The 72,089-nt window shown below is 36.0% G+C and overlaps 2 protein-coding genes across 4 annotated transcripts; one reads left to right on the top strand and one right to left on the bottom strand.

Annotated features, from left to right (window-relative positions):
- Positions 1–11,337: 11,337 nt before the first annotated feature.
- Positions 11,338–12,025, bottom strand: LOC121977616. Of its 2 annotated transcripts, none has more exons than XM_042530087.1 (2): positions 11,721–12,025; positions 11,338–11,528 (listed from the first exon to the last, which is right to left on the bottom strand). In XM_042530087.1, the coding sequence occupies exons 1-2, from the start codon at positions 11,919–11,921 to the stop codon at positions 11,460–11,462; spliced, it is 270 nt and encodes an 89-aa protein (XP_042386021.1). In that variant the 5' UTR covers positions 11,922–12,025; the 3' UTR covers positions 11,338–11,459. The 2 variants fall into 2 exon arrangements, with proteins under 2 accessions (XP_042386021.1, XP_042386019.1); XM_042530085.1 differs by having other exon boundaries at positions 11,512–11,646.
- A 14,912-nt stretch (positions 12,026–26,937) lies between these two features.
- Positions 26,938–60,684, top strand: LOC121975158 (ceramide kinase-like). 2 transcript variants are annotated; one of them, XM_042526608.1, is made up of 14 exons: positions 27,076–27,211; positions 27,636–27,718; positions 29,330–29,488; positions 29,783–29,950; positions 30,039–30,131; positions 30,221–30,313; positions 42,826–43,066; positions 43,151–43,177; positions 43,270–43,369; positions 44,187–44,336; positions 45,790–45,891; positions 45,980–46,327; positions 60,284–60,347; positions 60,415–60,684. In XM_042526608.1, the coding sequence occupies exons 2-14, from the start codon at positions 27,689–27,691 to the stop codon at positions 60,550–60,552; spliced, it is 1,713 nt and encodes a 570-aa protein (XP_042382542.1). In that variant the 5' UTR covers positions 27,076–27,211; positions 27,636–27,688; the 3' UTR covers positions 60,553–60,684. The 2 variants fall into 2 exon arrangements, with proteins under 2 accessions (XP_042382541.1, XP_042382542.1); XM_042526607.1 differs by lacking the exon at positions 27,636–27,718 and having other exon boundaries at positions 26,938–27,211.
- Positions 60,685–72,089: the final 11,405 nt, after the last annotated feature.

The raw sequence follows: 72,089 nt of genomic DNA, 5'->3' as shown, positions 1-72,089 counted from the left end.
CATAATAATAAAGGTTCTATTCTTTTATATAGTCAGTATAAATCGAACAACCTCAAATGACCCTGCTCAATACACACATAGTGTACTAGTGTAATTTTATAGTCAAGATAAACTAATACCAAATTACACTACAACCGTTTCAATGGTTTGTCCCTATTCATTTTGGTTGTGAGCTACTATTTATAATTTATAAGGAATTGATAACATGATCTTCTGTGTGACACCACACACCATGTTATCTACAATATAAATTAAATGGACAACTACATTGACATATATAGAAATATAAAATGCAAACATTTGACCAAAGTGATTTTCATTTCAAAATATTTCAAAATAGATGTTCATACAAAAGCTAGGTTTATAGTATACATCTCAACAATCTCCCACTTATACTAAAAGACTATGCTACCATATATGCTGTCATACATCTGATTCTCATCCCCTCAACATGGCTATCAAAAGCTCCCGCCGGAAAGGCCTTAGTGAAAGGATTTGTCAGGTTATTTGCTGATGCAATCTTGGTGACAACAACCTCTCCTCATTTTACGTGTCTCGTATCAGATGGTGCTTGCGCTCAATGTGTTTACTTGCCTTATGAGATCGTGGTTCCTTTTGCTACTGCACCACTATTGTCACAATAAATTATGATAACTTTGGGCAAACCAGGAATCACATCTAAGTCCATTAAGAAGTTTCTGAGCCATACAACTTCTTTGGCTGCCTCAGAGGCTGCCACATACTCAGCTTCCATGGTGGAGTCTGAAACGCATTTCTGCTTAACACTCCTCCATGCTATGACTCTACCTGCCAAAGTAAACACATACCCCTAGGTTGATTAACGGTTGCCCCTATCTGGTTAGAAATCTGAATCCGTGTAGCCCACAGGGAGCAAGTCATCTGTCTGGTAACCAGCATATAATTTCTAGTCCTTTTCAAGTACTTTAATATATGCTTTACGACAGTCTAATGTCTCGGTTCTGGATTACTTCGATATCTGCTAACTATGCCCACGACAAAACAGATATCTAATCTCATACATAGCATCACATACATTAGGCTTCCTACAACCGAAGCATAAGGAACTACCTTCATCTCCTCTATCTCCTTTGATGTCTTAAAACATATCTCCTTAGATAAAGGTACTTCATACCGAAAAGGTAGAAAACCTTTCTTAGAGTTTTGCATGTTAAAACGAGCTAGGATAGTATCGATGTATGAAGCTTAGGATAAGCAAACCATCCTTTTCTTGCGATCCCTTATTACTTTGATCATAAGAATATGCCCACATTCTCCCAAGTCCTTCATATCAAACTGCTTCGACATCCATACCCTTACGTCTGACAACACTTTGACATTGTTGCCAATGAGCAAAATGTCATCTACGTATAGTATAAGAAATACCACCACGTTTCTGTCACTTTTCTTGTATACACAAGACTCATCTGGACACTGAATGAATCTATAAGACTGGATCACTTCATCAAATCGGATGTTTCAAGATCTCAAAGCTTGCTTCAGTCCATAAATGGACCGATTGAGTTTACATATAAGATGTTCTTTGCCCTTAGCAATGAATCCCTCTGGTTGCTTCATATAGATATTTTTTTCAAGACTTTCGTTAAGGAAAGCTGTCTTGACATCTATTTGTCAAACCTCATAATCCATATGAGCAGCAATAGATAAAAAAAAATCTGGATAGACTTAAGCATGGCTATTGGCGAAAAAGTTTCATCATAATCGATTTCCTCTTTCTGAGTATACCCCTTCGCAACAAGCCTCACTTTAAAGGTTTTCATCTTCCCGTCTGTTCCTCTTTTCCTTTTATAGACTCATTTACATCCAATGACTTTTACACCACTTAGTGGTTCTACAAACTCCTAGACCTGATTAGAATGCATAGATTCTATTTCAGAGTTCATTGTATTTTGCCAAGATGTTGCATCTTTATCTTGGAGTGCTTCATCATATGTCTAGGGATCATCTTCATGTTCACCAGAGATCAAGTCCGAAGACTCTCCCAAAAATATGAATCTTTCAGGTTGTCTAACAACCCTCCCATTACGACGAGACACTACCTGTAATTGTGCATCATTTGTGATATATGTTGTAGTTACTTGTGGTATCTCATCTTATACCATTGGTACTAAAGTAGAAGTGTCTTCTCTTATTTCTTCAAGAACACTTTTACTCATGGGCTTGTGGTTCATTGCATAGTCCTCTTCTAAAAATTGAACATTGGTGCTAATAATGACCTTCTGATCTTTAGGACTATAAAACAAACCACCTTTCGTTCCTCTAAGATATCCCACGAACAAGTGAACTTTCGTATGTGATTCCAACTTATCAACGTCTCCCTTCAGCACATGTGTTGGACTACCCCAAATCCGAATGTGTTTCAAACTCGGCTTACGCCCATTCCATAATTCTGTGGGAGTAGAGGGTACGGACTTAGAAGGTACAAAGTTCAAAATGTACGCCGCTGTTTCCAGAGCATATCCCTAAACGAATTTGGTAATTTTGAATAACTCATCATTGATCTAACCATTTCCATAAGAGTCTTATTCATTCGTTCCGCCACACCATTCTGTTGGGGTGTACCAGGTGCAGATAATTAGGATTGAATCCCGACCTCTGATAAATAATTCCTAAACTCTCCTAAGGGATATTCTCCGCCATGATCAGACTGTAGTGTCTTGATACTCTTACCTTGACGTTTCTCCACATCAACCTTGTACTCTTTGAACTTATCAAAGCACTCAGACTTGCGACGCATTAAGTAAATGTACTCATATATCGAATAGTCGTCTAAAAAAGAGACAAAATATTCGAAACCACCTCTTGCCTAGATAGTCATAAGCCCACACAAATCAGAATGAACCAATTCCAACACTTCTTTGACTCTATACTCATTTGCCTTAAATGACCTCTTGGTTATTTTTCCTTCTAAGCAAGACTTGTAAGTTGGAAAGTTTTCCACGACCAATGAACCCAAAGGTCCATCGGCTATTAACCTTTGAATCCTACTCAAGTTAATATGACCCAACATTAGATGCAAAAGATATGTTTGGTTCATTTTTGAAGGTCGCTTTCTCTTATTAGAATTAGAAGATGTGTTATTAATTTTCATTTGTTACATCGTGAGAGTTATTGGATTAAGAGTATACAAATTACCAACCAATACACCATAATAGATAATCACCATATTTTTCTTGACAACCACTTTGCCATCAAAAGAAACAGAATGCCCAACCATAAATAATTTAGAAACTGAAATCAAGTTCTTTCTAAAATATTATACGTAAAGATAATTTCTCAAAATCAATGTTTTATTCCTATCAAAAGATAAGTAAACATCTTCCACTGCAACAGCCGCCACTTTCGTAGCATTGCCCATGTAGACGGTGATCTCCCCTTCATGTAGTCGTCGAGTTTCTTGGAACCCCTGCAATGAATTGCAGACATAATCAGTGGCTCTCATATCTACATACCAGGTACTAGTAGATAATACCACTAAACATGTTTCGACGACTAATAAATAAGATATACCTTTATTGTTCTCATTTCTACGAGGACAGTTCGTCAAATGAGCCATCATCTGGAGGATATGATCTCTTACGGGTGTTCCCTCAATCATGGTGGTCGTCATTAAGTTTCTCATGGCCTCCTGCCTGGCAGCCCGATTCTGGTGTCCGAAGAGTTTTTTGAGATTATACATCATGTCATAAGCAGTATGCATGGCCTGATGCTGATGTTGCAGCATATTTGACATAGAAGCTAAAATATAACACCGCGCCATCTCATTTGCCTTGACCCATTTCCTATATCTGTCAATCTCCTCTTCACTAAAATCACTATTAGGCACATTAGGACAGACCTCAAAAAGTATGAACTTGTATCTTTCAGCAGTTAAGACAATGTCCAAGTTTTGTTTCCAATTAATATAATTGGGACCAGTAAGTTTGTTTTCTTTTAAAATAACAACAAGAGAATTGAAAGCCATTTTGAAATCCTGAGAATCACAAAATAAAAAATTTGGTCAAAACTTTAGAATTTAAAATAATATTAATTCCTCGAATAATATAATTTAAATTCACCAACACCTCAAGACACCGTGAATTTTGTATGCCACGATAGTGTGAGGGTATACTAATTCAAACATTTGTAAGAGGAGGTTTTACCCATTAATTTTATTATCTTGTCAACCTAACTTTATGATAAATAAAATTAATAGTTAGTTTGTCTTCGGTCACACAAATAATAGCAGTGACTCCGATGGGGAGGATATTATTAAATGTGCCTAAGTTTATACCATTACTTGATACTTAGTCCATTAATTAGAATTGCACCCCTTCATATAGAGAAGATCACACAAACCTAAATAATTTCCTATAATCATCCATAGAGGAAGTTTGATCTAGTGATCCACAAATAAACTCATCCAATATGGAGGAAGACACTTAAAGCCAACGTGCAAGTTTGTATGCATCACTTATAAACCAGTAATGGAGACAGTAGAATTTATTTAAATAATCCTTCTCCCATTTAGTTATTTAAAATCGAGGAATTTTAACATGCACACACATCACACAAGCACACAAACACAACATATAAAGGCAATAAATATGAAAATAAATTTCCAACTATTATGACCTCATCCATCGTTGTCCTCCGTATGCCACCAACCCTAGCCGCCGCCCACCCTAGTCAGGTGGGGAGGAGAAAACCCAACCGTCGGCCTTAGGGGTTATGTCGTCGCATTTATCTTGCTTCCTTCTTCGCCGCGCCTTCGATCCTCAAGGTAGCACCGCACATATTAAGCTGCAACAATAAAAAAATTACATTTATCGATCCTATATTCCACGAAGGAATGTACATGTAATCTAGATCGAACAAAATATAAAATAAACTAATACAGCTCCGGTTGTATTTAATAATTATAATCATGCACACACAAAATACCCTCGACATGCCCGAGGGTTCAAATCACATACAAACATAATAGGCCATAATAGTTAGAACTAGGATGCCTGCAACCACAGCGTTAATCTATTTTGCATATCCTACTATTATCCTACCTAAATTATATATGAATAGTGCATAATTTAACCGAAAACCAATCACACAGAACCAGAAAACTCGCTCTGATACCAATTGTTGGCGCCGAAAATTCTGTTCTGTGTAAATCCCCTTTACAAAAATTTGTACAAACACAAAACTTTTCCTAGCAACTCACATGCTTGATCAGACATGTGTTTGATCAATCAAGCAAGTTCTTGATTGACCAAAGCACACCTTGATCGAAGTACAAGATCGCTGGCCTCTTGTGTTGGTATTCAAAATCGATATCCAAAATCGACACGAAGAAAATAAAACCAATTACGCAGCTGAATTAAAGAACTAGTTGTACCTTTCTTCGTAGATAAAGACCTCTTGATCTTCTGTCGTATTCCTCTCCTCTTCTTGGACGTTGTGTGGGCGACGATCTACCAAGACAACATCACCCTCTTTTCTTCTCTTCCAAAACCAACGACCACAAAAGAGTCGCTAGGATGAGGCACCTTCTAATCTTCTTCTTTCTCTTCTTCTTCCTCTTCTTTCTCTTCTTCATCTTCTTGCTTTTCTTGCTCTTCTTCCCTTTCTTCAAGCCGCCGCCCACAAGTGGATGGGAAGGGGCACCGACCACCAAGGGAGAAGGGGGGGGGGGGCGCCGACCACCAAGGAGGAGGAGGGGATAAGGGTGTCGGCCCTACGCAAGGAGGAGGAGAGGGAAAGGGGGAGGAGAATAGGTTTGTGCCGCCGGCCCTAGAAAGAGGAGAGGGGGCGGCAACCACCAGAAGAGAAGGGATTGTGGAGAATAAGAAAGTTAGATTTTAGGGGTCATATCCTACTCCTTTTTATAGACTTACGGTCGGTTACAAAGAAAGAAAAATTAACAAAATTTTGTTTAGAAAAAATCTAAACAAACTTTGTTAAACCAAACCAAGTTAAGTTAGACCAAACCAAGTTAAGTTAAACCAAATCCGGTTATAGATGGGTGGATGCGAGGCTTTATAGAGGCTACAATAGGGGCCGAGAGAAAAAATTGGTTTTGACCTCCTGATGGACTTGAGCTTCCTGTGTTCGATCCGAATACCCAACTCAAGTTCATCAATAATAACACATACCACTAAAGAGTCATTATTGAACTACCGCACCAATCCCATATTACAATATGAGCTCCTATTTATCATGCGTGTGTTAATCTCCCTGTGTTTAAGATATCGTATGTTTGTTAATTAAATAAGTTACTGACAACTCATTTAATTAACATCTGACTCCAAGAGTAGTATCACTCAACTTTATTATCATGTCGGGCTAAGTCCACCTGCAGGGTTTACATGATAATCCTTATGAGCTCCTCAAGGGGGCATCATCAACCTAAATAAATAGGACACAGTTTTCCTTTATAATCAACAACACACTATATAAATGGTACTATCTCCCAACTTATCGGACCTATTGATTTAACGAATAAATCTCACTCATTGATAAGTTAAAGAAATAAATACTAAGTATATATATGCGTTTGTTATTATATAAGGATTAAGAGTACGTACATCCATAATAATAGATGGTCTGTTCTTTTATATAGTCAGTATAAATCGAACAACTTCAAATGGTCCTGCTCAATACACACATAATGTACTAGTGTAATTTTATAGTCAAGACAAATTAATACCAAATTATACTACAATCGTTCCAATGGTTTGCCCCTATCCATCTTGGTTGTGAGCTACTATTTATAATTTATAAGGAACCGATAATATGATCTTCTGTATGACACCACACACCATGTTATCTACAATATAAATTAAATGGATAACTGCATTGACATATATAGAAATATAAAATGCAAACATTTGACTAAAGTGATTCTCATTTCAAAATATTTCAAAACAAATGTTCATACAAAAGCTAGGCTTATAGTATACATCCCAACAGTATTGTCATAGAAAAATATATATTTATATGACATCTGTAGATGTGAGTTTTGTTTGGACTTGAAAGATAATGATTATGCTCTTTAACAAATTGCTCCACAGTCAAGTTGCCATTTTTTCGACAACTGATCTTCATTTTAGCCTCACAACTAAACCTTGTTTCAGGGCGACTTGATTTCACATAAACATCTCGTTTGTCTCTTCCCCTTTTACCTTGCGCATTGCAATAAAAAATTCTGTCAACTAATTTACCTGATTTATTATTGTGGCTTTTGCTCCTTCTTATGCCAAATCCAACTTGTTTAGCATATTTCAAATAAAATTCATAAGCTTCCTCTTTTGTCTTAAATTCCATACCCATTTTTGGTATCAATTCTTCTGTGATAGATGGGTTAGAACTCATCAATAATATGGTAGAGTCCATACCCTCATCAATAACATCAAACTCATCATCCCAACAGTGTTTGTTTGCATCAAAAGTCAACCTACGACAACTCATAGATTCAACCAACGATAACTCCATAATAATTACAATTAGGCCTAAAAAAAACAACAAAGAAATATATATTCATAATATTAGGTGCAAAAAGAACTTATGCAACATCAAGAAAATGAATTGGAGCAACCACTAAAGCAAAGAGTTCTCAATGTAAGAACATATAATAGACTCGAATTTCTCTCATTAACTATAGATGTTTGAGTCAAAGAAAACATGATTTAGATCATTGAGGAGTTCATTAACTATAGATCTCAAAGTAAGCTCTAAAAGTCTACCCCAAAATAATCTCATACCTACTGGTTGTTGAAGAAAGAAATTAGGGTACAATCACAACCTAGACAAGTATTTTAACTGCCTATTGTAATAAATTTAATCCTATCTCCACTTATATAGGGTCAACATTTCATGCATATGCATTCAGGTAAAATACAATTTCACTTGAAAGGAGGCTATAAACTATAAAATCTGAACTGAAGGTAAAGAGGAAAATAGAAGGACAATCGACACCAAATACACCAAATGTCTTGTTTGAAACACGGTGGAGCTACGACAACAGTGGAGGACCACAATGGAGATACAGACCTACTGGAGTCGACGAAGGGAGGGGAAGCCGGAGCTGCTGGAGTCAACGAAGGGAGGGGAAGCCGGAGCTGCTGTCGTCGATGAAGGGAGAGGAAGCCAGAGCTGCTGTCATCGACGAAGGGAGGGGACGGAGCTGCGGTGATTCAGTCGGCGGTGGACCACGTCGAAGATGGTGGAGTGGACGGAGATGATGGAGGACCATGTTGGAGATGGCGGAGATGTCACAGATGGTAGAGATGGCTGCTGGGAGTCGCCGACGGCGAAGGTTTTTTTAGGGCACAGGAGATAGTAAAAGTACGGGGTGGATTTTGGGAGGGTAAAGTAGAGTCACGGGCTGTGCACGTGTTTTTGACATTGTTTAAGTTTTTGCTGTTTAGTAAGTAGGACACCAGGATAGATAATTCTCGGGACAGAGGATCCGTTCTCAATTTTATGGGGTTGGACATGTCATTCCAAGATTAGTTGACCCAAAGGCTAGATATCAAGTACTAATTTTTTTTTAAAAAATAGTATTTCAATCCTCCACGGGCATGGTAAGGTGTCACGGTGAATTCCTAGAGCACCATGGATCAATCCTCTGGAATATGCACGAACACTTTATTTAGAGAAAAATATTTTGTTACGGGATTCATGGTTTGAATACCGTCATGGGGGCACCAAGGTGACAACTTTTTATGCAGAATGGATACCTATATTATCAAAAAATAGAAGAATATTTTAATGCCCCTAGGGCTCAAAACTTTTGTATAATTGGACTGGATACCTTCCGAACTAATCAATTGGAAAAATTGAATATATGAAATAATAATAATAATAATAATAATAATAATAATAATAATAAAAAGAGAGAGTATTTCACATGTTAAATAATAAATAGGGTGTTGTTTTGATAATTTTAGAAATAAGAATATTTTTTTTGACGATATAGATAATTAGGGACGTCATGAGTCATGAACCAACTCATATTAATTTGTATGTTAGCTAACTTTGCAATGCCAATTCCTATTGATGTGTGAGGACCATCTCTAGTTAGCACTTTTTCTAGAAATTTTTCTATGTGATATTTATTAATAATTGGCCTTTCCTATCCTTAGCTATATTTTATGCGACATGAATTTGAAGTTACAAGGATCTCTAAGCATTTTAGCACGATGGTATAAATCAATTTAACAAGAAGAAAAAAAAATAATCATAGTGACTAGAGGGATATTTGTCTTAACAATTTGCATTGGTTGGGTAAGAGAATGGAGCGATTTAACATAAAATCTTCCTTTATTGACCTCGATAAAATTGTGTTATTAAGGGGAAAAACAAAATATTGTTGAAACTATATGGCTCTACGACTTCCTTTGAGGCTACTAGAAGGGCTTTAGACTAGTTGTCGTTCCAAGTACCACATAATACTATAGAAGTTTAAGTCAGTGAATCTCTTCCCTCAATTGAAAAGTAAAGATCAACTCAATGAAATGGAATTCGAAGACGGTTGGTATAATGATGCTCCCAAATTTTTAGGTTCAATTGAATTTTATTGATGAATTTGACGGTTATGTTTATGTGATGTGTGCGTCGAGTGTGTAAGAATTGATACAGTGCACATGAAGCTATTAGAGTGTGTGTGGATGGGGTTGTCGGAGGTGAGATGAAGAATGACATGGAGTAAGTTTATGAGGCTTGGTACATTAGCGGGATCAAGAAACCCATGCAAGGTGGATAGTAGGAAGACGACATGATTTGTTGATGGCATGCTTGACCTTAATTAGAGGGAGAGGAGTTTACATTCGTTGTTCATATTAAGAGCATGCAATGAAATAATAAATATTTATTCACTAGAAAGTACAATTGGACAAAAGTTGATTATGTTCGTCCTCAATATTTTAAGATCATTACGAGAGAGATAAATCATAATAGGATAAATAGATGGGAGGATGAGTTATGTTGGGATGTAGAGATTTATGCCCTATAAACTCTGGGATTCGATCCTTTGTTCATTGGATAATTTGAATTCTAAATGGGATGAATATGTTAGAGGTAGACTTCTGAATATATATAAATTGTGTTTCAAATTTATTTAATGGACGAATAAAAAAAAAATAGCTATCTCTAGAGTTAGACGGGGAACCAAACACTTGAATTATCAATAAAAAATTGCTATGTAAGTTTTGATGTGTTTATTTTGTATTACTTTTGACTCCCAAAATTAAATTTTGAAGTATGTTTGCTTTGTTTTACTTTTATTTTTGTCTCTGTAGATCAAAAGTTGAAGAGATAAAAAATGAAGCAAATCTTCAACATATTCTTTGGCTACTCCAAAATTCCAAAGGTTTGACCATTAATGTTATATTCTTTTTTATTTTTTCCCCTCAAAATATGTAAAATCAATAGTCTCTTGTTTAGATTTTTTTTTATACAATGATAACGCATCATTTACTTCCTTAATAGATAAAGAAAGCCTTTTTTTTAATGAAGCAATAAGCATAACAAATAAGAGGATCAAGATTTGAATCCTAAATAAGATAAATATTCTAGAGATCAACTTTTGAATGTACATAAATTGTACTTCGAATTTATCCAAAAACCAACCATTTAACTCTATAATTTATCGAGCGAATTATAAAAAAACCTTGTTTTGTTTCAATAAACGTGGATGTTTATTTTCTCTTCACACTATAATTCACCTCCACTCAAAGACATTACAAAATAAGAATTTTTTTCAAAGCGTCTTCCCATTGTCACAAAGAACATATAGTTAGAGACACTCATGAACAACGTTCAAGCATCTTCATCGACACACAGTTCATCTTACCCCTTTGCAAATGCCACACATAGCTTAACTTACCCTTTTCAAATGGGAATCACTGGAATAATTTTATATATATATATAATGGAGGTATTCGGGCTTTACTCAACTAATTCCGGAAGTAGACCTGATTCGTCTATCCAGCAAATCCGAAGTACAACATAAACACAATCAATTGTGGCAAAAAGACGAAACACTCGCCCCCAGCGCCCCCGCCGTACCCGACCCAAGGCTATCACGAGAGAGGTAAATCGCAATATCTGAGCGAGCATGTGACGGACAGAGTGTAATACAGGAATAGGGGATATATTCCCCAACTGTCACGAGGATCAATCCTGCGACTTCATTGTGATAACACCTACCACATACCAACTCGGATGACCCGCAAGGTCAACATAAACACAATCAAGCACTTGTCGCAGAGGTTGCATCAAAACATGCCAAGAATAAAATAGCAACCAGAATCTTTGAGGGCATTTGCAAGAAGCAGCAAAATCTTATTGGCACTTGGAAAAGTTCCCCATGCAATCAGGCTTCGGGGACGTTGCAGTGTAATAAGGCAAACAAATGGAAGTAAACAGTAATTTGAACCTTGCAATCAGTCTGCTCCCGGTGTCGTCCTCATCCATCTTCTCAAGCCAGCTCCGACTTCCTTCATGTCGTCAACCTGTTCGATTTATCATCATTGATTGTGAAGTTTAACATGAACCGGGAATTGCTAGAAGCTCGAAAAAGATCTTCGAGATCGACTTTCTGAGATTCATGGTGATAAATGCATCCCAGGGCTTTACACAGAATTCAAAATGAGTTTTTTTTTTTTGGGGGGATCCAGAAGCTAAAAATCAATTCAAGGACTTACTGTTCTGATGCCAGCGGCGAGGAGAGCGCTGCGGACGGCGGTGGAGCCGGCACCGACGAAGAGGGTTGCAATGGCGAAGGCCTTGAAGGGCATTGACGCTCCGCTTCCGCAATAACCTCGCCGGTACCATGCGATCCCGGCTGTCAGTTGGGCGGAGCTGGCCGCAGCCCACCAGGGCCACCGGAGGCCCGTTTCTTCCATCTCCCCTCCGCCTCTTCCCTCGCGATTTAATCGGTTTGCAACCAATCGAAGCTGTCGATCGGCTTCTAGGGTTCCGGTTTTTTGTATTTCGTGACCGTCTAATAAACCCTGGGAAGCCAAGAGCTAACCGTTTCTTAAATGTATCTCGAGGTGAACTTACCATATTTTACAGGATGAACGACCACCATGGATGGGCCTGAAAGGACATATCAGATACATTTTGGTCCATCCGATCAGTGCACTCCGCTACATATGCTCACCATTGGTGTCCAGATACATTTTAGTGCACGGGTATCCGAACTAGGGTGAAGGGCTCCCGAAATCATTCCTCATTCCTTCTGTTCATATCAATTTCCAGTGTAAAAATTCAATCTTGTGATGTAGATTATTGTTTGGGCCATCAAAGCTGTTAATAGATCACGAAAGCTTTGTTTTTCTTTGGACTGTTGGATTCAATCAGGTGTTGAAGCTTGATGGAACTCATGGATCCGGTAGTGGAGATCCGTCATATCGACCATACTTTGCCGTGGTGGAAGGCTGCTCCGCCTGTGAGGAGCTACGTCGTGATGGCACAGGTGAGTGATTGGAATCGTTCACTTGAAATCATTCTAGTAGTTTATATAAATCTTGTTTTTGGCATTTTGGAAAAAAAATCTGTGAGAGATTCTATACGCTAGCTGAAACCAACTAGGACCTTAAAATCTTTCTTTGCTTGTAAAACTGGAGGCCAAAAGAAATGTGAAGTAAACATAAATTCATAATTGAGTAACTATGAAAAATATGTATGGATTATAATTTTTATTATCCAAGAAGTTTATTGAGTTATAATTCTCATTTCAACTTTAGGGTATTGCTGCAAGCATATAGTCAAGTACTGAATTTGTATCCAACTTGAGTAATTTCTCACTTATTTACAATTAGAAAATTCACCAAGAAGTGAATTACTAGAGCGAAATTCTCATAGCACGGACTAAAGTCCTTGTAGGTGATAACAACTATATAACATCACATGCAAAATAAATATTGATTGCGCACGGCCTGCACTACCACCTCTATGGGCGGCCAGAAGCTTTAATAAAAGACTATTGTCTTTCACTTTTAAGTATGATTAGTTTGAGGGTTCTATGTCACCGTTTAATATCAGTTTTGTTGATTTAATAATATATTAAGGATTTCAAGAGCTAAGCAATAATAAGTATAAAACATAAAAGTAATAGAATAAAATTAATCTCAAACGTGGAAGGCGAAGCAATTTAAAGAATATGTGCCAATAGAAAGAGAGCATCTATTATAGGTTAAACCCCGCCCAAATGTGATCCACATGTTACAACACATAAAAGGTTATAAAATGAGTAACCTTGCATTTTAATTCATGATAAATCCATTTTATGTTTTGCTAAAACTATCGATCCCAAGCCTAGATGAAAAATGTTGAGGATTGCGTTAGATTGTTGGCCAACGTCAATCTACAAATCTTGTATTAATGGATCTATCAAACTAATGTGCTAATACTAGGTCCTTCTCTAGAAGGAACGTGTTTTACGGTCCGATTCTATTGTCTCGGCAAAGATCGTTACTTCTCCATGAGAACTTGGTTGTAATGTTAAATATGTAAGAGCCATAAGTTGGATAAGAACAAATATGATAGGAATACCTATTGTCTTAGATTTGGAATGTGTAACATAGGAATACTCACCGGTAAAGCAATGGCGGTAGTGAATACGATGATTAGAAGAATAATTAATATTTTATGTTTACAAGAGACAAAATAGGTATGAGAGAAAACAAAGATGATAGAGTTTTCAGGTTTTAAGTTATGATGATATACAGGAAGGATTAAAATAAGAAATAAAGTAGTTATTGCTGTAGATAGTTCATTAAAGGATAAAATAGTAGGAGCAGTTAAGAAGGGGATAAGATTATAACTCTCAAGTTAGTGGTGGTGAAAGAAACTATTAATGTAATTAGCATATATGCACCTCATGTAAGATACCAAATATAGGTTTTGGGAAGACCTAGATGAGATGGTACAAAAAAAAATCCAACCAAACGAAATGATTTTAATAGGAGAATATCTAAATGAGCATGTAGGAGTAAGAAATGAGGAATATGGTAAGGTGCATGAGGGTTATGGTTTTGGAACTAGAAATGAAGAAAAAAAAAACTATATTGGATTTTGTGATAGTATATGAACTTGTAACAACTAATACTTTTTTCAAGAAAAGAGAAGAACACTTGATGCTTTCAAAAGTGGGAACAATAAATTACAAAATGACTTTCTTATAGTTAGTTAGAAGAATAGAAAAATTTATAAAAATTACAAAGTCATTTTTAGAGAAAACTTAATTACGCAACATATATTAGTAGTGTTAGATATGCACTTCAAGCATAATATCAATAGAAGAAAAATGTGCATGATTCTTTGAATCAAGTGGTAGAAGTTAATAAATAACTTTTTTTAATCCCTTTTTGACAAAATATTCACTGCATATGATCTCTATACTTAAAATCTTTTGCTTATTTATTTTATTCATAAAGATCTATTGATAAGGAGCCAAAGTAGATTTAGCCATGGTTTTAAATTTCAATGTTAGTTGGCATGAGTAAAAAGAATTTGTTCCGCTTGTCGACCGACACACAAAAAGGCATGAGACAATTTCCACCTCATGAGCGACAAAGTAATTTGCTAAAGGAGCCAGTTGTGTACCTCGACAAAGTCAGTCGGATGAGCTAAAGTACTCCACCAAAGCACTCTACATGCAAGTGGCTTGCAATTCCAAACACAACATGTGAGAGGCACCCTGGTGATGGGTTTCCTCCTCTATGAGTGATGAAGCAATGTGCAAGGCTAGGGTTCCCACATAGCGAGACGTTTTTAGGTTTTAGCATTTGACTACTCTTTCTTCACCTCATCTGCCTCTTCCTCCTTTTTCTTCATCTTGTTTGCCTCCTCTCCTACCTCATACTCCTTGTTCGTCGTCCGATCTCTTTCTCCTCTTCTATTTCTTTCTTGTCCTTTGGATAGGGTTAGAGTGTAAGTACCTTGTGGTAGTTTTGATGTGATCAACTAAGTCAAGTTAGGTTTTGTTGTCTTTTGATGCTTTGTATTTAAGTGTGCAGGAAGTCAGGAGTATAGGAAGTTGAGCGAAAGACGCAGTTAGCGAGAAGGATGACACAGAAGAGGGTCTACAGGCTCAGTGCGTCCGAGGGATGAGGCGCTGCGGAAGAGTACGCTAGTGGATGAGAAGGAAGCACGCGGCGTTTCCAAGGGACGAGAAGCAAGAGCGGAAGGTTGCTTGAGAAGGCCGGAAAATGGGTTCGGGTGAGCCATATTTCGATGACCGAAATCACCCAAGTGAGTGGAGCCAGAACGGAAGACTCGGTCATAAAGTCAACGTAGAGTTGACTGGAGTCCGGGCGTTCAAACCTCTTTTGTCCAACCGGGGGCGCCTTGGCAAGGCACCCCTGGTCAAGGCGGTCTAGGAGCCCGGAGCTGTCCAGGCGGCCGGACTAGATAAAATATATCTTCACCCGTTTTGCATAGCCGTTGTGATGTGGATAAAGTTTTATCCACACCCAGACGCCCGGACCACTCGGCCAGTGGGCTATCAATAGAGCCCTGGACTTCTCTTTCAGAACAACACACTTTGTACTTCACTTCTAGTTCTGTCTTTAGTTTACGAGCTTAATTTCCTTGTACAAGGCTTCTCCACCTCCGACGTTTTGTTCGAGAAAGAGATTTGTCTACTAAGCCGAGTTTCCTTAGAGTAGCAATCCTCTGATTGCCAATCAAGTAAAAATTCGTTTGTCTCATACTTGTTTCATTTCATTCTTTATTCTTTAAAGTGTGTAATTGTGCTAAAGCCCGATTGTTTGAGAAAGGTATTCTTTTTGGCTTATTTTGTTATGCAGGGCAATTCACCCCTCTTGTCGGCCGCAAGGGACCAACAAGTGATATCAGAAACCAACCTCTTCAGAAGGACTAAACGTCGACTGAAGCACAGAAGTCGATGGCCGAACCAAGCATCTACTCGCCTAAGTTCGAGGGAGAGTTCGCGACTTGGAGAAAGAAAATGGAGGTATTCTTCAAAACAGATTTTGAATTATTAATAATTATAAAGTATGATTTTGTAGCACTGAAGGATCAGCAAGGGAACGACAAAGAAGAACATCAATGGACGAAAAAAGAGCAAGCCGACTTCGTGGCAAATGACAAGGCAAAATTTTATCTGCTAAGCATTTTATCACCATAAGAAGTCAATTGGATCAGAGCTTATGAGTCAGCCAAGGAGCTCTGGGAGAAATTCCTGGAACTATACGAAGGGACCTCGGAGGCAAAACTCGCGAGACGGGACTTGCTCCGGAACCAAATCAGTAACCTCCGATTAGAAGAAGGCGAAATAGTCGCACACGTCCACTCAAGGATCAAAGAACTTATCACCAGACTCACGAATCTCGGAGAAAACGTAACCAACCGAGATTTGCTAAAGTATGCGCTTAACGCTTTCCCTAGAACATCTGAATGGTTAACCTTAGTAGATGCATATTACATCTAGGGACTTAGAGGTAAGTACTTTAAAGGAAGTATATTCTACATTTGAAGTACATGAAACTATATGTGCAGATCTGAAGAAGGAGCCCAAACAAAATATTGCCTTAAAGGCAAAAATCGATGAACGAGAGTTCAAAACTTCTCTTAACAATGACGACACGACAAGTTTAATAAATTCTTTAAAGAAGAAAAAAAAGAGTGAGGTGCTATCATTGCAATGAAGAAGGGCTTGTCAAAGACAACTATCCAAAACTGAAAAACAAGGATAAAGATAAGGACAAAAGACTAACCCAGAAGAAGCATAAAAATCTGAAGGCAATATGGGACGAAACGCTGTTATTAGATTCAGAAGTAGTAGCCTATGCCGAACTTGCACTGATGGCAAGTCACCAAGAAGACGATTAAGCAAGCACATCCGAGATGAGCATCGAGAGTATCGATGAAGGGGGAGCAACGTCAGAAGAAAGCAACACTATAGGGGGAGCTTCAGAAAATAAGATCGACAAGGTAAGTCAGGTACGATCTCTACCTCCTGACCAGTTATTTAAATTTATTAAAATTTTATCAAAAATTCCTATCAATTTAAAAATGATAATAAAAATTATTAAAAGAAAATAATGAGTTAAAAGGAACCTTAGCAACATCTTGTCGATTAGAAGATTTCGACAAACTAAAAATTGAAAATGAAAAATTGAAAGTAGAAATAGAAAATTTAAAGAATTCTGCATGTTCGAATATAGCTATTTCAAAATTTTAAAAACTAAACTGGCACTTTAGATATTATAAGGGCCAAATTAGAAGAATATCACAAAAATATATTACGAGAAATTTTTTTATTAATCCGGTAGAAAGGAACCTATATTGGGTTCCAAAACCATTCTTAGATTAAATGTTTATGCATGTCTTACTTTTAAATTTTGATGCATGTTATTTTTAAAAAATTGATTAACATTCTAAATAAATTGTTTAATTTAATTTCTGTTCGAAATTAATTAGATATTAATTTTTCCAAGAAAAATGATTTAATTACTTATTTGTAGAAAAATTTTCATAATAATATGTTCATTACATTATTTCTTTTGAATTTTCAACAAAAATCATATTTTTCAATTTAAATTTTTTCCGTAGAGTTATTTTTGAAAAATTTATTTTCTGTGAAAATTCATCATGTTCTCTGTCAAAAAATATTTTTAAAATTTTTTAACCATTATTGAATTTTCTATCAAAATACTAATTTTTAATATTAAAAATTCTCGAACGTGTAATTTTTAAAAATTTATTTTTTCTGACAAAACAATTACTCTATTATACTTTCAGATTTTTTTTTCAAGATTTGTTGAACTTAAAAACTATTTTTAACGTTATATTTAAAAAAAATATGAATTTATGTAGAAAAGAATTTATTACTGGATAAATTAATTTTAATTTTTCGTGAAAATTTTATCTCTGCCTTGGATATGTCTGTTTAGCCATTATAAAAATTTTCAGAATTTTTCCACGAATAAAAATATTTTTTCAAATTATTTTTTTTTAAAAATAGTTTATAAATTGTAAAATTCAGATTTTCGAAATTTAAAGATCATGATTTTTCTAGTTGATAGTCACTGTATTTTTTATCCCTTAGACTCTGTTTTGAATTTATTTCAAGTTATGCTCCTAATTTTAATGTGATCAAAGGGGAAGAATTAGAGGATAAGTCTAGGGGGAGGGTACATCTTGATTTTTGCACATTTTTTTTAATTACAAAATTTATACTAATTACCTTACTGTTATTTGTTTTAGTTTACATTAGTTTTAGTTTACTCCAACTTAACTTGGTTTGCTCACATCAAAAAGGGGGAGATTGTAAGTACCCCGTGATAGTTTTGATGTGATTAACCAATTAAAGTTAGGTCCTGTTGTCTTTTGATGCCTTGGGTCTAAGTGTGCAGGAACGTAGGAGCATAGGAAGTCGAGCGAAAGACGCAACTAGCGAGAAGGATGACACGGAAGAGAGTCAACGGGCTCGATACGTCTGAGGGATGAGGCATTGCGGAAGAGTACGCTGACGAACGAGAAGGAAGCACGCGACATTTCCGAGGAACGAGAAGCCGGAGCAGAAGGTTGCTCGAGAAGGTCGGAAAATGGGTTCGGGTGAGCCCTATTCCGGATGATAGAAATCACCCAAGCGAGCGGAGCCGAAGCGGAAGACTCGGACAGAAAGTCAATTTAGAGTTGACTGGAGTCCAGGCGCCCGGACCTCTTTTGTCCAGCCGAGGTGCCTTAGCCAAGCGCCCCTGGTCGAAGGCGATACAGGTGCCTGGAGCTGTTCCAGGCTCCCGAACCAAATAAAATATATCTTCGCCCATTTTGCGTAGCCATTGCGATGTGGATAAAGTTTTATCCACGCCCAGGCATCGGAGCCCTTCCAGGCACTCGAGCCGCTCGACCAGTGGGCTATAGATAGAGCTCTGGTCTTCTCCTTCAGAACAACACACTCTGTACTTCACTTCTAGTTCTGTTTTGAGTTTACGAGCATAATTTCCGTGTATGAGGCTTCTCCGCCTCCGACATTTTGTTCGAGAAGGAGATTTGTCTACTAAGTCGACTTTCCTTGGAGTAGCAATCCTCTGATTGCCAACCAAGTAAAAACTCGTTTGTCTCGTACTTGTTTCATTTCATTCTTTATTCTTTAAAGTATGTAATTGTGCTCAAGCCCGATTGTTTAAGAAAGGTATTCTTTTTTGCTTGTTTTGTTGTGCAGGGCAATTCACCCCCCTTTTGCCGGCCGCAAGGGTCCAACAAGTGGTATCAGAGTCTAACCGCTTCAGAAGGACTAACTGCCGACCGAAGCACCGAAGACGACGGCTGGACCGAGCATCTACCCGCCTAAGCTCGAGGGGGAGTTCGCGACTTGGAGAAAGAAAATGGAGGTATTATTCAAAATAAATTTTGAATTAGTAATAATTATGAAGTATGATTTTATTGCACCGAAGGATCAGCAAAGGAACGACAAAGGAAAACATCAATGGACGGAAAAGGAGTAAGTCGACTTCATGGCAACCAGCAAAGCAAAATTTAATATGCTAAGCGTTTTATCATATCGGAGCCTACGAGTCAGCCAAGGAGCTCTGGGAGAAATTCCTAGAACTACACGAAGGGACCTCGAAGGCAAAACTCGTGAGGCGGGATCTGCTCCAGAACCAGATTAGCAACCTCTAGTTAGAAGAAGGCGAAACCATTAGATGCCTCCACTCAAGGATCAAAGAACTTATCACCAGACTCACGAATCTCGTAGAAAAGGTAACCAACCGAAATTCGTTAAGGTATGTGCTTAACGCTTTCAACATCTGAATGGTCAACCCTAGTAGATGCATATTACATCTCTAAGGACCTAGAGGTAAGTACTTTAGAAGAATTATTTTCTACATTTGAAGTACATGAAACTAGATGTGCAGATTTGAAGAAGGAGCCCAAATAAAATATTGTCTTAAAGGCAAAAATCGATGAACCAGAGTCCGAAACTTCTCTCGACGATGACGAAACGACATTTATGGTAAGGAAGTTTAAAAAATTCTTTAAAGCTAATAAATTCACTCAAGTGCAGGCCAAAATAAGAAAAAGAAAAGTGAGGTATTATCATTGTAATGAAGAAGGGCATGCCAAAGACAACTGCCCAAAACTGAAGAATAAGGATAAAGACAAGGACAAAAGACCAACCCAGAAGAAGCACAAAAATCTAAAGGTGATATGAGACGAAACGTCGTCATCAGATTCAGAAGTTGTAGCCTATGTCGGACTTGCACTAATGGCAAGTCACCAAGAAGACGATTAAGCAAACACATCCAAGATGAGCATCGAGAATATTGATGAAGGGGAGTAACATCATAAGAAAGCAACACTCCATCTCCTAACCAATTATTTAAATTTATTAAAATTTTATCAAAAAATTCCTATTAATTAGAAAATAATAAAAAAAAATTATTAAAAGAAAATAATGAGTTAAAAGGAACCTTAGCAACATCTTATTGATTAGAAGATTTCGGCAAACTAAAAATTGAAAATGAAAAATTGAAAGTAGAAATAGAAAATTTAAAGAATTCTGCATGTTTGAATATAACTATTTCAAATTTTAAAAGACTAAACTGACATTTTAGATATCATAAAGGTCAAATTAGAAGAATATTACATAAATATATTTCGAGAAAATTTTTGATTAATCCGGTAGAAAAGAACCTATATTAGGTTCCAAAATCAGGTTTAGATTAAATGTTTTTGCATGTCTTACTTTTAAATTTTGATGCATGTTTTTTTTTAAATTGATTAACATTCTAAATAAATAGTTTCATTTAATTTCTGTTCGAAATTAATTAGATATTAATTTTTCCAAGAAAGATGATTTAATTACTTATCTGTAGAATTTTTTTTATAATTTTCTGTTCATTACATTATTTCTTATGAATTTTCTAACAAAAATCATATTTTTCAATTTAAAATTTTTGCCATAGAGTTATTTTTAAAAAATTTATTTTTCTGTGAAAATTCATCATATTTTCTATCAAAGAAAATATTTTTGAAATTTTTTGGACCATTATTGAATTTTCTGTAAATTTTCTATCAAAATATCAATTGTTAATATTAAAAATTCTTGAACATGCAATTTTTGAAAAATTATTTTTTTTTGACAAAACAAGTGCTCTATTACAGTTTCAAAATTTTCTTCAAGATTTGTTGAACTTAAAAACTATTTTTAACGCAAGCTTTAAAGAAAATATGTCTTTATGTACAAAAGAATTTATTACTGCTTAAATTAATTTTAATTTTTCGTGAAAATTTTATCTCTGCTTTGGATATGTTTGTTTAATCGTTATAAAAATTTCATAATTTTCCTACTAATAAAAATATTTTTTTTTTCAAATTATTTTTTTTTTCAAAAATGGTTTATAAATTATAAAAATCCAGATTTTCAAAATTTAAAGTTCATGATTTTTTTAGATGATAGTCACTGTATTTTTATCCCTTAGACTTTATTTTGAATTTATTTCAAGTTATAGCCTTATTTTTAATGTGATCAAAATGGTAGAATTAGAGGTTAAGTCTAGGGGGAGGATACATCTTGATTTTTGCACATTTTTTTTAATTGCAAAATTTATACTAATTACCTTGCTGTTATTTGTTTTAGTTTACATTTGTTTTAGTTTACCCTAACTTAACTTAGTTTGCTTATACCAAAAAGAGGGAGATTGTAAGTACCTCATGGTAGTTTTGTTGTGATCAACCAATTAAAGTTAGGTTCTGTTGTCTTTTGATGCCCTGTGTCTAAGTGTGCAGGAACTTAGGAGCACAGGAAGTCGAGCGAAAGACGCAGCTAGCGAGAATGACGACACGAAAGAGAGTTGACGAGCTCAATGCGTCTGAGGGATGAGGTGCTGCGGAAGAGTACGCTGGCGGATAAGAAGGAAGCACGCGGCGTTTCCGAGGAACGAGAAGCCAAAGCAGAAGGTTGCTCGAGAAGGTCGGAAAATGAGTTCGAGTAAGCCCTATTCCGGATGGCCAAAATCACTCAATCTAGCGGAGCTGAAGCGGAAGACTCGGACAAAAAGTCAACGTGGAGTTGACTGGAGTCCGGGGGCCCGGAGCCATTCCGGGCTCCCAGACCTCTTTTGTCCAATTGGGGGCGCCTTGGCGAGGAGCCCCTGGTCGAAGGCGGTCCGAGCGGCCGAAGTTGTTCCAGGCGCACGAAGTTGTTCTGGCTCCTGGAGCCGCTCCAGGCTCACAGACTAGATAAAATATATCTTCGCCCGTTTTGCGTAGCCGTTGGGATGTGGATAAAGTTTTATCCACACCTAGGGGCTCGGGCCGCTCGACTAGTAAGCTATAAATAGAGCTCTAGTCTTCTCCTTCCGAACAACACACTCTGTACTTTACTTCTAGTTCTGTTTTTAGTTTACGAGCTTAATTTCTATGTACAAGGCTTCTCCGCCTCGAACGCTTTGTTCGAGAAGGAAATTTGTCTATTGAACTGACTTTCCTTGGAGTAGCAATCTTCTGATTGCCAACCAAGTAAAAACTCGTTGTCTCGTACTTGTTTCATTTTATTCTTTATTTTTTAAAGTGTGTAATTGTGCTAAAGCCCGATTGTTTGAAAAAGGTATTGTTTTTGGTTTGTTTTGTTGTGCAGGGCAATTCACCCCTCTTGCCGGCAGCAAGGGACCAACATGGAGGTCGGCATAGCTACTGACATCAACACTAAGATCCGACACAGTCGATGCCTCTACTTCCAGATGGAGATCGAAACTTTAGCTCAGAACGAGATTTCAAACATTAGATTTACCCACCTAAGATATGTACTAGTGAAATGATTAAAAGTATGTGAGGTCGTATTCATCTATTCTAGATGTATCTACAAGAACAACTTAGAAAAGAGTCAAGATAATACTTAGACAATAATAATACTCAATGTAGGGATAAACCAATATTAAAAAATATGGGATTCAATCTTAATCCAATTACTATACCACAATACAAGTTATAGTAAAATACAATAGCCATAACGAATCAACTTTTTAAACCCCTTCTAGAATGAAATACCTCATACGAACACTCAAATTATCAATAGCCATTAGATCTAGGATATGTAATCATTAAATAATACCAACAAGGAGAACCAACAACTTCCTCTTATCACAATGAATTTGAGCCCAGTTGGATATGAAAATCGATCAAAATTGGAACTAAAGAGCAATTGCTACCGCTGGAAATCAACCTAGAGAAGAAGGATAATTCATAATTTGTATAAAATAAGAATGTTACAGGAACAGAATTAGTTCAAAGTTCACTTACCCAATCCAAACCACTACTCTAATCCCAAAGATTGGATCTGCTCACTCAAACTGGGATGAAAGAGAAAAGAAAGAAGAGCAATAACACTTGTCGACAGGGTTCTAAAATTTGTTAAGCGTTAGTCGGGCATCAGACCAGTGCGCGCCTAGGATGTTTAGGCGGGGATTAGGCGTTACTAGACAGATTCCACGGTATCAACATAAATTATATAATAAATCACATTTTATAACTCCAACGTAATAAGATCAAATTTAAAATGAGTTCAAAATTACACAACTAATAAAATATCACAAATTTATTCTACTTCTCTATAATTTTTAACAACTTATTCTTCATTGGATACAAACTTAATATCATTATTGTGATCCTCTTTTTCTTCTTCGGATGCAAAATCATCCTTGTGAAGTTCTCTCACTCTAGAGGTTCTTCGGGGTTGTATGATGAAATGACGTTTCCAAAGGATGAAGCTTTGACCAACCTTCAATTCAATCGCTTCCAAGTCGCTTAGTTGAGGAAAGAGCGGACAACAAATTTTTCTTCAAATCAATCTCTCCAAGCTTATAACTCTCTAATTTCTCATAAATTTGGGCTTCTTCATTTGCTTTGATTTCTCCTGCTCTGGTTACTTAGTACGATGAAGATGAAGATTGATGCTAACCGCTAGGGCAAGCCAACAAATTGATTTTCTTATTGGACCAAAGTTTAGGGCTTATAAAACTTAATTCCAATAAAAAAATGTTGCATTTTTGTTTTTTTAATTGGGCTTTAAATTAAAAAGCCCAAACTACAAAAAATTATAAAAACCCTGCACTATTTCCGCTGTGCCTAAACAATTCGACATATTAGTCGGCGCCTAGGACCGTCTAATCCGGCTTAGGTGCCAAGGCCGCATAGGCTGGCTGGCTAGCATGTTTTCGGTGCGGCTGGCTGATGTCTATCGCCTAGGTGGCCGCCTAGGCCAATTTTTAGAACACTGCTTGCTAACAACTCCGATTGGTGTCGCACATGCACAAAGAGAGGACAGGCGGGTGGTAACACATAGAAAAGGAAAAGGACTTGAGAAAATATATAGGGAGAGAGGAGGAAAGAATTATAATTAATCTTAACATTCCAAAATGCCACTAAATCCAAGTGAACTGGTAAGTATAAATTTGGTTCAATCTTAAACTCGTCAAAATAAGTCTAATATAAATTCACCTTACCCTAAACACCACAACTAGCCAATGGATTCAGCCCAAACCTAAATTGCCTGTAAATGTACATAAAAACTTGAATTTAAAATATTCAGTTATTTGAAATTTATTGACTTCAGCTCAATTAGCCAGTAAATTCAAAATTTATTACAAAAAATTAAACAGAATAAAATATTCAATATATAACAGTTTTTTTCTCCTGACTATTTTATAGATATTTTGGATGAGTTGGTTCAGGCAGTATATGGCATGACCTGTCTATTAAATGGATTAGTTTGCCTTGATTTGCCATCCCAGAAGAACTCCATTTGCTATGACATACCAACTCAAATTGCCATCTGATAATACCTTCTTTTTTTTTTTCGCAACAAAAATCCTGTGGAGTTAAATTCCGTCTCTCTAAAATTAATGGATACATCATTTGGAGATTATTAAACCTTGGGCATTATATTTCTAATTGCCAAAAATATTAAGTTCCACCAGAAGTTCAGATTTTCAAATAGCATCCACTTTACTTTCTTGCATTACTTGTTTATCCATTTCATTCTCACATTATGCATCAAGAATTTCATAATGATATAAATTTCATTCTCAATCCAGCCAAAATACGAGATTTCTATTTTTGAGAGTTTATTTATTTTCAATTATTGTAGTAGTTTAAGTGATAAATGATGCCATGGTTCAAAGAGTGATATTATTAACTTATTGGCCATTGAACTATTTTAGAACTACTTGTGGATTATAAAAAGGCTCCTTAACTTTCTTCCCAATCTTCAAGATAGGCCTTCATTATGAAACCTAGCATGTTCATTTCTTTAAGCCATGATATCCTCCGAGATGCATTTGTTTTCTTTCTGACTGAAGAGAATTCACTGTCAAAAATGTTCTCTATTCTTCTCCTAACTATCAGGTACTTGAGAGCCTGCGAGGAATGGAACCTAGGCATGCTGCAGTAGATGCAATTTCCAGAATAGCTCGCAAGTATCCCAACTCCACGATTGGTCAATCCAATGCTTGGCAAGAAATTCCAGCATGGAGGATGTGGAAGCATTCACAGTAAAAAGAGATGTCCAGGTGTTCAGATATTTCTACCTTTCATTCACTTGGAGGTGGCTGGCGCATGGGCCACGGGGAACGGCCAGTACCATGAGTGGTTCGAGCGCCGTAGGTATTTATTTGCATTGCGTGGGAATCAAACCCTCATTACTTGGAAACCCGTCCGTCTATTTACCATTGCACCAAGCCCGGGGGGCTTGGAACCATTCACAGTAGTATTTTAAAGCAACAGTGAAGCTGATACATCAAGGGAGGCTCTAAACTATAAGGTACATGTAGGGACGAAAGCAATTCAGTTTGCTACTAGGGGAGTGGATTCTTAACTAGAAAATACATTTGAACAAGTAAAACCTTAGCACTCAGCCTGAGTGCATATTACTGAAAATATAAACTTGCATTAAACACTATGGAAATCGAAATTTTTGATAGCATAGTTGACCTTGAACAATTAATATTAATGCAGTTTGGCATTATTAGTGTATATGGTTTTTGCATCACATATTCATTTTTGATTGGTCAGTGAAATACTAGTTGTTTATGGAGTTTGCATATCACCAAGAAGATGACTTAGGTTCATTTGAACTTTTCAATGCAATGCTGATATTTTCCATTCTCAAGTTACCCTTCAATGCACATCTCGGAAATGACACAACTAAATTGTATATTATTTGCTGTGATAATATTCTTATTTATTATTTTTTTCTCCCTATATATATTAGTCTCCCAATTGACATAAAATAAGCACTTCTTTGCTCTAGGAAAGGCGAGCATTCCCTCCACCCACTACCCTTTAAGCTTCAATTGTTACACATACTTGCTAGGCAATAGCAGGAACAATACTAACAACAATCAATCTTCTGGTGACCGATAATGCACTTCTGGTGCACTATTACAGGCGATGTTCATGGATGAGGCATCCCTGCCGCTGATGGTGTGGTTCGCGGCAATGGCAAAAAGCCGGCGGTGGCTGAGTTGATTGGGTTGATGGAGTTAGTTGGGTTGAATTTTTGTTGCCTGTTTTGAATATTTTCATTAAATATTGTAAAATGTAAATTTATTTTTTTTATTACTAGAAGTTCCCATAGTGTCAAAATTGAAACCTGGTTTCAATTTTGAAAACATAAAAAATGTTACTTTTAAAAATAAAGTTAAAAATAAAAATTTAGAGGAGTACATAATAATTTTATATTAATGCTATGACAAATTTATCCAAATGGGAGAGTTAAAATATAATCTTCAGTTATAACTTGTAAATGTTCAACGGTCAATTCTCATATTAAATGGATGATGTCATATGTCAAATATAATAAATAAATAAATTAATTTCAAGTTTCTACGTCGTGATAAACGACAAATATAGCTTTCATCCAGGCTCCGTATGAAGTATGAAGCCTCACAAATATCTTCGTAGGACCGAGACGGAAAGGAAGGGTCTTGCACTCGTGCTGTTTGCTGTTTGGCTCGTAAGGCCCGGAAAGAGCGAGAGGAGGGAGGAAGCGCGCGGAGACGGAGGAGAAAAATTTAGCGAGTTCTTCTCGTCGTCCTGATCATTTGGGTCAATGGAAAGGAATGGATCAGCCGCCACATCGACTCTCTTCTTGGATCGCATCGGCGAGGTCACCGTCACGATGGATCCCGGTGGCTTCTCTTGGAAATTAATCGGAACGGTGAGTTGGTGTTGGATCAGAACTTCTGTCGCTTCAAACCTGGATGGTTCTCCCGGTCATTCGTTTCTTAATTTTCCTTACCTTTTAGCGCTGATGGAATCTGTTAAAAAGCACTTTTCCTCGATCTATTTGAAGGAGCCAGTAGGATCGTTATAGGGACCTAAATTAATTTGAATTTTGTGGAGCTAAGGGTGGAATATATTTTGTTGGTAGCCGATTGTGTATGTTTGAGAAGTTGCTGTCTTTGAGCTTTAATGTGTTTGCTCGATAGAAGAACGATTTAGTGTGGTTTATGGCTAGTATTGCTACAGTGTTTCATGTTGGAGTCGCAATTCTGAGGTTCCCTTGTGAGAATCTTTATTTTGCTATGGTAATTTCAGTCAAGTTGCTCATAGGTATCTAAATGGAGCATATCAATTTAAAGTGTGTATCAGGAAATGGAATGTGCCTTAAAGATCAAGATGGAGTAACTTTGCAATGAGGGTGCATCAAAAACAATTCAAGGAGGTCAGCATGTCAACCATTGTATTCTAATTTAGAAATGGTGCTTTGATCTCAAATTTTCCACCTTTCAAATCAGGGCGATAACATCTAAACATGTCATGTACTCCCTAGGCTTAGTACATAACTATGGGAAAGATATTCTATGCCCAAATAGTTCGTTGTTTGATAACTTTTGTGCAAATTTCAAACAATTGCTTCATCCTGGCATTCGGTCAATTGATCAAACCCACAGAAGGATTATTAAATCATGGAAACCTTGCCTTTAACATATTTTGATTGTTTAGAGCCCCAACAGCTAGAACTAGCACTATAGGTCATTTTTAAACAACCACCAAATATTCTCTAATCCTTCTGAGTTGTTGAGCTTATCTTTCAATTCTTCATCAACTTAAATGAGTCATCATCAACGTCCAAGAAGTTCATTTGATATCTTAGCATCCAAAAGAATTATTTGAATCATTTGATGTTTACACTTAATTATTGTTAAGCTTAATTTAATATTACGTTCTTAAATGGTTTTTACCTTTCAGTTGTCAGTGCTGTTTGTTACTTTATCCAACCAAAATGTACCCTTCATGTTGTGATGCTGGACTTTCATATTGCTTTACCTCTGTGGGAAAGCTCAAATATGAAGTTAATAGAAATTGGTCTAAGAGATTGGGTATATCATATACTGTAGAGTTCTGAGTCAGGCCTTAGATATCACAGTATAAACCACAATGCTCTAGTTTTGATTGAGGATATGCTTTTTTTCTCTTAAGGAGACAAAATTTTCCAAATAGCTTAAGCTTTTTAAATTAGTGGTAATTAATCAAACATGTTTTTTTTTTAATAAAATAACTTCTTATGCAAATAAGAAAATACAGAGCCAATAGAGTTATGTTCAGTTCTCATGCTCACTAGAGGAGGATTTTAGATATAGGCATACCCTTATAGCTTAAGCTTTTGGAATCAATGGGCCATAATTGAATTTAAAATTGTATGTGCTTCATACTTTTGTTGATGATTACCATGGTGCAACAAACCATATGGGCCAACACAATTGATTGGACCAATTTTTGTTGACCTCACATGCAAAGTGCATTTGGGCTTTTGGCAAATAGGATATCAACTTTAGCACTGCAAATTATTTAGTGAAACATAATATGAATGATAAACTTGATATGACTGATATCACATTTTCAAGTTTCTCCCCATCCATTCAGTCCTTCAGTTCTTTTTCTTCTGATATTAGATCTGATTGGAAGATTATAGAATTTCTTTATATAGGTTGTCACTATGTTCCTTCATTATAGGCAATTGATTTGCTTATTTTCCATTCCTCCAGCTGTCTTCCCAACAAATGTTTCCTTGTATCTCTATCCCTTTCTGATGCTCCTTGGTTAATTAACATACCCAAAAGTTAGGGATGCATTATTGTTTTTTATGGAGCTGAGCCTTTGTGCCATTATTGCTATATTTCAATTGATAATTATGGGAATGTATATGCATATACCACTTTTTACTAGTTTTCCAGTTGCTATACTACTCAGGCAAGGCTTTTAATATGCATAGTTGCTTACGAATACCACTGCTGCAGAGCATTTCTGGCTTATTTGTTTATTCACTTTTCAGGACCAATTTTGGGCGTCTTGTTTGTGCATGAACTTGCGGTTAAAATCTGAAAATAGGATTGAATTTGCCAATATTTATGCTGTAGAGTTCATTGGTTGGGGTTTGCTTGAGGATGCTAATGGTAGAGCTGGCAGTTTTCTATCAGGCAGCAAGCTTGAGGTTAGATATCTTGACATGCAGCATGTGTTTTTTTGCTGATCCTGGTAGGTTCATATATCTTGAGATTAATAAAGATTATGGTTTAAAATATTGTTACGGTGTTGTCATTGGTGGTTGGCAAGAAGAAGCAATTTTGGTGGCATAGTGTCTTCTTTTCTATTGCATAATTTCCTGATGCATATGAAGGTTTACTGATTTGTGGCCATGGATTCCATAGGGATCAGAACTAAATTTTTGTAGTTAATTGTCATGCTTGTTTTCCTATAGTATAAAAAACTCCTAATGCTAATGCAGATGTACCGGTTTGTAGTCCATGGATTCCAACAGGGTAGAACTTGTGGTTCTCCTTGGACTCTCTGTGAATATACCTTTGGTCACAAGGATTTAAGAACATGTGAATCATGGGTGCAGCAATTAATTGCTCAAACTAATATTGAAGCTGTTAGACCAAAAAATCTTTTGGTATGCTCCATGTCACATTGTCCAATTTTATATATTTTTTTGTCTTTTTTCTTGGAATTGTGCTTGTCAATATTATGCTGTCATTTAGGTGTTTGTTCATCCATTTTGTGGAAAAGGACATGGGGTCAAAACTTGGGAAATGGTTGAATCTATGTTTTCTCGTGCTAATGTGCAGACCAAAGTAAGAAAATGCAGTTACAAATTGTATGAAATGGGCATTTCTTTCATTTCTACTATTTTGCATCACATAAGTCTATGTGATATGTGCAGGTAACAATAACTCAGAGGGCAAGACATGCATATGACCTTATAGCATCTTTATCAGACCAGGAATTGAGTTCTTTTGATGGGATTGTTGCTGTGGTATGCCTTTAGGTTATAAATGATGCTTTTTCGTGTTTTATTATGTTTGTATATGAACAATATCTCTTGTTACTCATGGCTTCTTGTTGTATATGATTAATATCTATAATTGTTTTTCTTGTAATGATCATAGCCCAATTCATACAGATACCTTTGCCATTATATTTAAATATACTCGGGATGAATTTTTAAAAATATCTGGAATTTTGTAAGTGAAACTAAAGTTATAGCAGGGAAAAAAAGTTATTTACTGCATTCGTCCCTTTAACTAAGCACTGAAAACAAAGCCATAGCTTATCTCAGTTCAGATTCTCAGCTATCTTGTTTTCAATTCATCAATGGAAGGCCGACCCAGTTTTTATTCTTAAGGTTATAGCAATTTTTTCTACATCTTTAAGTTAGCCTGGTAGGTTATGGATACATTTTTTACTTCATTTGTCCAACATTTCATTTGCATATTTTAATTTTATTGTTGTATATAGATGGCTTTTTGTGGTCATTTTTTATTGAATAGTTGCTGGATTTTTTAGACCACACATTGGATAACAATTTCAGTTAGTGGAAGCAGAAACCACTAGGAGATAATAGGTTAACATTTCATTTCAATCTACAAAGAACAATGGTCACCCTTCTTTATTTCAACTATCCTACTTGTATCATATGTAACGCATTTCTATCAACCTCTATCTTTTTATAAAAATGATCTTAAATTCTTGAAACTCTCAATTTCATGTAACTCGACGTCTCTTATTTTAACAATTGTCTTACTATGTTTACTACTACAAGACTTAAACTTTATATATCTGTTTTTACTCTACTATCTCTAAAATCTTTGTTTTCAGTATTTTATATTAAGATTCGAGCTTAGTATTTACTTCAGCACGTGTTTTATTAACCAAAATAATGTCATCTGCAAATAATATACACCATGGTAATGTGTCTTGGATGTGTCCACTGAGTATCCATCATTAGTGTAAAAAGATATAGACTTAGAGCTAATACTTGATATAACTATCTTTATAGAAAATATTTTATTTAATACGCTTGGAGTCTTTATTCTTGTCATTACATCTTCGTACATATCTATAATTATTTCAATATATGCTATGTGCTATGTTAGTACCTTTCTTTTCTAGAATTTTGTATATAATTTTCCTCGGAACTCGGTTATAAGCTTTTCAAGGTTAATTAATGTCATGTATAAGTCTTACTTCTTTTCCTGATACCGTTTGAGAAGATGTAGCTTCTATCTTTGACCTTTCAGACGTGGATCCAAATTGATTTTAGGTCATCTTGGTCTCTTTAATATTTTTTGTATTGCTCATTTTTAAAGTTTTATGGTATAAATAACTTAATGCCCGTAAGATTCGTAAATTTTGTAAGTTTCCTTTGATTTTGTATAACCACCTATGCATTTTCTTCGTTTTTAATATTAGGTTGAAATAGTTCACAAGTCATTCAATACCTATTCAATACCCTGTTTTGTTATACACTTTCATACTTTGTAACTCATTCAATAGCCTTTCCATTTTGCGTCTCATTTAACATATGTTCTACTTTTGAAATTGAAATTCTTCGACAAAAATTTAAATTTATATACTCCTTTGACCTATTTAAATTTTCTATGCTAAGTTTGTCACCTAAACCTTCATCTTCCATCGCTCCTCTTTTTCCTCATCCTTCATTAGTACCCTTTTGTATTCATCTTTAATATATCTAATTTCGGTAAAATCACTTGTTTTTCTCTCTTACACTTTAGTTATTCTGTAGATGTTCCTTTTTCCTTCTTTTATATCAAACTGTTAATGCAAGCGTTTGAAAGCTTCATTCTTAGTTTCACTAATTACTTTCTTAGCTAGTTACTTCCTTTTTCATTCTTAAAAATGTATGATGGCCTATAAGTTGCTCATTTTTCCATCACTTTCTTTTCTCATGTACTTTCACTTCACCACCAAATTCTTTATTTGGCCGTGTCCATCCTCTTGATTCATCGAATATACTCTTGCTCATATTATCTTATCTCATGTCATGTCTAGGGGTGTAATCGAGTCGAGCTGAGCCGAACTCTTAAATATTTGAGTTTGGCTCGTTTATAATCGAGCTGAGCTTGAGCTTTATTTAACGAATATATTCATGGCTCACGAGCTTATTTAAGCTTTTATCGAGTCTAAACGAGCTTAATAAATATAAATTATAAATTTAAATATTCATTAAAAACTAAATTATATATTTAGAAACAATTATAATATTCTTATTAAAATTTATAATTTTATTTTAATAAATAAATTTAATATATTTGTCTATATGTTTTATAAGTAGAGTGTAAAATCTATAAATTTAATATCAGAACTATTATTTTTTAATTTAAAAGTTGATTCATGAGCTTAACGAACATGTTCACGAGCTAACGAGCCGAATATTGTGAAGCTTGAGCTTGGTTTGTTTATCTTAACTAGCTTCATTAAACGAGCTCAAACGAGTTTTTATCGAATCGAGCTTCGAATAGTTCACGAGTGGCTTGGTTCATTTACACCCCTAGTCATGTTTGTCATGTATTTCTTTTAATATTTATGCTCTTACTCTCTTTTAAAAATATTTTGTTTTCTATCCTTTAACTTCCACCACTTGATTATAGGGACAATGCATATTTTTCTTCTATTGATACTATGCTTGAGACTCGTATTTGACACCACTAATCGGTTAAGTTATTGTAGGAATGACATTACAATCTTTATAAATATTCTTATTCTTCTTCTTCTTCTTCTTCTTCTTCTTGATCATAAGAAACTCAATTTGTGAGTTATTTTTCTCACTTTTGAATGTAACCATGTGTTCCCTCTTTTTGAAAATTTATTAGTTATTATATGTTCATATATTATTGTGAAATTCAATATAACTTTTCTTTCTTCATTTTTTATTCCAAAAACATAGCCTCTTGCACCTTATCATATTTCTCTTATTTTACTTCTACATGTTTAAAATCATGTGTTTGTTGGATTTTTTATATTACCTCATCTAGGTCTTCCCAAAACTTATATTTGATATCTTCATCTAATCTAGGTGCATATATGTTAATTACATTAATAGTTTTTTTTGCTACCATGATCTTGAGCTATAATCCTATCTCTCTTTCAATCTAACTTTGTCTCTTAACGAATTATGTACAACAATAGCTATCCCATTTCTCGTTTTATTGGTTTTTGTGTACCATAACTTAAAACATGAATTTTATTATCACGACCAAGAGACTTCCATTCTATATGAGAGATAGCTTCCTTGTCCGGACAATATTCATCCCAACATCAAAAATCACAAATAATATCCAAGAAGGGTACACAATTGTACAAACATGAATATTTCAACACTTTATTAAATGATGTTGAAAAATATTAACAAAATGTTTGTCCCAACATAATGACTCTACTATACCCATGACATGACTGTCTTAAACTGACCTCATGCAGATATTGAAATAGAAAATATCAAAATAACAAAATGTATAAGTAACCAACTATGCAATAAAAAAATGAATGGACTTTGTAGAAACTGTCTCCATAACTATCACTAAGCATCTCTAAGCAACAGTCCATAATATTGGACAAATCTCAAAAATCGCCTTAAGTATATGAATATGAAGGTCAAAGGAAAAGGAAGTGAGTACAATGTATAAAGTGGAGAAAGGAAAGATGTACATGAAAATATAATCAAAGAGGTTAACAATATAAGAGATAATTTATATTTTTGAGCATCATCTGACTATATATCTTTCTCGTCATTCGTCTTTCATTCTCTTCTTAATTACTTTTATCAGTTCTCCTTAATTTCTTGTTTTCAATATTACACATTAAAATATTACTTTATCCAAAAACTTAATATAATTTATTAAGTGGGTGAACCACATGCAATACATCCATCAAGGATGTGTCGTATAAGTATAGGTGAAGGACTTGTAATCCAGCTAATATGAACACATCATGTATAAATGTAAATATAAAGGTGAGTGACCTGCAACCCATCCAAGAAGAATACATCATATATGAGAGTGAATGACCCGCAATTCATTCCTAATGAAATACATCATATATATGAACCTATACATATCTAGATAGAGTGAACGACCCACAATCCACCTGAAAGAGATGTATTGTATATACATAAGGTGAACGACCTGCAATTCACCCAATACGAGATACATACACTTGTTTCTTTATTAATTTAGTTGAGAAGTTATATACTTCTTACAAGTGTTGAGCCAAAACTCTCTCGTATTATTCAGTTTTAGGTAACTACTTCAACAAAATCATTTATATTTTTATTCACTTAAAATTCTCATATGAGCTCTCTTTTAGGGAATTATCTAAATTCTTATATGATATCTCTAAATTTCCAATTGTCTATTGTAAATATCATTGATAAATTTTAATAAGGTACAACAATTTGATAAACAACAAGAGTAATGAAAGGACAAGCAAAGTTAAAGAATATGATTAATATATAGAAGCATGTAATTCATTTTCTTCTACTAGATAGGATATAAATCTTATAATTTATCACTATTATTTTCCTAATCGAGACCTAATTTAAATTTTCAAGGCAAATATTATTATTTTTTTATATCATCATGTATCGACCAGAGTAAAGACTTCAGGCGGAGTAACTGAAGCATTTTTAATAAAGATAGGGTTACATCAAAGATCAACTCTAAGTCCCTATCTTTTTACACTAATTATAGACGAACTTACTGCGCACATTCAAGACACAGTGCCGTGGTGCATGTTATTTGCAGATAATATTATTTTGGTAGATGAAACACATAGAGTAAATACTAAACTAGAATCTTGGCGGGAAACACTAAAAGGGAAAGGTTTTAAGCTTAGTAGATTAAAGACAGAATATATGAAATTTAAGTTTAGCAATATTAGAAATAATGAGCCGGGTTGTTAAAGGCGCGCCTGAGGCGTCAGGCGCACAAGGCGCTGAGAAAGGTGTTGGACCCCGTGGGTGTTTTGATGTGATCAACCAAGTTGGTTAGGTCCTGCTTTGTGTTTGATCCCTGTGTCTAAGTGTGCAGGAGCTTAGGAGCACAGGAAGTCGAGCGGAAGACGCAGTTAGCGAGAAGGATGGCTCGGTGCGTCCGAAGGACGAGAGAGCTGCGGAAGAGTACACCGGTGGGCGAGAAGAACGTGCGCGGCGTTCGAGGGACGTTAAGCCGGGGAGGAAGCCTGCTCGATGAAGGCCGGAAATTGGGTTCGGGTGAACCCTATTTCGGTTGGCCGAATCACCCAAACTATCGGAGCATCGGAAGCCAATGCAATGGAGCTGGAAAAGAAGCACAAGCTAGAAAACTATAAATTTTTTAAAATTCTACAGTTTACTTAGAAATTATTTTTTTTTTGGAAAATTCATTTTACTCAAAAATTTTGTTCTGACTTAAGAATTTGATAAATATTATTTTTACCCCGTTTTTGCTGTGATCAAAGGGGGAGAGAAAAAGGTACAAGTTTAGGGAGAGAGGAAAATGGAAAATTAAACCGAGTTGCAATTTTATTTATTGCAAATTTATGCTTAACATGTTAGTTTAGTAATTTTTTTTAAAATTACTTTTGTGTCTATTTTTACCCTAACTTGAACTTGGGTTGATGCACATCAAAAAGGGGAAGATTGTTGGACCCCAAGAGCTTAGGAGCACAGGAAGTCGAGCGGAAGACGCAGCTAGCGAGAAGGACGGCACGGGAAGGGAGCCGACGGGCTCGGTGCGTCCGAAGAACGAGAGAGCTGTGGAAGAGTACACCGGTGGGCGAGAAGAACGTGCGCGGCGTTCGAGGGACGTTAAGACGGGGAGGAAGTCTGCTCGAGGAAGACCGGAAATTGGGTTCGTGTGAGCCCTATTTCGGTTGGCCGAATCACCCAAACTATCGGAGCATCGGAAGCCAACACAATGGAGCTGGAAAAGAAGCACAAGCTGGAAAACCAGCTTGAAGGCGCCTTCATGAAGCATGAAGGCGCCCTCAACATGAAGGCGCCTTCAATAGGTCAGTTTTGACCGTTTGCGCTGCGGATAAAATTTTATCCGCTGACCGAGCTGGAGGCACCTTGAACCTTGTTGGAGGCGCCTTGGACCCTTGGGATAGAACTTCCAGGAGCTATATAAAGGCCCCTGGAGCTAGGAATTATTCATTCAACTCAGTATTAGATTTCCTAGCAACTGTTGAGCTTTCTAAGTGTGTAAAAGGCTTCTCCGCCTTCAGAGAAGGAGTTTTTCTTACTGCGCTTTTCATCGCCTTGGATTAACAACCGTCTTGGTTGTAACCAAGTTAATTCCGGGTCTTCTCTATTTCTTTTTGCTTAATTGTTTTACTTTATTGTTACTATTTTTGAGTTGAAAGTTTGAGGAGGGTATAATTTTTATTTACAGGCAATTCACCCCCCTCTTGCCGGCCTCCGCTTCACCTACAAAAAGCGCCTTCTACAGTGCGAGGCGGGCGTTGTTCGCCAGGCGCGCCTAGGCACGCCTAGGGCGCTTTCGCGCCTCACAGAAGGCGCGATCGAAGTGCATTGCGCGATCGAAGTGCATTGCGCGATCAAAGGGCATCGCGCGGTCCTTCCCATTCACGATTTCTAACCAAAAAAACATTTCAAACCTAATTTGGTTTGGAATTAGGGCTCGAAGAAGAAAAGGGAAGAAGAAAATAACGGAAGGAGAAGAAGAAACCTTGCATAAGAGTCGCGCCATCCTCCACTGCCGCCGCCGCTGCTGAGTTGCTTCCGTCGCTGCCCAGGTATGCATTTTTTCCATTTTTTTTTGTTTTTCTATTCTTCACTTCATCTTCTTCTTCTCATCTTCTTCTTTTGTAATCTTCTTCGCTTCTTCGCTCCTTCTCTTCTTTTTCTGTTTTTTCTTTTTTTTCTTCTTCTTCTTTTCGTCATTTTCACTGTTCAATATTTCAAGTTTTCAATGTTTTTTCATCACTTTCGTTTCTTCTCTCTGTTTTCTTTTTTGTTTTTTCCCTTCCCGTTGACAGCAAAACTGCTGCTACTGTGATGCTGTCCCGTTTCTTTTTTATTTTTTGCTGTTTTTCTTTTTGTTTTTTTGTTTTCTGTTGCTGGGACTGTAAAAAACTGCTGCTGCTGTGAAAACTGTGATGCTGTTTGCTGGTAATTTTAGCCAATTAAAACAATGTGCAAACAATGTGCTTGCTGGTAATGTGATGTGCAAATATTTTCTCTCCCTTTTTGCATAATCAAGCCTGTGATGCTGTCCTTGTTTTTCTTTTTATTTTCCTATTTTTCTATTGCTGGTACCAGTGGTACAGTACTTTTCTATTATTGTTGATACTAGGTACAGTAGTTTACCATTCCATTAATTCATTAATTTTTTTTTGTTTTTAATTTTTTAGGTTATTTTCTTGTTCAATTATCATGGAAGGTAGTAGTGATACTCCAACATATATATCAAAAGATCCGACATGGAATTATTTTCAAAGAGTTCATCCGAATAACAAAAATGATTTGATTTGTAACTTTTGTCAAAAAGTTACAAAAAGAGATATCTATTGTGCAAAACAGCATCTAGTTGGAGGATTTCGAAATACTACGACTTGCAAGAAATGTCCGTCTCGTGTACGTGAAGAAATAAAAAATTTCATGGAGAAAAAGGTGGAGAAAAGCAATCTTTCTAAACTTGCAACATTAGACTTTGAGGATGTAGACCCTCTTGGTGATGATATTGATATGGATGATATTGGAGCTAAAGCTGTACCACCTATAAGTACAAGTACAAGTTCTAGATCAGTGAATATGTAAAAAAAGCCAAGACATTTAAGTCCAATGGATACATATTTTGCTCCTAATGTGCAAAAGAATGTTGAAAGTAGAAAGGGTAAAGAGAGGCAAACTACGATAAATGAGGCATACAAGAAAGAATTGAGGGAAAAAACTTGTATGACTATAGCTGAGTGGATGTATGATGCGGCAATTCCTTTTAATGCCGTTAACTATTCAAGCTTCAAAAGGATGTTGGATTTGGTTGGCCAATATGGTGTAGGTCTAAAAGGACCTAGTTATCATGAGGTGCGGGTTCCTTTTCTAAAAAAGGATGTTGATAATGTGACTAATGATTACATTAAGTCGTGTGAAACAAAATGGGCAAAGTATGGTTGTAGTTTGATGGCAGATGGGTGGACAGACAAAAGGCAGAAGATATTGATTAATTTTTTAGTGAATTCTCCTAAAGGTTCAGTTTTCATTGAATCAGTTGATGCTTCTGATTATGAAAAAACTGGAGAGAAAATATTTTAGTTGCTTGATCGATTTGTGGAGCGTGTAGGAGAAGTAAATCTTATTCAAGTTGTAACGGATAGTTGAAGTAACAATGTGCTTGCTGGTAAGAATTTATTTAATTTGTTCTTATCATTATGCTTTTTCTTATATATGTTAAAATTATCTAGTTTTCTAACTTCTTTTATAGGAAAATTATTAGAAGCAAAAATGTCACACTTGTATTGGACTCCTTGTGCTGCTCACTACGTCGACTTGATCTTAGAAGATATTGGGAAATTGCCTGATTTTAAAGCAACATTGAAGAAGGCAATGAGTGTGAATGCTTACATTTATGTTCGCCCTGGCATGGTAAATATGTTGAGGCAATTCACAAGACAAAAAGAGCTTTGTCGGGCGGGTGTCACAAGATTTGCTACTGATTTTCTCACTCTTGAAAGGATGCATCTACAGAAGCAAAATTTAAGAAAAATGTTCATTTCAAAGGATTGGACAGAGAGTAAATGGGCAAAAAAGCGGTGGGGAAGAAGGTAGCTAAAATCATCATGACACTTAGATTTTGGAGCAGTATTGTGCATATTTTAAAGATATATGACCCTTTAGTCCGTGTTCTGAGACTGGTTGATGGCGAAAGAAAACCTGCAATGGGCTATATTTATGAGGCTATGGATAGGGCAAAAGAAACAATTATGAAGGCCTTTAAGGAGAAAGAAGAGAAATACAAAGAAGTGTTTGAGATCATTGATAAGAGATGGGAATGCCAACTTCATCGGCCTCTGCATGCTGCAGGACATTATTTGAATCCAGAATATTTTTATTCATACATAGATTCAAATATCTGTGGAGAAGTGGTGAATGGTTTGTTTGAAATTATGGAGAGATTGGTTTCAAACGCTGCCGAGCAAGATAAAATCACTGCCCAGCTCTCTATATATCGAAAGGCAGAAGGGCTATTTGGGAGGAATGTGACAATTAGACATAGAAGAACATTATCTCCAGCAGAATGGTGGGAATGCTACAGAGCAAATACCCCAGAATTGCAAAAGTTTGCTATTAAAGTGCTTAGTCTCACTTGTAGTGATTCTGGTTGTGAGCGCAATTGGAGTGTATTTGAGCAGATATGTAATAAATATAAATGTAATACTATTAGTATGTTACTTTTATAAGTAGAAAATATCCTTTGTTATTTTATTATACTTATTGTGATTTTTGACATTTTGTAGATTCACAGCAAAAAAAGGAATAGGCTAGCTCAGCACGCTTAAATGATTTGGTATTTGTGAAATACAGTCGTGCCTTAAAACTTCGGTATGACGCACGTGATAAGATTGACCCCATCTCTTTGACAGATATTGATGATAGTAATGAATGGTTGATGGGTAGAATGGATGGAGAAAGTGATAATGAAGAAGATGAGTTGGTTTTTGAAGGTGATGACTTGACATGGGATGTCATTGCTAGGGCTAGTGGAGCTGAAGATCCTGAATATTGTACTAGAGGAAAAAATATTGCATCCATGACCTCTAGTTCACATGTTAGGTCTAAACAAGTCGAGAAGAGAAATACATCTTCCTTTATGAGACACTCATCTCTAAGACTTAGAGATGAGGAAGAAGAAGAAGAAGAAGAAATTAAATTTGAAGAAGATGAAGATAAAGAAGAAGAAGAATAATACAATGAGGATGGTCTTGAGCTTGATGATTAATTTGACTTATTACACTTGTTTTGATAAACTTTGTTAGTTTAAATTAGAAAGTTGAAACTTGAAAGTTTGAAACTTTTATTAATTTTATCATGGTGTTGTTTTACTTGTTATATTTGATATTGATGTGTGTGGAATATTAATAGTTATCATATTTGACATATTTTATAAGTGTGTCAATAGTTTAGTAGTCATCAACCTCATGTTCAAGAGGCGCGCGCCTCAGGCGCGCCTCACGCCTCGGGCTCTATGAGCCCTTTGCGCCTCGGTGCGCCTCGCGCCTCTAACAACACAGGTAATGAGATAATTGTTAAGATAAGAAAGGATGAGTTGCCCACAATTGAGAGATTTAAATATTTAGGATCATTTTTGCAAAACGATAGAGGGATTGAGAGAGATGTCTTACATAGAATACAAGCAGGATCAGTGGAATGAAAGGGAACGTCGAGTGTTTCATGTGACCATAAAGTACCTCTTAAACTTAAAGGTAAGTTCTATAAAACCGCAGTTAGACCTGCTATATTATATGAAGCTGAATGTTGGGTTATGATTCGAGCACATGAGCAGAAGATGAGAGTTGCAGAGACGAGGATGTTAAGGTGGATTTGTGGACATACGAGGATGGACAAAATAAGAAATGAGAGCATTAGAGAGAAAGTCGGAGTTGCATCTATTGAGGAAAAACTCCGAGAGACACGTTTAAGATGGTACGAACATGTACGACGACCAACAAATGCTCCAGTTAGATGATGTGAAACTATGATAAACATGCATATCAAACGAGGAAGAGGAAGACCAAAAAAGACTTGGTTAACAACAATAAAACAAGATAAAATTATTTAAATATAGATGATGATATAGTAGGAGATATAACTCAATGGTGTAAAAGAATTCATACAGCCGACCTCACCTAGTGGAAAAAAGCTTGATTGTTGTTGTTATTGTATCATCATGTATCGATTTAATCAATAGGAAACATTTAAATTATAAAATATAAAACTTAATCTATTTCCTATTTTAAGAGTAACCAAATGGTAAATCATTTTTTTAAATTTTCGTGATGGTATATCTAATCCTGCACAAGATTGTTGTAGGGAAGCAAGTAAGAAATCTCCATCTAAATCAAAGGTTTAATCGTGTCTACTACTATGGAGCATTGGCGGCACAACGACGACAATGTGTGGCAGAGCACGAGGAAGAGGAAGACCAAAAAAGACTTGGTTAACAACAATAAAACAAGATAAAATTATTTAAATATAGATGATGATATAGTAGGAGATATAGCTCAATGGTGTAAAAGAATTCATACAGCCGACCTCACCTAGTGGAAAAGGCTTGGTTGTTGTTGTTATTGTATCATCATGTATAGATTTAATCAATAGGAAACATTTAAATTATAAAATATAAAACTAAATCTATTTCCTATTTTAAGAGTAACCAAATGGTAAATCATTTTTTTAAATTTTCGTGATGGTATATCTAATCCTGCACAAGATTGTTGTAGGGAAGCAAGCAAGAAATCTCCATCTAAATCAAAGGTTTAATTGTGTCTACTACTATGGAGCATTGGCGGCACAACGACGACAATGTGTGGCAGAGCATCGGTGACAACAACTGCAACAGTGGTGGCGCATCAGCATGGGAGGTAGCGATGTGGGAAGGGACGACGATGTGAGGGAAGATTTAGGGTTTTTTTTTTAATTAGAGAGGGTTAGGGTTGAAGAGAACAAAAAGAGGAAGGAAGAAGAAATCACGGGAGAAAAGTTCAATTGTGGTCCCTTTTAATCACACTTTTGTGAAAAAGTTCAACAAGTTTCAAAAATTACAACTGAACACTCTTTTTAGATTTTTTTTCCCTCATAGATACAACATTTATATCATCTTGTCTTCTCCCTTGCCTATTTTATCTCTTATAAACACAATATTATTTTTTCCCTAATCATTATATTTATTATCTTTATTGCTTTGCCAGTGAGCATTCCTATGTTTTATGTTTCACATTTAAGAAAATAAGTGTTCCTATAATGTGAGTTCTTATCCATCCTAGGGTGTTATAAATCTTTTGCATATTTAATACTACACCTAAGTTTTTATGGTAATATAGTGGTCCTTGTTGAGATGTTGTAGTCAAACCTTGCAACACGTTCCTTCCGACAACCTAATATAAATGCAATAATTTAATGATCCATATATAACATTTGTCTATGTTTTTCCTCGTTAATCTTGGCTTGGGACTTTATCCAAGCTTGGGACCGACTATGACAAAGTGTATTCGCCATGGGTAGAGTATCCTTTTGCAATTTATGCAATATATTTTTCTTTTCCAATCCCCAAACTTACATATATTCAATGACGACAAATAGATACAATGAGATGAATTACTTAGGCTTGAATGAATGTAGACTAAGGTAAATTCCAAGGAGTGTAATAGAAATGATTTAGTTGGCATAAGTATCTCTAGTGATAACCTTATATAGAGTTGAATGGAGGACTGCAGTGGTTTCTTAACATGTTTCTATATGTTTTTTGACAGGGGGGTGATGGTCTGTTTAATGAAGTTTTGAATGGGCTTCTTTCCTCAAGACATGATGCTCCTTACCCTCCTTCTCCCGAGGAGTTAAATAATGCATGCAAGAAGGATCAAAATGTTCAATGCATGAATAATGGCATCATGTGTAGTAGGCCTCTTTGTAATGGTGCAACTAACATGTTGTCTACACCTTCAAGTGGAAGTGATGACCATGAACCTCTTCTATCTGCTGTAGGATCCATCAGTATGTACCTACATGTTTTAATTGACAAATGGATAAAAACTATAAAATGGTTTAACACGGTCTGTGGTTTATTTTGAATGGCAGCAAGCAATGGTGGGTCACATGATAGAGGTTAGTTGATGTTGATTTAGCTTGATGTTGTCACAAGATTGTGGCCAATAATCTTAATTTTTAATACAACATTCCCTCTGTTTGCCATCCAGGTCTTCCTGCTGATGCGGATACTGTCAAAGTTTCTTTCCCCAATGATTGGTTTAGACTTGGATTAATTCCTGCCGGTTCAACTGATTCCATTGTGGTCAGGTATGATTGGTCTTTATTTTCAGCATCAATTTGCTTAAGAGGGAGAATTTGATGGGATTAAATATTCATGTACTGATAAGAATCTTTAGGACCTCATGGATTTATTCCTCCCACACACCCCACCCTGATCCTTCTTTATGGTTTTGTTTAGAACAGTTAGTCCTAATTTTCTCCTTTTTGCAAAATATAAGAGCAGGAATCTTTCTTCCAACCAGATAAGTCTGGACCAGATGTAGAAATCTCATGTGCATGTCTCAAAGATCCTATTGAAGACTTAATATGCCACCCAATTACTCAGAATGAACTTTCCAACAGGTATAAAAAAATACATGCAACTAGACACACTAAATGAAGAAATAAAGTGAAGTCATACTTTTGATAATTGAAACCAAGTCAACTTGTCTGTTAACCTAGTTTTTTGTATCTGTGATTCCAGCTTTGGCAAACAAAATTCTATTTCAATTTGTTCAAATTGAATGAAATCATATGGCTTGCATGCTAATCCTGAAACTTCTGTGGAAATGAACCAACTTTTGAATGGTCCTTTGCCAATGTCTATATAAAGTGTAACTAGGAACATGTCACAAAGGTGCATGATGTGTATAGAATCTTGTGGTCACATAGATACTACTTTGCTCGAGATTTTACTGGGCATAGGATTGTCTTCTATGGAGAAAAGCTTGATTATTCTATTATTCTATACTTTCCTGTGATCAAGACGCACTAAGTCTGTGATTAGCGTGTGCTTGCAAGTGCTTGTTGTTATTCCCTGGCATTTGGCTTTGTTTTCACAAGTGAGTTAATCCCAGTTTTGCAGTACAACAGGTACACGAGATCCTGTCACATCTGCCTTGCAAATCATCCTTGGCAAGAGGATATCACTTGATATAGCTCAAGTGGTCCGTTGGAAAACTAGCCCTTCTTCTAAAGAAGTGCCTTCTGTACACTATGCAGCTTCTTTTGCAGGGTAATTCGACCCACTTTTTTTTTTAAAAAAAATTTATGTGCAGCCATGCAAAAAAATTACAGAGCACAGAATGATTGAAACTTTTTGGTTGCAAAACTACCTGTAAAGTGTATATGGAGAAAAAATGTTAAATTATTTCCTCTTTTTTTTTGGTGCAAATTTGTTTCCAAGTACATTGACGCAGATTTCATTGTAAGAAACACAGTAGATAATAGTCTTTTGTTCTTGCTTTCAATGTTTTTGCATAGCTCCTATACCTAACCTAGGTTAGGGTTTAGTGACTAATTGCCCTAGATTATAACATTTAGATTTGTTTTTCTTGCATTAGCTTATGAACACCTTGTTTTTTCAATAAAATGCACTGGTAATTTGATAGACCTTGTGATGAGCAAACTAGAAATGATATGTGATTAGAATGCCCAGTATTATTGTTAGGTTGGTACTGGTTGCATTTGGTAGGCTGATTTGCTGATCTTAAGACAATTTAGCTTAAACCCACCAGGTTTGGTTGGCTTGGATTTGTTTTACACAATTTACCCATTAACATGGACTCTCAGTTTGGGTTTATTTTGTTCAATATTTGATATCCTTAATCAACCTCCTCTCACATGTTTTTTAAAATTATGGTGGTTGGTCAAGCAAGATAGCAGTGTGTGGTCAAATTTAGGCTAAAGTTTTCTTTGGCAAATGGATGTCAACCCTGCAGTAAGTTAACCCCCTCTGCCATAAAGATGTGATTTTTATTTGTGGTTGAGTATTTTGCTTAACATGTAGCTGAACTGGTAGCGTTTATCCTATCCCATCCCTTTCTATATCGTGTTTTCTAGTTATCTTGTTGTGTATGCATATGTCCAATTTTAAATACTCGTGGGAAAGGATTGGTGTAGAGCATATCGCTTGGTAAAATTGATAATATTTTCATCATGTTCTTGAGTAATGGCATTTAGGTAGTATAGGAACAAATATTAATAGCAAACTGCATGTATTTGTATGTCATTGTATCCATGCATACTACAATGGCCTGATAAGTTGCTAAAATTGGTTAAGTTGTCAAAACCCCAACTGCCGTACCTAATATAAATATTTCATTGGATGCCAATAAATTGATGTCTGATCATAATAGTTGTTGATTGCTCATTTGTTTCTGTAACATGAGTAGATGTGCATTGAGAAAAATTTAGTGCCTTGATCCTATTTCATTTCTTATTTTTCCTCAACACTTTGTTTTCTCTCATCTGGTGGAAGACAGAAAGATCTTATCTCCACATGCTTTCTAGACTTGAAGCAAAGTGGAATTTACTGGATTTTTAACTAATTTTATGAAATTTACTGGAACAGAAACGTGTAATCTGCTTCTGAAAACCAGTTGTCTTGTTGAATCATTGACCTATTCAATTTCTTTCACTTATGTGCAACCAAATAAGGCTCCTCTTGAGTATTTAGTTATTGCCAGATATGGCTTTTATGGTGATGTCATCAAAGGGAGTGAAGGCTATCGTTGGATGGGCCCTAAGCGCTATGATTATGCTGGAACTATGGCTTTCCTGAAACACAGGTTCATTACAATATAGAACTGGTAGTTTGCGTCTTATTTCCAGTCATACACAAAATTATTTGACCACTGTGATTTTTTCTTTCTCAAGATCTTATGAAGCAGAGATTAAATTTCTGAAGACTGAAGAAGATGTTGTTAATAAAAAAGGGACACAAACTTCAGAACGTTTTCATGAAAACTTGAAGAAGGTAGTTTGCCGAGCAAACTGCAACATCTGCAATGATACTAATGATTCTGCAGATTTAGACATTAGTAACATTAGTTCCCAGGATTCAAGGTGGCTGCAATATAGGGGGTGTTTCCTTAGCGTGGGTGCTGCTGTCATTTCATGCAGAAATGAAAGAGCCCCTGAAGGATTGGTAGCTGAAGCGCACCTTTCTGACGGTTTTCTTCATCTTATACTTATAAAAGATTGTCCTCGACCCTTTTATTTGTGGTAAGTTGAGCAGTTTGTTCCTCTATTTCTTACTGCTGAAAACTTATGTTTAGATAATGTTTGCCCCTCTGTCAGGCAAACTGGTTTAATGCCTCCTATCTCTCTTCTATCTTTTAATTATCTGAACATTTTTTTTTTTGTGTCTATAAAATTAATTCTAAATAGAAAAATTTTGGTTTTCCTTATGGAACAGCCAAGACCACCAAGCAATAATTATATTTATGATTCAATTGACTGAATAAAATCAAATCACCAGTTAACTGCTAGGTGAGACTTCCAATTTGTATAATTCAGTTTAATAGTTTAGATCCAAATCTCGATCCCAAATCTAGGCTGAACTTAGACTTCATACTTTTGATTTTTTTTTTTTAATTTGGTCCATAATTGTTGTTTTAACCGATTCCACCTAGTGGGATAAGGCTTGGTTGTTGACCCATAATTGTTGTTTCTAGTTTCAAAGATTTAAAGTATCTTTTTGAGTTGGGATACGGATCCCAGTCATAAAAATACCATGCATGTGGCATGCTGGTGTGCCTACACATTGTGCCTATGATACTGATTAGGGGAGAGAAATCAAGAATAGGAGGACCAATCGACAAAGTAAGTATCCTGGGTAAGTCAATTGTCATCTTGACTTAGTTGGGGGAAGAAGATGAAGCAGGAGGAAGCCTCTTATTTAACAAAATCTTGGTCTTGCCTCAGCCTCACAGAGAAGGTAGTCTACCTAGAAACTCTCAAGTCGGTCGCCTTGCTATGCCTCATCTCAATTCACACGGTGGTTGGCAATCCTATATCAATGAGTCTCTGGTTCTCCGCAGAGTTCTTGTTCAGACCCGTTCATCATGTCAATAGCTAGCAGAAGGATATGTTTCGACCATGTCGATTAGTATGGAATGGTCTTTTAAATAAACTATGCTACTTACGATTGATTTTTTTTCTCTTCAAAATCACTGAATATATATTTTTGGACACAAAATAACCAAGGAGAACTCTCAAACTTTCATTAAAATGGAGGCAAGTGGATATTTTTGTGAAACAAAAAAGGGTTAAATATTGATCAGAATCTTAATCAAGTGGCTGAGTTGAGAATAAACATGCAGAGATTAACTTTAAGAAATATATATAGGGAAGAACTTTCTTCCTTAAAAGGAGTGGCGTGAAAGAATATTTCATAGAATGCTTTTCTATTGTCACCAAAGAGACCATGCCAGTTCCCTTAGTTAAGTTGCCTAATATGATATTCCTCAATGTTCACATCTTGTACAGTCATGACAAATTTTGTACCTACAATTTTGTTACCATCCCAACCTGAACCGGGCGGGCTACTTGTCCTCAAGGTTTTAAGCGTTGTTCCATGTATGCGTTTTGATTTTTTACTTGAAGTGAGATGGTGTTGATGGCATCGATGGCATACTGAAATGGTGCCAATGGTGCTCAAGGCGTACCAATATGGTGTTGTAGCAACAGAAAATGGAGTAGTTAGAGGAAGGAAGAAGATCAGGAGCTTATTGTTGTTGTCATTATCCATCACATCTTGAATAAAAGCTGTTGTCGTTGCCTCTAAGAAGGAAAGGGAGATGATTCTTGTTGTTCACGTCTCAAAGAAATAAGAAGAGGTGCTTTTGCTACCTGTATTTGTGGGATAAAGTGTCATGTCTCTAATAGGCAGAAGAAGATACAACTCAGGCAGAAGAAGCTCTCACCACATCGCAAAACAATATAAGCCCTTGTTGCATCTTGTCTTGTATTGAAACAACATTAGTTCTAGTTGGCTAGCAAAACAAGATGTTTCTCCCATGCCAACTGAAGTCACATTTAAAACTATCCTCGCTAACCAAACCATCATTATTTTTTTTTGACCCAATCCCCCTAATACCCGATTGAATTTGTAGAGTTGAGAATAATATTCTATTTTATATATCATAAAAGGAATTGCAATCACATATCAAAACTAGCTATTTCTCCTAAAAAGTAAGTAAAACAAAGCGTTGCTAATTTAAACTATTCTTCCTAAATATTCAGTAATTAGAATTTATTATTTCTAACAATCCTTAAGCTAGCATAGTACCTATTATGCACACGTTGTCACATAAAGATAAAACTTGAGTAGTATAAAGAGGTTTGGTAAAAATGTTTGCTGGGTGTCCATTGAAAGAAGTGTGTGGTGTGCTATATGAAGTGACAATCTACTTTGATGTGTTTTGTGTGCTTTTGAAATATTGAATTATTTGCCATGTTGATAGTGACCTGATTGTCACAATACATATTCATTGATCCAATGATGCTTAAGATAAGACTTTCATGAAAGGATTTGCGCACACCATCTCAGGTTGCATGTGTCATTGTTCTGTGCTCTAGTTGGACACTACATTGTGCTACCACGTTTTTCTTTTCTAAGTTACAAGATTACCTCCAATATATATGCAGAATCTTGAGATTGATCTTCTACTAATTTTTAATCTAGCATAATTAACAACTGAGAAGCCATTAACATTTAGGTGCCTGTTCTTCTTGTATAGTAAGACTTTCTTGATCCTTTGATTTTGAAATACTCTTAAAATTGCCTCCTAATGACACTTTTCAGGATGATTCATGAATTGATATGCATTTCCAATTGCAAAGGATAAGTTTTGTCTAGTAACTAGTAACTATGTTATAAATGAGTTTACCTACTACTAGTCTTCAATTATGGGAAGGATCTTCAAAGTTTTTATTTTTTTACCATAAATTATGATTTTGGATAATTGAAACGGGAAAGGTCTTCAATTTATTATTTTCCACAGATTATTATTTTGGATAATTGAAACGAGAAGGGTCTTCAAAGTTATTATTTTCTGACCGTAGATTATGATTTTGGATAATTGAAGTTTCTGTAGGATTGCGCTTAAGCATTTTAATTTCTTGTAAGAGATCATCACTTATTTTCTTTGGGATTTCTTCAGAGCTATATAAGCAATTTTGACTCCAAAAAAATAGCATAGTCATCCCAAACCTTTAATAACATTTTTTTTAAAGATAGTTATAGTTTTGACTTGTAGCATACCTTCTACATCATTTCTTGTTATAAATATGTTATCAACATAACCAAAATTAGAATAGAAGTGTTGCATTAAACAAAAATTGAATGGTCTACTTTGATACGCTTGAGTCCAAGTTGCATAACTTCTTGGCAGAACTTTTCTAACTACATTAAATTGTCTTTTTTAGCCTACATGTTTTAATCTCCTTTGAGCAACATAACTTGCGGTTTACTCCATATATACTTTTTCAGAAAGAATGTCACAGAGAAAGAAACTCTTGACACTCATCTAAAGCATTTGCTAACCTTGATTAATCACCAGAAATATAGTATACAAACTGTGAGCCCAGACAAGCTATGGGTGAGAATATCTTAAAGTAGTCTACATGTGTTTGTGTATCCCTAAGCAATTGATATTGATTTATAGCAATCTAATCATTAGGAAAATATTTGATTATGAATACCTATCAACAAGATATAATGCGAGCATCGACAGGAGGATGGATGACTTCCTATGTCCCTTGTGATGGAAGAACAAACATCTCATCCGTTCCTTGTTTCCAATGTTAGCTAAGAGCTTCATGATATGACTTGGCAATTTTCACAATGTTAAGGACATGACAAACTCATGAAAAATGAAGTAAAAGTTTGGAGGGGATTAACTTTGTAATAAGATATATAATGGTAGTACGTTTACGTTTCTGCTAAGAAATAGTTAAGTCAATTTTTGGTGGTGGAGAATATGAGGATGCCTTGAGCTAGTGAAGTTGTTAAAATGGCTTGAGAATACAAGGATGCCTCTGCACGTTGTCGATATGCTTGTAATGGATGAGTTTGTTGAATGGTTATGATGGGGTGTGAATATGGTTGGTGGTCATAGTGGTATGGTTTCACAAGGTGATGTTGAAGAATTTAAAAAATATAGGATAGTTTTAGGACAAAGTTGTGTCAACAAAAATATAGAAAGCAATGCGACATTGGGTCAAACCATCTATAGCCCTCTTTAGTGCGAGAGTATCCAAGAAAGATATATCAAGTAGCTGTAGGGCAAAGTTTTTCATGTCCACATTCTAAAAGATGAACAAAATGCAATAACAAAAAACTTTTAACGGTAAAAAAACTAGCAATTTGGTTGGAACAAAGACATGAGAAGGGTTTTGTTGTTGAGTACAAAATGAAGGTACATGATTTATAAGATGATAAGAGTTGAGTATCGTCTCTCTATGATATTGCTTGACATACACATATGAGACAATATGGTGCATGCAATGTCAACCCTTACATTTAGCAATTCCATTTTGTTGAGATGAATCGGCACAAATGGTTTGGTGAATTATGCCTTGTGAAGCATACAAAAGATTAAAGCTTGATATGCCTTGGTTTAGTAAATTTATACACAATTTTGTTGGAAGTAGAGAATTGTGTTTATATTTCATTATTTTTTTAATATATCAAGAGCCTCAGATTGAGTTGTGAGCAAGTAATGTCATACTTGCAATCATGGTTAAAAATAATAAAATTCAGCAATGCTAGATATAGAACTAGGATCCCCATATGTTAGAATGAACAAGACTAAAAAGTGAATATTAACTTTCATGAGTACTAAAAGGAAATGATGCATATGATGATACTTACCCAAGTACCCAACTCACATGCTTCATAATGAAACTTAGTTAAGGAGGGTGGAATATTGATAAAAGTTCTAATTTTTGACATAGAAGGAAGACTGAGACACAACGTCATTGATGGAGTGATCTTTGCCATCTTTGTGGTAAGAAGACCACTATCAGGGAGGTATTCATTCAAATAGTAGACTCTCTCAAATTCATGACCTCCAATCAGCTTTTGTATTCATAGATCCTGAAAAACACAAAAAAGTAGGTGGAAAGTTACACAACAATTTTAGGATTTGGTAAGAGAACTAGTGAATAATATATTCATGGAAAAATTTAGAAAATAGACTATTAATCCTAATGAGAAGTTACTTAAGGAACCTTGCCAAAGCTTTGACGGGTATGTGTGACCCATTAACAATAGAGAGGTGGTAAATTGGAAAGATAGAGGGTAGATAATAATTGGTGATTATTTGTTATATGTGGAAGTGCACAAAAATTAAGTATTCAAGGAGTCTAATGGTTTACCACTAAAACAAATATATAAGCTTAGGTAGTTTTAGCAAAATTTGATGAATTGGAGAACTTCTTGAGAAAGTTTGGAATTGCTCCTATTTGATAGTAGTAAGGGGGTGCTTGGTTGGAGGTTATCGTTGATAAGCTTGATAGGTTATCAACAAAAACCTTATCTAATTTAGGTAATGAGTGATTCCCAATAATTAGTGATTCCGGCCATGTCAGCAATTGGAGAATATAACCCGAAATCAAAAAACCTTGGAAGCGTAAGGTTTTTCACAATTCCCCGATTAATAATTTTTTTCCCAAATTACCCTCCACAAACCAGAAATCTCCCCCATGATCTGCCTCCCCTAGTGCGTTCTGCACAGACAGCGTAGGTTCATGGCGGGAGGTGGAGACGACAGCAACGGAGGAGGAGGCACTCCAGGGGAGATGGTGGCAGCGACGTCGAATGGTGGAGAGGGATATCTTTCGACTTCGGCTTCTCCCTCCTCGTCCTAGTCGTCAGTCACCACGATCTCGACCAAGCAGTTTGCTAACCTGGGCGACGAGGGGCCGCTGGGTTCTACTTGTGGAGGGGATGCGGATGGCAAGAGGTAGGAGGGGACGCGGCTTGGCGCGCTGGGTTATGCTTGCGGAGAGGACATGGACGAGAGGCAAAACCAAGGGTAATATCAAATTGGGTTATAGCATTAGTTAATATCAAATTGATTAAAAAAGTGTTTAAGATTAATTTAAATTAATTTAAACTTTAGTTAATTGATTAAAAAAATTAATCAAATATCAAATTGGTTTAGTGATAAAAGTGTTTAGGATTGAACCAAGGGTAATATAGTAAATATTAAATTAGGTTATAGTATTACCTAGGGTTGAACTAAACAACATTAGGTTATGTTTTATTCCATAACAGATGTTATATATAATAACTTAAACCAAACGCACCCTAATAGTTACTTTAGCTGCCCTTGTAGTAAGGGTGGAGAAAAGGATGTCATCCTAGACGATAAAGAGAACTTTTAATAACCCCATTTTAAAAAACTCCCTTCTCTCTCTCTCTCTCTCTCTCTCTCTCTCTCTTAATCTCTGTAATTTAAGTTGTGCATATCACCATAGCATTATAATCCTAGGAATAAAAAATAACTATTTCTCCTAATGACTAGCTAAAACAAAGATTTGGTAATTTAAAATTATTTTTCCTAAATACTTGGCAATTAAATTCTATTATTTCTAACAAATTGTATGTTGGTACTTGCGAATTTAAACAGCCCTAAAATGTAGTTTGTGTATATAATGTCAATATCAAGACAGAAACACATATTATGATGAGTCAGGTAAGTGTAGTATCCAAAAAGAATTATTCATTCCTTTTACAAAAGCGTATTATTACTAGGAAGCAAAATTTATTATCTTTTATAGCACTTTGAGGAACTTCAGAGTACTGAAGGCTATTTGCATTACCATGATCTTTGGGTTGGTTAATGTGAACTTAAGTGTAACTCCCAACTAGAATTATTGTGTGCATGGTTGGAACTACCTCTGTTTCTCCATTCATCAACACAAAGCATCTTTTGACCCTTTGTTATCACAAATTCCAGACTATCATTCTGCAATAGCCATATTTGATTTTTCTCTCTTACAACAAAGCTTCTTAATCTAGTTCTAGCATTTGATTATGGGTAGAGCCAATAACTACTCTAGCACTGTCAATGCTACATCTTCATAAATATACCAAGTTTCTTCAATAATAAGGAAAGGAATGTATAGAATAATTAAATTAAATGGACATGAAATTCCTATAGGCATTTAACAGAAAGACAATATTAATAAAGATATCTTTAATAGGATAAAGAATGGGTTGTTGGAAATGGAGCTTTTGCAATGATGATGATGATGATGATGATGATGATGAGTCAATCTGATTAAAGGAAAATTTTATACATTTAATAGACTGAAATAACACACCCATTGAGGTTTTCTCAAATATAGTAAATCCTTTCATTTTTTAAAAAAAATCTAACATAACATTCATAATTCGTGTTAAAATTTAGAACCTGTTAATTTTTTGTCAATTCATTGTTAAAAGTTAAAACGGTGATGTGGCATCCATGTGATATTATACCAGTATGGATTAATGATGATGATTGATATAGCAATGAAAAAGGTTGTTGCACTGCTATACGCTGATGTTGAATCATTGGCCAAGGAGAAGATGTTCATACGATTGAGTCATTTATCCATTCCAAGCATCCACATTGTATTTTGCTAAGTTGGCATGTCACATGGATGTCACATTGGTGTTTTAATGATGGATGGATGAGAAAACTAATAGGTTTTAGATTTTGACACAAATTATGGACGTTATGCTAGATTTGAGAAAATGTTAGAAAGTTGTGTTATATTAATCTATTAACCCAATTTTTAAGACAATGATATGACTTATAATGTTTAATGGATCAGAATGTTGGGTAGTTTGGAAACAACATGAAAAAGGACGTGTGGTTTCTAAAAAAGAGACTATTTAACTCAAAACATTTAGGGGCACCTTCAGTTATGATAAAATAATATAAAATAGGTGAATATGATATTAATAATATTCAATACAACTATTAGATTATTTATATAGACTTAGAAAATGAGGAAGAAATAATTTCTTATAAAAAAAATAGGTACACGACTCTCTTGTTTATAGAGAGAATTTACAATAGAAAGGAAACTAATGAAAAGGAAATTAAATAATAAGGAAACTAATTAAAGCTAATTAAAGATAATAATTGACAATTGATCCTTTCCTATTTTTCCTGATTTATATATCTTTGATTTTAATGATGACAGGATATCCAACACTCCCCCTCAAGATGGTTTGTAGATATCTTCTATAGCCAGCTTGCTAGTCAGCTTATCAAATTGTTTCTTGTGTAGTCCCTTCGTTAATACATTAGCTAATTGTTCATTTGTTGGAAGATATGTCATGCATATTATTCCGGTGTTGATTTTCTCTTTGATGAAATGTTTATCCACCTCTATATGCTTTGTGCGATCATGAAGAACAGGATTATGAGCTATGGAAATAGCAGTTTTGTTGTCACAATAAACCTTTATAGGAGTTGAGTAAGAAAGCCTCAATTCCTCAAGAATTCTTTTGATCCACATTACCTCAGATTCCATGGGCAATAGCTCTGAATTCTGCTTCAGCACTACTTTTGGCTACCACATTTTGTTTTTTACTTCGCCACGTAACTAGGTTCCCACCAACAAGTTCTGATGTTGATCTCCTATCTATAACACTCCCTGCCCAGTCTGCATCTGTGTAGACTTCGACTTGAAGATGTCATGTTTCTTGAATAATAAACCTATTCCTGGAGTTCCTTTCAAATATCTCAATATCCTATAAACGACCTCGAAATGTTCTACTCCTGGTGAGTGCATGAATTGACTTACCATGCTAACTACGAAAGCGATATCAGACCGCGTACGAGACAAGTAAATCAATTTTCCTACGAGTCTTTCATAAAGGTCTCTGTTCTTTACTTCTTCAGCCCTAGCAGCTTGTAACTTCAAGTTAGGCTCAATTGGAGTCTCAACCATTTTACACCCCAGCAAACCTATTTCTCCAAGGAGATCAAGAATATATTTTCTTTGATTAACAAATATACCTTCTTAGACCTTGCAAATTCCATTCCGAGGAAATACTTGAGGGCTCCTAGATCTTTAATTTGAAACTCTTTTGCGAGTTTCCTCTTTAGGTATGCTAATTCTGTTTCATCATCATCGGTTAAGATAATGTCATCAACGTAAACAATTAAAACAACAACTTTACCCCTTTTTGAATGTTTATAAAATAGTGTGATATGCTTGACTCTGCAAAAAATCATAACTAATAACAGTCATTCCAAATCGTTCAATCCATGCTCTTGGTGACTATTTGAGTCCATATAATGCCTTGTTTAATTTGCACACTTTTTCACTACCAAGTCCCTTCTCAAATCCTGGCGGTAGACTCATGAACACCTCTTTTAGATCACCATTGAGAAATGCATTTTTAATGTCAAGTTGATGTAGATTTCAATCTGAATTTACTGCAAGAGATAAGAATTCAATTCTGATGGAGTTTATCTTAGCAACTGGAGCAAAGGTCTCTTATAGTCAATCCCATAAGTTTGAGTTAAGCCTTTAGCCACCAATGTAGCCTTGTATCTTTCAATGCTTCCATCAACTTTACATTTTATTGTAAACACCCATTTACACCCAACTCGTTTCTTGCCTTTGGGTATATCAACTATCTCCCAAGTGTCACTTCTCCTTAGAGCATTCATCTCTTCCATGACTGCTAAATTCCAACTCGGATAATCCAACGTTTCCTGTCTATTCCTTGGAACAAACAAGTGTAAAATCCTAGAAGTGAAAGCTTTATAGTTTTTTGACAGTCTTTGGTATGAAAGATAATTTGCAATAGGATGATTAGTTTAATTTCGAACACCTTTTCTAATTGCAATAGGAACATCAAGATCGGGAATAGTAGGTGAAGAATTAGACACAATAAGAGGAATCAAAGTTGGACTTGTGATAGGGTTACCTGAAATTTCGAAGCCAGAGCTCAGTTTTTCAGACGGGTGTTGTGCAGGCTTGACATTCGAGTCTTTATTCCTTAGATGAAATCTCTTCCTAGTATAAACCTGAAGCTCAAAATTCAGATCACGACGATTAGTTTATAGTATTTCTCCCCCTGATCGAGAGTTTCCAACACTAGGCACTAGAAGTGGGTGATTATTTTCAAGATTGTCGGGAAAAATGATATTAGGAAGTGGGCTAGAAATGTCCAAAAAATTATCTTTTTCTTCACTTGTTGTCTCTTGAAGTGAATTTTTAGAAATATAGGGTTTTGTTTCTAAAACAGACATCCATGCTCATAATTTTTTTTTTTTTGTTTTTGAGGATCGAAACATTTATACCCCTTTTTGTTTGACGAATAACCCAAGAATACATATTTTATAGCACGTGGTTCAAGTTTTGAACGAAATTGACATGGAACATGAACATAGACAGTACATCCAAAAACTTTGATAGACAAATCAGAAAACAATCTAATTTCAGAAAAAAAAAATTTTAAGACAATCAAGAGGTGTTTTGTACTCTAACACCTTAGTAGGCATCCTATTTATCAAATAAGAGGCTGTTAAAATTACTTCACCCCATAAATACTTAGGAACATTCATATAAAACACTATGGCACGTGCTACTTCAAGTAAATGTTTATTTTTTCTTTCTGTAATGCCATTTTGTCGAGGGGTATCTCGGCAAGTGGATTGATGAAAAATACCTTTTTCATTCAAAAAAATCACCCTAAGTGCTCATTAAAATATTCTGTTCTATTGTCAGAATGTAAAATACAAATTTTGGTTTGAAATTGGTTTTCAATCATAGTGTAAAAATTTTTGAACACATTTCTCACTTCCGATTTTTTATTCATTAGATAAATTCAACATAAACGTGTATGGTCATCAATAAATGTTACAAACCATTTTTTTTCAGAAAGAGTAGTAATTTTAGATGGGCCCCAAACATCACTATGAATCAAGTAAAAAGGTTTGGAGGCTTGGTAATTTTTTGGCAAATAAGTTCAATGATGAAATTTTGCAAAAAGACGAGTTTCACAATGTAAAGAAGAATAATCAATGCCTTTAAATAATTCTGGAAATATGATTTTTAGATAAGGAAAGCTAGGATGTCCTAATCTATAGTGCCATAGCATTATTTTTTCTCGAACTGAATTTAAACTAATACTGTTAAGGCTCTGAGCTTTTTTATTACTAACAAGTATTTCATCCAAGTAGTAGAGACCTTCAATCATCCTAGCATGCCCAATCATCATCCCCAAGTTCTGGTCCTGAAATTCACAATGTGATTCAAAAAAATATAATACGACAATTAGAATCTTTAGATAGTTTACTAACAGACAAAAGGTTGCACGCTAATTTAGGAACATGAATAACAGAATTGAGATGAAATTGTTCGGTCAGTTTGATAAGTCCTTTTCTTGCAATAGGTGAAAAACTACCATCGACAATTCTAATTTTCTCGTTTCCAGAACAAGGGGAATAAGTATCAAATAAGTGAGAGCAACTAGAGATATGGTCTGTGGCTTTAGAATCTATGATCCACGGAGAGGAGTTTAAACAGGAGAGAGCTTAAGACATGTGGAGAGCTTTAGGATTGCTACCTGTTGGTGCCAAGGAATCACTAGGAATACGAGATGAGAAGTTGGATTTTATCAACTTCAAGAGTTGATCCATCCGCTCTTTGTTGAAGGGATATGAGTCGGCTTCTTTTGCAGTAGGATAACACATGTAATTGGTACTTATATCCTCCTACATGGAGTTGACTAGCCATGTCATGACCATGGAGTTTTCAGTATCCAATATGGCATACAGCGGATCATTAAGAGTAGGAGCCTTCTTGTCACCCGTGATATAATTGATTTTTCCTTGCCCACGGATATACATTTGGACAGATTGCGACCACCGGAGGAAGTTGTCACCATTTAGGCTGATGCTGGTGATTTGGACTGAATGAGAGTTAGAATGGTGTTGCAGGATCTCAGAAGGTTTTACCATAGTGGCAGGGATTGTAGTGGTTTCGGACGTGACTTCTGACATAGCTCTGATACCAACTTAGAAAATGAGAAAGAAATAATTTCTTATACAAAAGAATAGGTACACGACTCTCTTGTTTATAGAGAGAATTTATAATAGAAAGGAAACTAATGAAAAGGAAATTAAATAATAAGGAAACTAATTAAAGCTAATAATTGACAAATGATCCTTTCCTATTTTTCTTGATTTGTATATCTTTGATTTTAATGATGACAGGATTTCCAACATATAGTTTGATAAGTTGAATCATATGGAGTTGAAGATGTAATGAAGTTATACGAAGGAAATTCTATTTAGAATTTAATACAATGATTTAAGAGATTTGAACATTATTAATGATATAGCTGCATAGAATATAGAATATAATGGGAAGATACTATTTAAATAGTTAATACTAATATATGTGACAGTGTTTATTTTGTTCGTGCATAACTGAATAGTCTGGCAATTATTTAAATGTTCATATAATTTTCTTGTCGATCGCTTAATTGACCATTTGCTTAGTTTCATTTTGGTGCCCCACAAACTTCGGCATATACACTTTCGTCCAAATTATGTCCCTTAACAAAATCTTCATAATACATTTTAAACTTTTTTTCCTTATTATGCATATTGTTTTAAGCCTATCGCAACACTTTATTCTCAGATTCTTTGATGTTCATGAGGTTATTCACTGGCTAAAGCAAAGTAATGAAGCTTCAACTAACTAAAAGAGCTTGTAAAATGAGACCAGAAATAGGCTTGGAACCAGTAAGGTTTGTCCAAGACCTTATTTGATGAAAGTGAGAGGTGATTACACGAGGGTACCTAATTCTCTTTTGTTCTAAAAAGGATGAATGGTGAATCTGATGATCACATTATACAATCAGATGATAAGGTAGTTCACACATAGTTTACCCTTAGATGGCTTAGTTTTCTTTAGGGAAGTATACTTGACTAGTTGGAGATGGGGATCCCTTGTTTTGATCAATATAATTCATGAGTTTGTGGAACTAGTAGAACAAGGCACCTATGATTCTTTCATATTCCTGACAATCCTTTTTGCCAAAATTTCATTTTTATATGTGGCCCAATAAATATATAATATGAATGCTTATCACTTTTAAATTGTCCACTTCTAGAGTTTTTTTGTTGATTTGCCTTTGGAATTATAGAGATTGGATTTATTTTTGGAGTGCGATATCAGATAATTTTGGTTTACTGTTGATAGTTCTACAACACAACCTTGAGTGGCAATCTGAAGATCTTGCATTTGCGCTGTGTGTACAAGCTGAGCCTTGTTTTTCCCTAGCTATACATCATTCGTCACTTTATTCAGGTGTCTCCGGGTGGAATAAATTCTGAAGATCTTGATCCAAAAATAAAACTTCTAATTTTTCAAGAATTCATTTGTAGATTCACAACTTTTTGTTGGTTAGGTGTTCTCTTTTCTACTATATAAATCCTATGGTGTATTCCAAATAGGTAGTTGATTTCAAATGGATCAAGCTCATAAAAGAGGCAGTGATTACAAAAGCTAACAGTAGTAATATGTTAGATAATCCATGAATGATATTTGAGTTGATTCTGTTTAGTTTATCCTCCTTTGTGGGGTTTCTCTGGGAACCAATGGATTGATGGCCTCTTTTCTAGCTATGGAGGTTATTTCTCCCTTTATCTTCTTTTTATTCTATCTTTCTTTTCCCTTCTATAATTTCTTTTAAGTAAACAGAACTGAAAAGGGAAAAAACGGCCTTTCGATGTTTGCTTATTATAGATGAAGCTCAACCAGTGGGACACCGACTTGTAGAAATACAGTTTGGATTGTTTATTATTTGCATTTAGGTAATTGTAATGCAACATACATTCCATTGTACTTTCTAAGTAGCTAGACAATATTATATCAGCGTCGGTTTACTTTTCTACTCCACAGCATTTATCATCAGCAACAAGAACTGCCAGGCAACCATGATTAGCGCCTGTATACTACCCATTCATGGCTGCTACAATTACTGCACCTATTAGCTAGATTCTTGTTATCTTCATATGGAATTGTTCTTCCCAGATGTTCAGTCATCAAATCCAAATGCATTTGATTTCATAAACTAATTCATGACTTATTTTGGGTTTGGTTATATAATAAGATCATGCTGACCGAATGAATTGTTTACTGCAGGCATCTGTTAAAACTTCAAAGGGGTTCTAACCCTTTTGATTTCAAATTTGTAGAACACCATAAGGTATGCATGGGTTGCTAGTACTTTTTTTTTTTCAGCATTCTCTATCGAATATTTGCATTCTTTGCAGACCCCTGCCTTTACCTTTGATTCATCTCACAATGAAAGTGTGTGGAACGTGGATGGGGAGATTCTTCAAGCGTGTCAAGTATCTGTTCGAGTATGTAGAGGTCTAATCAACTTATTTGCCTCCGGGCCTGAAGTTTAATTTTATCTGAAAAGTAAACATGTTTTTTAGATCCAACATCTAAAGGCCTAAAATTTTGTAATACTGCCATGTTCTTCAACTGTGGATGATATACTAGATTGCTTATCTGATTGCACAGATCAGAACACACAACAGATTTTTCTCCACCATGTTAATTTCTTCTTAGATAGACTGGCAGGAACTAGAAGTTTTTGAGTTTCAGGTGTTCAAATTTTGGGGGTTAGCCATTCATAGGAATTTAAGTGTAAAAGGACCTTTGACTTCTAACATTGCATATTTACTTCTATGGTTATAAAACAATTGTGCCATGATAAAAAAAAAAAGGTTTTTATATTTTTCCTGAATAAAGTTACTTTTGTATTCTTTTCTATTCAGAAATTAAATAATCACATTTTAGATTAAAAAAAGTTTTCTTTATTCAATATATTAGGGCAAAAGTAAAATGGGGGAGTCCAGTTTGATTTTTTTTTTAAATGGTAAGGACGTCTCATCTCAATGTTTAGTTGTATATAATTATTCAATTATCTTATACTATTATTTAGTATTGTTCGTATTATTATCTATTATCTAAATTTTTCATTTAAATCTTGAGTTGATCGAGTACGTTATAGCAATTATAATTTTATAATGGGGAACGATTCTTGTCGTGACAATCCTCCATGACCCAATTGGCAGTCCACGTGGTCAACTCCACCTCAGCCCTCTCTCTCCGCTTCATTCGTGATCCCATTCCCCTCGCGTCAAAATCCTCGGCGTGCCCTAACTCTCTTCTCCTCCCCCTCGCGAAGCAGCAGCGACTGCCCCATTCCCCTCACGTCAAAATCCTCAGCGTGCCTTAACTCTCTTCTCCTCCCCCTCACGAAGCAGCAGCGAACGCTCCATTCCCCCTTGGAATTTCTCCTCCTCCCCTCTCGTGAAGCAGCAGCCTCCATCCTCATCTCTCCGCGACGAAGCAACCTCCATCCTCATCTCTCCGCGACGAAGCAGCAGCCTCCATCCTCATCTCTCGCGAAGCAGCAGCCTTCATCCTCATCTATCCGCGACGAAGCAGCAACCTCCATCCTCATCTCGCGACGACCTCCTTCTTCCTCCGCGATCGACCTCGCTCCGTGAAAGGCGAGTGAGTTTTTGCCTAACATAATCTTGGGTGCTGCTAATTTCTGAATCTTGGCTTTGCCTTTGCACAGTCAACCCTAATATCTCTACGGTCGCGCAAAAGCATAGGCAGCGCGTTTTTTTCCGTTCACAGCCAAGCAACAACGAGGACGTGACAGACCAGGTGAGAGCCATAGTATTGGGTTACAGTTTAGCCGATGAAAGTTTCCTATGTTTGTGTTTAATGTGCCCCGTCTTTGAGTTGTCTCTTGGAGCAAGTAGGCATGTAGGATTTTTGGGTTGAGTGAAATCATATAAGAATGGACATGAAAAATTCATTACATACTAGATATTGAATTTTAATGGCATTGGAAACATTTTGCAAGATGATGGCATTGGGTAGTAGATATAACTTTTTGCTAGCATTGAAAACTTTTTACAAAGCTGTCATTTTGGGATCTCAATTCTAGATTCACTCATGCTATGAACTGCTCTTGTTGCCTACATTATGTCGTGGAGGAATTTTTTTCTTTGACCTACTTGTTTGTTTGTGTTCTAAAACAATATATTATCATTTGGTCAATGCTTGTTTACAATTACTATCTTGTCTCTGCTTTTGGATCTATTGCTTCTTGGTGGAAGGATCTCTTTAAGTGATTAAATTGAGGAGTTTGTTTTTCCCTTTCTTGATACCTACTTTTTCCTTTATAATTCAAATTGCCTAGTTATAAAAGTGTTAATTCATATAATTTAGCTCCCAGCTCCCTACAAGAGTGTTGATTCATATCATTTAGATCCCAACTCCCTACAAGAGTGTTGATTCAAATTGCCTAGTAAATGTAGGATTTTTTATGTTTTTTTAATATGTCTATGTTTTTTGTCTAATTTCCGGCCCTGTTATCTGTTTTGTTCTATCTTTGTTTTATATTTTTTTCTCTTTTTTTTTTGTTTTATTTTTGCTCATATTGTTTCAGTTCTTATCCCTTTTCCTGTTTATTTCAAAGGCTCTGTTATCTGTCTTTTTCAGGGTCTGATTTCTATTTTTTTTATGGCATCATCAAGTTTTAGTAGCATCGACAATACGAGATTTCAACCTGTAACATGTAGAGACTGCGGACGAAATACATTGGTGTGTGTTTCTAAATCAACTAAGAATCCTAGGAGATAGTATTACAGATGTGTGCAACATGGATGACAACAGTGGGTGCAGACCGATAATAGTTCAGCTGACAAAAGTGAAATTGAATGCATTGCTGCTTATGGACATAATCCGAGGATAATCAATGTACCGAAATTCATCTGGATATTAGTGGGCTTGAACTTGATTCTCTTAACCATAATTCTGATTTTGATGTTAGTTTATCTAGATAGGTTGTTTTAAATTGTGTTGATGTTGTAATGTAACTGCTGTACGTTTGGATTTGGAGACATAATGTTAGTGTTGAAATTATCGTTCCCCTTTTATTATTGATTAAATATTATTATTGAATTCATCTTGTTAATCCGCATATAGCTTGTAGTGTGGACACAACAATAGGTGCCCGAGCTCCAAGTTCTCTTCGTTTTGCAGAGCCAACAGGGATGACCTAGTCAATTCCTGATTTAGAACTAGCTGAAGCTTCATAATGCTTTGCATTTGCTGTTCTGAGATACACCTCCAGGACCTCTCTGCAAAGATCAATAAGGTTCTGAAGAAGAATGAGGCATAACTGATATGAATCATTCTCAAGGCGTAGTACTGGAGGATTGTGCATAGCTACATTTGTCACTGCTACTGCTGCTTTGAGCCCTGCGAGTGTTGCTTGCTAGATGAACGTTCCTCTTAAAAATTTTCAGTTACATGAAAATTTATGTTAGTTTAGAATTGGCTAAAGTTTATCCTCCAAAAAAGTTTACTTATAGAACAAAATTGTTATTTTTCATATGCACTAATAAGCAAATGCAATTAACATAGAAAAGATAAGACCAAAATTGATATCACCCACAACAGTGGGGGCAAATTTTAGAGATAGACAGTAATTCACATGCAAAATTTCACCATTCGCATACACAGTAATTCACAAGAAAATTTAAATAAAATATTCACAAAACTTACTCTGCATGTCATACCAGACCTTATTTGTCTAGTATATGAATACAAAAAAACACAAATATAGAGAAAACACATATTAAACTAAGGAGCTCTTAAACTAATCAACCTTTAACGTTGTTATGAGCTCAATTGTGGAGCAACTCAAAAGTCTAGTCCCATCACTTGTTAATGAATGAGACTCCCTTCAGAATACTTATTGCCAACTCTTTCTTAGCCTTCTCCAAGCCAGCCCTGTGAAAACAAGGATCCCTAATCAATGTATGTGGTTTAAAGTGCATAATCTATGTATATATCCTCTTCATGAAACCTATGCATATATCAACATCAAATAGTTCCACGAGATCCACATTATATCTGCAAGTGGACTAATTCATCAAGCATAACCTCTCAGAAAACATGATTCAGCAAGTGATGTGTTTTTTTATCTCTGCTTCATCAGTGGATCAATCTCTTATACTTATCAACAAACAAAGCAATAAAATCTATTAACATCACCTAACAGAAGAAATAATTGATAGATTGATCTCTAAAGAACTAACTGTGACTGTGAGTACAATGTGAATAATCATAAAGTAAATGTTGTTGCACAACAGCAAAATGAAGATTCTAGAACAAAGAAGCAGACCTTTCAAACTCATTCAACGGTCCAAGAGGAAGAACCTCCTCCACTCCACTACGACCTAATCGAACCTTTGATGCAAAGAAAGGTAGTTCTGTAACCTATACAAAGGAAAATAACACACAAAATTCAGATCCTCAAAGACATTGAAAATGTATGGAGTGTAGAATAGAATCAGAAGGGACTTGACAAGCCACAAATGAAGATTCCAATATGCTCACATCACCTCGTAACCCCCTCAAACAAGCATCGACAAATTTAGCAGCTGCGTATGCCTGCAAAGTGTGTTTTTTGTCTATCTACTCTAATATACAAGCAAGGAACTTGGATAAATCAAAACCTTTAGTGTCACAGTTTACAGACAATACATATTAATCAAGTCTAGTTTGATAACTTGGATACAAAATCAACAGTACATCAACAATTGGTTTCTTGCTTCACAAACCTACAAAACTCCCAGCTAATATAGGATAAATTCAAATATTAAAAAGAAATTGCAACTTTAGAAGTAGAATCCATGTTCTTCCAAACTAGCACTTAACAAAATTCCATGTTCTTCCTTGCACTGAAAACTACCTGCAGAGAGCAATGATATCAAAGCCAATGATAGCTAAAACTGCCTTATAAAATTCTCCCTGCACCAAAGCCTTATAAAATTCTACTTGCGTGGAAATGGAAATCAAAGGCAATGATATCAAGCATTTTCATTAACTAACCTAAATTTTCATTCCATCTTGAACCAAAAAATAGTACCAAAAGAAAAGTTGTACTCATAGCTGCAAGATAGATTATAAACAAACTTTAAACTAGCTAAAACAATAAAAATATACTTGTACAAAATAATAACACACAATTATTTTAGGTATCTATTATATGCATCACATACCTTTTTCCGGCCCTTTGCAATTGATTTATTCATAATTTGTTCAACCTTAGATTGTTTCCTCTTTGTGGGTGGACGACCTTTGGTTCTTACTTTCAATGGAGAGTGTATCATTTTTGCCCCAGATGTAGATGCTTCTTTAAGTTGTCCAGCCCTTGATTGCCCGTTCTCCATAGCAATAATAAGTTTTTCCTTAGTGTCTTTCATGATTTCCACCAAAACAGAACAAATCTCGTCACTTTCGGCTCCAAATTGTTGAACGTCTTGCATCAATGGGGTGAGAGTATTATACCGAAGTCTTTTTTAACTACAACCATATCCATCATATATGTTACTGATGCTTTGATACCCACGCTTAATATCTTTGCGCCATCGGTCCATAATATAACTCATAGAAACCTCAATAAACCTTCATTCTCATCAACACTTTGATCACATGCCTACATAAAATTCCCCGGAACTCAAACAACGACACACACACTTCAATTGGCAATCTAACTCGGTATAATGTACCCTAAAGGAAACTTCTCTTCCAGATTGTCCATTATTTCCCAACATATTTTCTACTACTTCAAATATTAAAGTTGTCCCTTCTTCCCTCAACAAAGAGGCATCGCAAAACATCGACCCTCTTATTTCATCTTGGAACAACTTAAATATATTGTTAGTGTAGGCATTTTAGAATTGTCTTTCAATAGAGTGACCAAGAATAACTGACATGATAGAATTAAAAGAAGCAAAATCTATTTTTTTTTTCATTCTCAATATTCTTCTTCAATGCACTATCATACTGATCAACAACTTGCTTCAAAGATGTTTTAGAATGAACATAGTCATCAAAAAATGCATTCATACTTTCACTTCTTTGAGTTGTGGACATACCAACCCAAAAGTGATCTTTAACATACACAGGTATCCATCTATTTCGTTCATCATATAAAGATTTCAACCAATCATTGTTCTCCAGCTTAGACTCCTCAATCATTTTTAACCAATTCTCATCACATTCATCAACTGTAAGATTGTTATAAATAATGGTTTTCAATTGTTTCTTTATCATTTTGTATTGAGCATGACCACCTAACTTCACTGGTAGTTTTTTCATAATATGCCAAAGACATAGACGATGATGAAAATTCAGAAATACCTCTTCAATTGCGATTGCCATTGCACGACATTGGTTTGTGATTATAGCCTTTGGAGCACATCCGTGCATACATGTCAACCATGAGTTGAACAACCATGTGAATGTTGCTGAGTCTTCACTTGATATTAATCCACATCCCAACAGAATAGATTTCCCATGATGATTCACCCCAACAAATGGAGCAAAAGGCATGTCATAACTATTAGTCAAATAAGTTGTATCAAAAGTCACGACATCACAAAAGTAATCATACGCAACCCTACATCTTGCATCTGCCCAAAAAATATTCTTTATTCGAGACTCACCATCTAAATCCAGCACATAAAAAAAGTTTGGGTTCCTACTTTGCATGCGGCAAAAATAATTACTCAAAGCTTCAGCATCTCCTTCCCCTAACCTCAACCTTCTAGCTTCTGAAATATAATTTCTACATTTTCTCTCATCAAATGATAAATTCTCATAACCTCCAGCCTCAACTACACAAGAGTGAAAACTTTTACTTAAAGTTATTCCAACTTGATCATTTAATTCTAATTTTCTCTTTGTAGCTGAATCCAATACTTTATTACATCTAAAATGTCGCGACTTTCCAGGGCTCAAGAGATGATTATGTTCAAGGTCTACACTAGTTATCACAAAGTTCCCATCATTTCGAACAGCTACATTAATCTTAGCTTTGCAATTTGTCTTACTAGAAGGTCGAGGGTGTAAAGCATTTTTTGCTTGAGATACTTTTTTACGATTTTTGGCACATCCAATAGAAAAATATTTTTGTTTTCCATCATCTCCATTCCTACCACCTAACTTCGAAATACCAAAACCAACACTGGTAGCATAGGAATTATAAAACGTACGAATTTCTTCTTCAGAGGAAAATATCATTCCAATCTCAGGTAGCTTGACTTCTTCGACGGTAGATGGAGATAGGACTTGATCCGTATGATCAGTATTATCTTTCATCTCATTTGAATCAAATTTTCCTTCTTCCATGATAGTTTCTTCACCTACATTTATTAAGAGAAAAGTTAATAACATAAACCATAAAAAAATAGAGAACATGCCCTAAAAAGTTAACCCCATAACATAAACCAGAAATGAAACATTGAACAGAGATGAGGGTTGCAATGCACAACTACAAGCCAAGATTCAGAAATTAGCAGCACCCAAGATTAGGTTAGGCAAAAACTCACTCGTCTTTCACGGAGCGAGGTCGGTCGCGGAGGAAGAAGGAGGTCGCCGCGAGATGAGGATGGAGGCTGCTGCTTCGTCGCGGAGAGATGAGGATAGAGGCTACTGCTTCGCGAGAGGGGAGGAGGAGAAATTCCAAGGGGGAATGGGGCGGTCACTGCTGCTTCGCGAGGGGGAGGAGAAGAGAGTTAGGGTACGCCGAGGATTTTGATGCGAGGGGAATGGGGCGGTCGCTACTGCTTCGCGAGGGGGAGGAGAAGAGAGTTAGGGCACGCCGAGGATTTTGACGCGAGGGGAATGGGATCGCGAATGAAGCAGAGAGAGAGGGCTGAGGTGGAGTTGGCCACGTGGGCTGCCAATTGGGTCGCGGAGGGTTTTCACAGAGGGTTGTCGCGGCAAGAATCGTTCCCCTTTTATAATTATTATATATATTGTAGCAGTTATGATTTCATAGTTGTTACCACGTATACTAGTTTAAAATACTTATATTGTAATGGTTATGATATCGTAACTGCTATAATGTGGATTCAACTCTATTTATCTACTATTTATATTATAGCAGTTACGAAATTATAGCTGTTACAAAATATATTCAATCTGCTAATCGAATATACATATTGTAACAATTATAAAATTATAGATGTTACAACGTATTTTACTCTTTGTTTTATACTACTATCTTCATACAAAATCTCATGTTATAAAAAAATAATAAAATAAAATAATGGTTTGTTTAGATCGAACTCGTAGTGCTTATTATTCATATTCAATATAGAGAATGCATAGTTTTTTTTTTCAAATCAAAACTCATTGGTGCCAAGCGTGAGGGAATGCTAGATGTTTGGTAATTTCTCCTCCGACCAGGATGACAAATGTTATCAAAGCGGCTATTCCCATGTATATTGTATACACGTCAAGCGTCACAAATTATATATATTGTGCCCAAAGGATGCTCATATATCTTTACAATGACATGATATTGTCCACTTTGGGTCTAAACTCTTATGACTTTGCTCTTGGGCTCTACCCAAAAAGTCTCATGCCAATGGAGATATCATACATAATCATAATCTTTCTCAAATTTTTCCAATGTGGGGCTTTGATTGAATTCTATCAATCCTCCTCTCAAACGGAGGACTATTATTACTCTCATGGTCTAAGCTTCCTTATGAGCATCCAGCCCCTCTTGATCTGTTATGGGCCTCTCTACGAGCATCTGGTCACCCTGACATGGTATGGGCCTTTCCGTGAGCATTCGGTCACTCTGACCTACTCTGGGCCTTCCTGCGAACATCCGGTCATTTGACTTGCTCCGGGCCTCCCTACAAGCATTCGTTCATTTTGACCTGCCCCGGGCCTTCCCCGTGAGCATCCGCATCTGGTCACCTTTACCTGCTCCAGGTCACCCCACAAGCATCCGGTCACCCTGACCTACTCCGGGTCTCCCCATAAGCATCTAATCAGTTTGACCTGCTCCTGGCCTCCCTTTAGCTTCATTCAAGGTCACCCCACATGACATCCGGTTTGTACTATAACTTTGATACTATTTGTTGTGCCCAAAGGATGTTCATATATCTCCACAATGACATGATATTATCCACTTTGGGTCTAGGCCTCATGACTTTGCTCTTGGGCTCTCCCAAAAATACCTTATGCTAATGGAGATATCATGCATCCTTTTAAACCCATGATTTTTACCAAATCTTTCTAATGTGGGGCTTTGATTGAATCCCAATAATCCTCTCCTCAAACAAAGGACCACAATTATTCGCATGGTCCGGGTCTCACCATGAGCATCCGATCACCCTGACTTGTCTCAGGCCTCCCCACAAGCATCTGCATCCGGTCACCTTAACCTGCTCCAGATCTCCCCATGAGTATCTGGTCACCCTGACCTGCTTCGGGGCCTTCCTGCAAGCATCTGGTCAACCTGACTTACCCTGAGCTTACCCTCAACTTCGTTCAAGGCCATCCCACATGGCATCTGTTCTGGACCATGACTCTGATACCACTTGTTGTGTCTAAAGGATGTTCACATATCTTTTTAGGCCTAGGCCTTCATGACTTTGATCTTGGACTCTACTCAAAAGGTCTCATACTAATGGAAATATCATACATCCTTTTAAATCCATGATCTTTTCCAAATATTTTCAATATGGGGCTTTGATTGAATTCCAACAGTATAGTATCAAAAAATAGCTATTCCTGATATTGCCCATCCGTCGAGAGAGTTTATAAATAAATAAAGATCCCTAGTCTAATTTTCTATGTTGAGATATACTATGAGACCAATAATAGTATTCGAGATCTCCTCCTTAACCTCTTGTCCTAAAAAATAGTAATCTTTCTCGATAAAAATTAGATTAGAATTTAAGTGGGAGGTAATAATAGGAACAGTATAAAGCAATCAAAGGACAGCTGATAATTGTACTGAATAGTGGGGTGGAGTGTCATTTTGATATATAAAAAAAATCAAAGTGGGTTGCCCCTTTGATGATTTGGAAAAAAAGACACTCTTGATTTTTTTGCCCAATATATTAATCTGCCCATGATGAATTACCTTGTCATGGTTGGTCCCAAGCTCGGATAAAGGAGGAGGGTTGTATTAGGTTGTCAGCCAGTGTTAAACTAAGACAAATGTTCAATGAATGGATCTATTGAACTATTGTACTAATGCTAGGTTGTTCCCCGGAAGGAACGCATTATAGGGTCTAACTATAACATCTCAACAAGAATCACTATATCTCTAGAACTCAAGTGTAGTGTTAAATATGCAAGAGTTCATATTATAGGATCCAACTGTAATGTATTGGCAAGGACTACTATATCTCTATGAGAACTTGGGTGTAGTATTAAATAGGCAAAAGTTCTCACACCATAAGTCGGATATAATGAAATATTATAAAAAAACTAATAGTCTAAAATTTAAAACATAAATTCCCTCATTGGTAAAATAATGGAGGTAGTAGATGTTGGAACCCCAAGGTGTTTTGATGTGATCAAACAAGTTAAGTTAGGTCCTGTTTGGTTTAACCCTTGTGTCTAAGTGTGCAGGAGCTTAGGAACACAAGAAGTCGAGCGAAAGACGCAGCTAGCGAGAAGGACGACACGGGGAGAGAGCCGATGGGCTCGGTGCGTCCGAGGGACGAGGTGACCGAGGAAGAGTACACCGGTGGACGAGAAGAACGTACACGACGTTCGAGGGACGAGAAACCAAAAAGGAAGGCTACTCGAGGAGAAGGTCGGAAGTTGGGTTCGGGTGAGCCCTATTCCGCATGGCCGAGATCACCTAAGCAAGCGGAGCCAGAGCGGAAGACCCGGACCGAGGCAAGCAGCACCGGAACAGAGGGCCCGGACCAGAAAGTCAACTTAGTTGACTTAGTGGTTCGGGCGCCGGATCCATTCCGGGCGCTCGGAGTTGGAATTTATCCAGATCGCGGTCAAACCGCGATCCGTGCGTAGGGGATAAAATTTTATCCCCCCAGGGCGCCCAGAACCCTTCGGGGCGCCCCAACCAAGGCTATAAATAAAGTCTTGGTCTAGAAGCTTTTCAATCATCTCAAGTAATTCAATTCTAGCACTTGTACACTTCATTTTAGAGTTAAGCTTTGATTTTTTGTGCGTCAACATTGTAAGAGGCTTCTCCGCACAGAGGAGATTTTTTAGTACGCTTTTCATCTACCTTGGATTAACAACCTCCCCGGTTGTAACCAAGTAAATTGTGAGCCTCTTTTTTTCTGTTCTATTTTGTTTACTCTATTTATGCAAGTATTTTAGTTGAAAATCCGAGAAAGGGATTATTTTATTTTGCAGGGCAATTCACCCCCCCCTCTCTTGCCGGCCTCCAAAGGGACCAACAAGTGGTATCAGAGCAAGGACGCTTCAGAAGGACTAACCGCCGACCGAAGCAAGCAACCAATGACTGGACCAAGCATCGTTCCACCAAAATTCGAGGGGGACTTCGCACACTGGAAGCGTCGTATGGAGATATTTTTGAAAACCGATTTCAAAATTCGTTTAATAATAAAGTATGGTTTTGTAGCTCCGACGAATCAAAATGAAGAGGAAAAAGAAGAGAGTCTTTGGACGAAGAAGGAGCAGAATGATTCTGTAGCGAATGTAAAATACCGAAAATAGGCGAATATTAATAAGGGAATTTTTGGAAATTTTTGAAAATTTTTCGGGAATTTTCTGAAGTTCGTACGGACGAGTTAACGGGGATGAAAACGGGGGCCGGAAAAAGGCTTGTTTGGGCTACTCATTTAAGCGAGGAAAAGTTGATTTTTATTTATTTACTTTTCCTTTCTTATTTCTTTTCTCCGTCTTTTTTCTTTTTTCGTTGTGCCGAGCTATTCTTGACGCCGAGCAGTGCCCTAACCATTTGACGGTTCTTCTCCCTTCTTTTATTTTCTTTCTCCTCTTCATTTCTTCTGCCCGACATCTTTTTCTCCTTTCCTCTGCGCGCTGACACGAGGGCCGGCCACCTTGCTCCTCACGCACACCGACACTACTG

Source organism: Zingiber officinale, chromosome 4B (assembly GCF_018446385.1).
Source record: "Zingiber officinale cultivar Zhangliang chromosome 4B, Zo_v1.1, whole genome shotgun sequence".
Taxonomy (NCBI): Eukaryota; Viridiplantae; Streptophyta; class Magnoliopsida; order Zingiberales; family Zingiberaceae; genus Zingiber; species Zingiber officinale.
Note: the sequence above shows the minus strand (reverse complement) of the source record. Positions and strands in the feature narration are given on the sequence as shown.

Bases quoted from the DNA above. Each gene is read 5' to 3' on its own strand.
- LOC121977616 (XM_042530085.1), bottom strand. From the start codon at position 11,921: ATGGAAGAAACGGGCCTCCGGTGGCCCTGGTGGGCTGCGGCCAGCTCC. The intron at 11,647-11,720 runs GTAAGTCCTTGA...TTCTGTGTAAAG, and splicing joins TCGCCGCTGGCATCAGAACA to CCCTGGGATGCATTTATCAC.
- LOC121975158 (XM_042526607.1), top strand. From the start codon at position 27,104: ATGGAAAGGAATGGATCAGCCGCCACATCGACTCTCTTCTTGGATCGC. The intron at 27,212-29,329 runs GTGAGTTGGTGT...TTCACTTTTCAG, and splicing joins CTTGGAAATTAATCGGAACG to GACCAATTTTGGGCGTCTTG. The intron at 43,067-43,150 runs GTATGTACCTAC...TTTGAATGGCAG, and splicing joins ATCTGCTGTAGGATCCATCA to CAAGCAATGGTGGGTCACAT.